At 48.4% G+C, this 72,089-nt stretch overlaps 1 long non-coding RNA gene across 1 annotated transcript; it reads right to left on the bottom strand.

The window, feature by feature from the left end:
• Positions 1–33,535: 33,535 nt before the first annotated feature.
• LOC141582800 (uncharacterized) lies at positions 33,536–51,419 on the bottom strand. The gene is made up of 4 exons (XR_012515705.1): positions 51,331–51,419; positions 42,842–42,885; positions 42,351–42,402; positions 33,536–33,670 (listed from the first exon to the last, which is right to left on the bottom strand). It is a non-coding gene; the product is annotated as an uncharacterized LOC141582800 (long non-coding RNA).
• Between the last annotated feature and the right edge of the window lie 20,670 nt (positions 51,420–72,089).

Here is a 72,089-nt window from a genome sequence, read left to right as displayed (position 1 = left end):
ACCTAATTATGAACTAACTTCTGTGGGGCCATCTCTGCCCTCTAAGTAAGCGAAAGCTTGGGAAAGGTGAGTTCTCATGGGCAGCCCTCCCTGCCCATACCACCTCCTGTCCCGCCTCCCCATGGTTGGAAAAGGCTGGCTGTGCAGTGTTGGAATGTGGAGCTATTCCTAGGGGACAGGGAAGTGAGGGGAGCTGAACGGGCCATGCTGAGCAAGACTTTTCACTCCCCGAGCAATAATAGGGCTTTCATGGAGATGGCCAACGTTGAGTTCTGAAGCGATTTTCCACCCGCAACCCTCCTTCCTCCCGCCGAGTCGCCTTGCCTGAGAATCCTCCTTTGTTGGGCTGAGCCCTGGGGGGAGAGGGGCTGGGCTTTGTGGAGGGGGCCCCCAGGCCAGGCTGACTGGGCTCCCTGTTGTCTGGGCGGAGCTCATCTGGGCAGTGGAAGGGAACTAGGGCCAAGGCCAGGGCCGAGAGAACCAGCCCTTCCTTCCCAGAAAGCCCCAGGGCACAGGCCCTGCCTCTGCTTCTGGGTGCTGAGTTGCATTTTGGGGCTGGTGTTTCCCACGTTTCTCAGTGGGAGGGTCCTTGAGAGGACACAGGGACAAAATGGTGACCCTGCCCAGCACTCTTGGATAGAGAAACCTACTCCAGAGCCACCTCTCACTACAGACCAATAGGCAGGCAGACACAGCGGCAAGGGTGGGGAGGATCCCAGGCCCGAACTTGGAAGGTCCGGGTCTCAGGAGCAGGACCTGGCAGGACAGGGGTGAGGCTGGGGCTGGGGCTTGGCCTTGGCCTGGCCGGGCGGGGTAATGAGAACCAGCTGGAAGGGAGCAAGAGGGGAGGGGGAGGAGGAGGAGGAGGAAGAGGAGAAGGAGGAGGAGGAGGAGAAAAAGGAGGAGGAGGAAGAGGAGGAGTAGGAGGAGAAGGAGGACAAGGAGGAGGAGGAGGAGGAGAAAAAGGAGGAGGAGGAAGAGGAGGAGGAGGAGGAGAAGGTTTCTTTATCTCTCTGCTCCATGTTCTCAGGGCCCACGTTTTTTAATTTGTGTTGGATAAACAATATGGGATTGTATACGCAAAGAAGCTCTAATTATCCCCCGAGGTTGTGTTTCCTTAGAGGAAATGAACTGGGCATGGCATTCGCGGTGGATCGCAGAAATGCACCAGCCCAATAGCTTCCAGATTGCTGCTCAGGCGTGCCATGCTGGGAGCCCCTCCGGTGGGGCTGCTGTCTCCATACCCCCATCTGGGTCTGGAGCTTAGCCTGTGCCCTGCCTGACCTAGCCCTAGGAGGGCAGGGGAAGGGCTGCTTATTCTTTAGCCTGACTTCTTCCCTGCGCACTAAGGCACCCCCAGTCCACATCGGCCTCACCTCCTCTAGTGCAGATTGTCAAGAGTCTGGGACATGGGCCTCTGAAACAAGGGCTGGAGACATAGGTGATCCCTGCTGCCTCTATCTCATGTCAGTCCTCACTGAATTGTGTCACTGAGCAGTCCCCATGGGGAGCCTAGGTTTCCTTCCCTATCTCCCCACAAATGTTATCCAGCAAACCACCACCACAGGGGGTAGTTTCCCACTGACGCTACCTCTGGGGACTGGCAGATGCAGGGGGAATAACCCTGGGAACCCGGCTTCTTTTGTGGGGGGCTGGCCTCATGAGAGCAGCTCCCCAGGGCTGCTTCAGCATGCTGAGACTTTGCACCCCGATCTTAGGCCTAGTCATCCTCCCATCTACCTCCAACCTCTTGACTCGCCTCTGAGATAGATGGGGAGGCTGAGGACCAGGGAGGCAAAAGCCATGGACCCCAGGTCACACGTAGGTGGCAGGGCTGGGATAAGAATGAGGGCCTGGGGTGACCAACCATTTGAGTAGGGCTTGTGAGGGAAAAGCCATGTAAGAGGATAAGAAATGGCTGAGTGGGCTGAGTAGACACAAGTGTTGACCCACAGATGAGCAAAATCTAATCAGTAACCCTCCACCCCCTGCAGTATATTCTTCTCTGTTCTCATTGAGGAATCCAACGCATTCACAGAGACCCAGCTGAGGGCACAGTCAAGAGTGGAGGAGTTAAGTTTTGCTGCTATTTGCTGTGTTCCCAGCCAGGAGCCAGCCCCTGCTTTCAAGGAACTGAACGGGCTGGGAGTATGGGGAGTCCTACAAAGGTGAGCAGTGGGGTGCTGTCACGACTTACATGGGGATTCTTTGTCTTCCACGAAAGGCAGAGGGAAACGCAGATCGAGCAGGCCCCAGGAGGCTTCTCTGGGGGAGCTGCAGCGACAACTGGGCCGGTCTGGCGCCCAGACAGCAGCCCCTGCTCGCTCAGACTCCGGGGATGGGCAAGGCAGTGGTGAGGGTGGAGGTGGGGAGGTGGCTGTCAGCCCTGGACCTGGACTGCTCCCACTCCAATGGAGGGTTCGCCCCCATGTCTCCCTTTTATCTTTTCATTACATACAAATTAGGAGTGCGATTAACTTTATTAAAAGCAAACAAAGCTGGTCAGAGAACGGGGCCTCCAGACAGAGCTGTGGGGGTTTGGGGAGGAGGAACCCTGGAGAGCTGGGGAGGGTTGTGGTTGCAGCAGTTAAAAGGGCAGGAGGTGGAGGGCTGGGGGAGGGGTCTTCCCTGCAGGATTCTCCATCCCCAGGGATCCCACCACTTTTATGGCCGTCTACAGCCTTCTGAAGTTATGCCAGCTCGGCCCAGCCTCCAGACAGAATTCCAGACTTTAAGAGCTGGAAGGAATAGTAGAGACCATGGAGTCTACTGCTGCCCCCCACCTCCAGCTACAGATGGGGAAACTGAGGCCCAGAGAAGGGGATGGAATTAGCTGGAGCCCCACTACCTGTAAGTAGTTAGGGATGATGTGATGAGAATTGAAGCTTTCTGTTTGCTCAGGGAGGGTCATCTACATCCTGCCTCACCTCCCCACCGTGTCTAGAAGGTCTGACCTAAATCCCTCTTGCTGCAGATAAACTCAATTTGTTTTGTTATCCTTCAGTGGAGCTACCAACACAGACTAATGTTTTGTGGACTCCGAAGTGGCCATGTTCTGCTCCTTCAGCCTCTTCTTCTGTGGCTTTCATCATTCTGAGAGCTCAGGCTCCAACTGCTTTGGGGAGCCTTGATCAACCTCACGGCCACCACACTCATGAAATCCCCAGGCATTCGGGTACCACTTCAAGTTCTTGGAAAGCATTTTCACAGGATGTCATTGTTTCCACCTGGAAACCACGATCACTAGGCGAGGCAGAATCCACTTCCTTCATCGTTTCAATTAATTAATCAATCCAGAAACAATTATTGAATGCTTACGTGTGCCCAGCAATGTGCTAAGTCCTGGGGATTCAGTGATAACAAGACAGATGTGGTCTTTGACTTCCTGGAGCTCATAAGGAAGAAACTGAGGTTCAGAGGGAACACAGCATGCCATTGATACTACTGAAAACAGCAGCAAGATACAGATGAAGGAGGACGCATGCACACCCCCACACATGCTTCTGCCCTGAGCCATTTCCACAAACCTGGAAGCCATCCCAGGGCAGAGACAACAGGGACCTTGCCCACTTCTTTCTACTCTGTTGCCTGGGCAGTATTCCAGTGTCTCAAATGCCATCTCCAGTGGCCCCTGGTGCCTTCCAGGACTTCCAGAAATGCCATCGATATCATTGATTACTCACCACTCATCTTCAGACAGCTAAAAATAAAGTTGTGTGTATGTGTGTGTGTGTGTGTGTGTGTTTGTGTGTGTGTTTTCTAAAATCACCTCTTGGCTTTATATATCAAAGGGTCTCACAATGCAGAATTAGTTCCAGGAGGAGTTTCAACTTCTCAAGGAAGCAGTTTTTAAGCACTTTAGAAGCACCTACTAGAAACCAACTATTGGCTCTTTATAGAAATGGATCAAATATGCTTAGCAACCTCCTTCCCTCAACTGAAAAGTTAAGAAATGAGTGGAGGCCGAACCAGCCCTTACGCATCCCAAAATGAACCTTGCTATTAGGCTAAACCACATGAAATAACTATTTTTGCAGATCAGAAATGGTCAAATATTGGCAATTTCATACAGTTCAACCTGATGGTTTCCAACTGTTCTGAGTGAATCAGTCAAGTAGATCTTGCAGGCTATGCCTCCCTGTTGCATCATGACAGTGCGCACTCTCAGCCCTGCTACTGGGCAATTTCGATCGTGGTGAATCATCATAATAGGCCCCTGGTGGCTTCCTACTGGGCGCTTTTTCTTGTTGGCGATGTAAGAGTTCCTTGTGAAGTTGAATAATGATGAGAGCCAACATGTATGTGGCACTTCCCATGTGCCAGATCCTATTCTGAACACTTTGCAAGTATTAACCCATGCAGTCCTTGTAATTACTCTGTGGGGTGCTATGATCACCGAATTTTGTAAGGTGGGAAACTAAGAGACAGGAATTAGGCAACTTGCCCAAAGCCTTACCACCAATGCACTGTTAAACTAGGATTCGAACCCTGGCTGGCTGGAATGCTACACTGTGTCTGCACTTCTGCTTGCTCTTGTGTGTGAGTCTGGTGCCTTGTTCCTTCCTGGGCCAAGGGCTAAGGCCAGTTGCTGTCTGCTCCCACCTGCCCCTGGATCCAACATGACAAGTGCTTGGACTAGATGACCTCAATGGGTCCTGTGGCTTCTGATAGCCTGTAGCTGTAGGATTCCTGGCAAACAGGAGGAGTTGACTGGGAGTCCATTGGTACAGAGCCTTATTGGTGGAAGCATGGCCCATAGGTGGCAAGTCCCTGGCACCTCCTCCAGCACCCATGGTATCATGCCACTGATGCCCCTGAAGTCTTGCCATGGGCATTCTACTTCTGGCTCTGTTAAACATGTTTGACCACTCCTTCATCCCTCTGACCTCAGTCTCCTCATCTATAAAAAAGGAAAGAGTAAGGTTGGATCACCTCCAGCTTTGTGGCTCTCTACCAGAGGGATGGAGTTTTGGTGACCCTTTGTGTGGTGGTTGGGCAGCCCCTGCCTCTGGAGTGGGAGAACAAGGGGCCACGTAGAGCCAGCTGGCCAGGATGGGCCTGGGAAAAGAGCAGAGGAGGGTGGAGGGTAGCTGGCAGCAGACAGATTTGAGAGGTAATAGAAGGAAGAAAGGCATACAGGGAGGAGGCAGGAAGAAAGAAGAGAAGGAGGTGGGAGGGAGGGCGCAGGAGGCAGGGAAGGGAAAGAATAAACACATAATCAGGGTTACTGAGTTTCCTGTGCAGCTGGAGTAATCTTTTGCTCTTCATAAACTCAGCTGCGGCTTTACCACCCGCTCTGTATGGGTGGCTGCTCTTCCTAGTAAGTACAGCCTGCCTGAGACCTGAACGGGGCAGGGGATGGGTGCCTATGCCTAGGAATCTGAGGCTCTTTACACTGAATGCCCACCTATAGGACAAGGCTGAGCACATGCAGTCTTACCTACACAGTGAAGGAGAAGACAGTTGTGGAGGTCTTCCAGCCCGTTCAACAGCTGGGGTTCCTTACTATCTCCTGAACCCCCTGCCACCTCTCTCCCCTGTCCAAGCTGAGCTAAAGCCGGTAGCTGCCCTGGCCTTACCCACCCCATCTCTGACTTTTATAAGGAGGAGGAGAGGATGGAGTCAGACAGACTCAACATGGCAATGGCTGTGGGGAAAACGTGGCAAGGGACCCCTGCCCTTGTACCCAAGCCTTTGGGAACTCCTTTTCCCAAAGTGTCCCCTTCCAAAGTACAGGTCTTGGAGAAAGGAGTAGGCAGAGGGGAAGGGCAAATACCACTGTGTCTCCCAATATCATTCCTGTGAGGGTACCTGAAGCCACACTCTTAAAGGTGGGTTCCAATCTTTAGAGGTTCCCTGATCTTACATGGAAAATTGGGCAGCTTGGTGCGTTATTCTAGGGAGATGGTCCAAAGTGCTTATTAGGTTCTCAGAGGCTTCCAGAAAGTCAACATGAGCTACTAATTATTAAATGCTCATTGTATGCCACGGACCATCACAAGCACTTGAAGCTCTTATCTGTACCATTCAAACAGCTCCAAGAAGGAGGTGGGGGACTTAGATTCAGAAACAGCCATGTGTCTGGTGATTGGTCAAGTCAGGATATGAACCCAGGCTGTCTTGACACAAAAGCTGATATGTAACCACTACGCTCTACTGCCTGTGAAGAGCTACTGAGGGGGCTCAGCTCGATGAACCATTCATTCATTTGTCCATTCATTTATTCATTTAACTTCCAATTTGCCCTGCTTTGTGTCCAGAACCATGCCACACACATCCTTCTTGTATTCCTCCAAACTGCCCCAGATAGGTTTGAGGAGAAGTCATTTAGAATAAGGGTATCAGGCAAGACTGGCAAGATGGTCAGAGCCTAAAGGATCTCATGTGGTCCAGGCCTGAAACTACCAACAGGTCAGGACCAGCCTTGTACCAGTGAGGGCCTTTCCACTCAACAGGACAAACCTCAATCTCAACATAAGGTTAGAATACCCCTTGTCTTCCTGGAAGGAATTGAGGCAATGCCCCCATGGCATTCCTTCAAGACTGAGAGCTCTTGACATTAACAGGCGTTTTGTGAAGTGATACAGTGTAGTGCTTAAAAGTGTGAACTGCCTGGAATCAAATCCCTGCTCTGGCACTGACCAGCCATGTGACCTTGGGAACATGGATTCACTTCCCTGAGCCTTAGTTTTGCCATCTGTAAAGTGGGACTGATGATGGTACCCACCTGAGTGGCTGTCACAAGGATTAAATGAGCTAATGCCTGCCCAGTGCTTGGAAGAGTGCACTCAGCAGATGCCTGCTATGCTCATTGCTCCTTGCCTCCAGTTCTGGCCTCGTGTTGGGCCTCCCTCAAGAGGAAATCAGCACTTCAGGATCTTGACTGAGCAAGGGTCAGAAGAGTCACCTAGGATGGGCCAGTGACCTAGCTTCTTCGACACGGCCCCAGAGTCATCATTCTAAACATAAACTACATTTTTGCCCACAGCCTTGCCGTGGCTCCTGTTCTCTGCAGTATAAATCCAGCTCCTTAGCAGAGCCTACACATACCCACTCCCATCAGCCGGGCCAAACCAGACCTCTTCTCTTTTACCACTTCCACTTTTGATGCTAAGGCTTTGGCCATATCAAACTTTGTTGTCAAAGCAAGGCCTCCTCTCTCCCACCCATTTGCTCATGATATTTCATTTATCTGGAATATCTTTCCCCAGCTTCCCTGCAATAGTCCGTGAATGTTGATTGAATGAAAGAGTCAAGTTCAAATGTCACTTCCTCTGTGAGGTAGCCCAGGGAAAGCACGTTGGTCTAGCAGCATGCTCTTCCAGCCCTGTCAGTATGTACGACCTTTTGTCTGGTCATGGTTTCCTTACTTGTCTTACCTCCCACTAGCCTGGGTGCCTTGTGAGGCCAAGAACCTCAGCTGAAGCTTCTTGGAATCACCTACCGCACAGGTGCTCACTCCCCTGGCTGCACCCCTGTTAAACTCACCATGTGTGGAGCTTCTACACAATGTCCATGTCCCAGACCCAGTTCAGGTCAATTAAAGTAGAGTCTAGGGCATGGAGCCCTTGCATGGGCATTTTTAGAGCTCCCCACGTGATGAGCCTAATGTTCAGGGTAGAGAACTGCTAGAGCAAGCATTCTGTGACTGCCTCTCGGTCAGATGGCTCTGACTCCTCTTGGCCTGAGAGCTGGCCTCTGAGGGGACCAGCACTGGCTCCAAGGGACCCCAGAAAGGGCCTCTGAGAAATCTGGGTCTCCAGCCAGCCCCAGAATAAAAAAGAACACACAGTTGGCCAGGCGTGGTAGTCCACGCCTGTAATCCCAGCACTTTGGGAGACTGAACCAGGAGGACTGCTTGAGGCCTGGAGTTTGAGAGCAGCCTGGGCAGAGAAACCTCTGTCTCTACAAAAATTAAAAATAAAAAATTAGTCAGGCATGGCGATGTGTGCCTGTAGTCTCAGTTAGTCAGGAGGCTGAAGCAGGAGGATCACTTGAGCCCAGGAGTTCAAGGCTGCAGTGAGGTATGATTGTGCCACTGCACACCAGCCTGGATGACAGAGCAAGACTGCCTCTGAAAAAACAAAAACAAGCAACACAGAGAAAGCCGTGCTTTCTCCCCAGGGCAGGGAGAATGAATGAAACCACCACACGACTGCCTGTCATCGCCTGTGTCCTTCGACTCAAGTGTGTCTAAGCCAGTCTGGCTCTTGATAAGTCCAGTTTGAGCCAGTCAGGCTGCCTTAACAGCAGGCGCAGAGGGCCTGACACCAGTGAGGAAGGATGGCCTGATCACAGGGGCACAGTGCCAGTTGGTGAGCCCTTGAGTCTGCCTGGCCTGCCCAGTGGGCATCACCTGGGCACCAGCATCTGCAACCTGGTGCAGAGAAAGAGCTCTTGAGCCAGGAATGATAACAAGCATGCATTACTCTATGCCAGGCCCCATAGCGAGCAATTCTATGCATTGTCTTACTTTACCCTCTCAACAAGCCCGTGAAGTAGACATTATCATTCCCATTTAACAGATGAGGAAACTGAGACTCCTATGCGTTAAGTCCCTTGTTCCAGGTCACACAGTTATTAAATATTCTCAAGTGCCAAAGCCTAGGTTTCAATCCAAGCTTGACTACTTAGCAACCAGGCTAGAATAGAGCTGTGACTAAAAGGTGAAGTTCATAGCCCCTTTGCTATTGCTTACTGTCTTTGTGACACTGGGCCAGTCCTGCCTCCTTCTTGGACCTCAGTTTCTCATTCTTGAGCAAGGGTGAGAGGTGGGGGGATGTTAGTGGCTGGCTTGCATGGTTTCTGTTTTTTTTTTTTTTTTTTTTCAGCTGCAAGCTGTATGGATCTCTGACAAGGAAAAAAAAAAAAAAAGTAAACTATTCTCAGCCTCCACACTCAAAGGCAATAACTATGCTTGGAAATGTCCAAGTCAGGACTCAGAGCAACACTTGCCTGTCACCTCAGGCCCTGGGAGACAGCAAAACTACAAGCAGCCAACAACTATATTTACTCTTTAGTGTCAAGTGCTGTCCTAAGCACTTTGCAAACAATCTGTTTAATCTTTGTGACAACCCTATCATATAGTTACCACCATCGTCATCCCCATTTGCCAGATGAGACAATGAGGGTAGAACGGTTTGGTAACTAGCTCAAGGCCACACAACTAGTAGGTGGCACAACCACAGTTCAAACCCTGGCCACCTGGCAAAAGAGCCTGTGTCTTAACCACTCTACATTGGACTCAGCACTTTCCAGAAGGATAGGTGGATGGGCAAGAGGAGGAAGAGACCTCATTCTGCATCCTGGGACCCCAAAGGTGAGTTAGGCTTGGCCCTGGACACCAACCTTTCAGCTTGTCTTTTCCCAGTGTCTTCGGGAGCAAAGGGAAGGCTAGTGTCCTTTCCCCAGGGCCCGGGCACTTACAGGGGAGCGGAGTCGGGAGAAGAGGTTCCAGGCAGTGCAGAAGCTGAGCCTGGATCAGACGTCAAGACTGTCTTACTTTTCTAGCTCTGCCACTTACTAGATGCACGACCTTGGGTTAGACATTCAACCTCCCTTTACCCGTTTCCTTAGAAATAAGGTGGGCTTAATGATCATGCCTACCCCTAAGGTTGCTGGGAAGAATAATTCTGTTAATGCAAGTGAAGTGCAGAAAATAGGGTCTCATATACTGTGAGGCTCAAGGCTACATGGGCTGGCTCCACAGGAGAGCTTGAGTGTGGGTAGGTCTTGGCACCCTCGTGTCCAGTCATCTAAGTGGTGCTTAACTAAGGCAGTTTGTGCCTTGATGGTTGTTCAGCAGGCTCATTCAGAGAATCTGCCACCAGGGTGGAGGACACAGCGAAGAAGCACAGCCATGTCTTCCCCTGAGCAGTGAGTGTAGAAGGGAGAGGAGAGAAAAGCCACCCAGTCCAGCTTGGCCCAAGTCGAGGGCCACCAGCCAGCAGATTCTGTATCTTGAAAGTGAATAGGTGGAGAGTAACAGTGTCTGCCCTTCCCACATCCATCCCGTCATCGCCTGCAGGAGACGAGGCAGGACAGGTTCTTAAGGACTTCCCCCACCCCACCCTGACCCGCAGGCTAGCTCACGAACCTGTGTCATATGCCCTCCTAGCAGCCTGCACCTCCCCTTCAGAGTACTCATCCTCACCGTAACTAAATCTTCATTTGAGTTTTAGTCATTGAACATTTCTCCACCGGCCCCCACTTGATTAAACCCTCCAGGAGGGAGGCAATGGTACCTGTCTCTGCCACTGTGCCCCAGAACACAGCATTGTATATAGTATATGTCTAAGGAAAATATGTTGAAGGAAAGGACGAATGAATGCCTTCCAGCCATTGGGATGGGGGTGCTTACTATCTGTCTCTAAGGTTTGAAGGAAACACTCTCATGTTGGGTCCTATTGCTGAGCCAGAGAGAACAGCCAGCCTATGCGCTCTCAGTGCCTTTCAGGCCCCATCTCAGTGAGCTCACACCTCCTCCCTTCCTCTCACCCTCACCCTTTCTTCCTGCCCTCCCTCATCTGCCAGAAGGACTGGCCAGTGGGCATCAGCAACAGAAAAAGTGTGCCTGCAGGGCTGAGACGGTACCTGATGCCAGGAGAGGCAGGCTGTGTGCAGGGCTGCCTGTGTCTCCACCAATCCCAGCCGACCAGCCTTTGTGTGTCCTGGGGCCCATCCCAGAAGGGGCAGAGAAGTTCACCACAGTGTCTTACCAGGATTCTTTGGCAGATGAAGCTCTCAGGGAGGTTTTGGAGGCCTGTGGGGAAGAAAATTCATTATTAGACAGTAATAAGCCACACTATCTGAGAATTTGGAGGGCTAGCTCGTGAAGCAGAAAGAAAACAAAGCACTCCCATGAAAACGCTCTGTTTCATAAGCTGGTTAGTGATATCACAAATGCTCACCTTATTCCCAGCCTTTAAACGGTGTAAACGTTACATACCCTCTTCTGTATGTATAATGTATTTTACCATTTAAAAACTATTAAGGCAGTCTATCATTAAACACCCACATTCCAGAAGTCAAGACTGTCTGTGGTAATTTTCCAGCTCTGCTACTTGCTAGATGCACGACCTTGGGTTGGACATTTAACCTTCCTTTGCCCTAGTTTCCTTACAAATAAAACGGGCTTAATAATCGGGCCTACCTCTAAGGTTGTTGGGAAGAATAATTCATTAATGCATGTGAAGTGTAGAAAATCGGGTCTGGCATACAGTACACATAGAACAAGGATGAACTATTGTTAGTATACGTGTTCTTCGGCATATGAAAATGTGTCTGTGTGCATAGGTATCGATATAGCCCCACAGGGCTCTGGGCTAGGCACAGACAAATGGCATCAGGTAATAAACCAAAACGTGGACAGAAACTATATCTGGGTAGTTGGCTATGGGAAATGTTATTTTTGTCTTCCTTATACTTTATGGTACCTCCCAAACTTTCCGTAATGAGCCTGATTAACTTTTGCAAACAGAAAAACAATCTCTCAAAAATTTCATCAGTACACAGTGGGCTCATCAATGTTAAATCGTCAACATGGAAATGTAAACACATTTAAAGGGGACAAGAGCTGCCTCTAGTCCCAGGACTTATCTGCTGAGGGAAGGCCTAGAGAGGTGTGGGGCCCGGCAGAGGAATCCCTTTGCTCTGTCACTTTAGCGTCCCGGTAGTTTGAGGACACCCCACCATCCCTCGGTTGCCTGGGGTGACCCATCCCCCACCAGGCCATGGTGTCCTACAGCGCCCTGGCAAGGAGGCTGGTAGAGGAAGGGCTGTGCTCTTGAGGGCTTCTGAGAAGCCAAGACCATTTCATTCCTCCCTCCTCTCCTGTCGGGTCGTAGGAGATGGCATTAGTACCAGCTCAGTGAAGCCCCAGCTGCTTCTGAACTGCTGTCTTCCAGCTCGTGGGTGGAGGAGGGCGACAGCCCCAATTGCACCCAAAGTAAGAGATGGGGTGAGGGCAGGGACGCATCTATGGGGAGTGGGGGGAGGGAACCAGGTAAGAAGGATTGCCCAGGGTGGCTGCTGGGAGGTGGCTGCAGGGACCGGTGGAAGGGGAAAGCAGAGATGGGATTCTGCCCAACTCAATTGGAGCTGGGGAAGCCAGGGAGGCTGTGATCTGGGCTGGATCAACGCCAGGGCCCTGGGACAGAAATAGGCCAGGCCACTGAGTTTCCAGATCCATCCTGCTCTGCCTGCCTGGCTGGGCCACTCACAAGCAAGGAGCCACGTGGACGCTGGAGAGGACAGCTTTGTTAGCATCCGGCTGAGCAGGAAGATGGGGCAGACAGAACCAGAGCACTACTGCCATCACCCTCTCCCCCTCATTTGGCCATGTCTTTATAAGACTTGTCACAGCCTGATGTTATATTAGATGTTTGTTGTTTGCTGTCTGTCCTCTCTAGAAAGAGCACGCTTCAAAGGCAAGGACTTTGTCTCTTCTCTTCGCTGCACCACCCCAAGGCCCAGAACAGTGTCTGGCACATATTGGGTGCTTGACTAGCAGTTGACAAGTGAATGACCCACACTCCTTCCCGGATGTGGGGCTCGAAAGGTAGGCAGGGCAGGCAGGCAGTAGTAATGACCTTCGTTTTGGTAGACAAGAAAGTAGAGGCTCAGAGAGGTTAAAGGACTTGCTTAAGTCACACAGCTAGGAAATGGCAGATCTTAGATTCAAACCCAGGAATCACAAACTTGAATTTTTTTTTTTCAGTATGACACTGCCTCTTTGAAAGAAACACAGTGAGTTGGCTGCCTGACAGGTGCCACATGGGCACCCTGTGGGTACATGTGCTAAGAAGATAAAGGGTTAGCCTTGAGCTAGCCATGCTGAGTGCGTCCTGGGATGGGACTGGGGGACTTGTCTCCACTGCTGGTGACACTTACTTAGGAAAACTGAAAGTTTTGGTCACTTGGGGCCTCTGAAGGCCCTGCCTCTATGGAGCGAGATCTGACCCAGCCATTCCTACTAACGGGGCCTCGATGTTCCTGGGTATGAAATGCGTAGAGAGAATGGGAATAGTGTTTCAACTTAGGCTTGGTGACCAGACTGCATGGGGCCTCTTTTGCTGACTGGGTTATAGCTCAAATTGGGAAATGAATGCCAGCCAAGGGACCAAGTGTGGGCTGGCAGCAGGCAGAAAACAGGCAGAAGGCCCCAACTTCTAGAGAGAGGCTGGCAGAGGTCACTACTCTGCGTCTATTGGGACCTGTCTCCCTTCCATGCTATTTCTGAGTGACCTAACCATCCAGGAGGGCCACCACGCTAGTCTCTGCAGGGAAGAGGGGCTAGGATGAGACAGCCCTTTCCCGTGTCGTGAAAAATGTTCTGGTCTGTCTGCCCTCCCAGGAAGTGAGTAAATGGGCTTTGGACCACTCCTCAGATCCTACAACCCCCCTAAACAGAGACATTTTGGCTGCAATGGAGAATTCTTTCCTCTGGGTCTGGAGCGGCTGTTCCATATAACCAGGCCAAATACTATCCTCAGGATCTTTGAGAGCAGAGCCTTCCATCCCAATGGGAAGCTCATGGCTCTCTGAGAGTGCTCTATTGATAGGATGTAAGACAGACAGACGGACAGACAGACGGACAGACAGACAGACACACACACACACACACACACACACACACACACACACATACCCTTTGGCCTGGAATCTGAAAGCTCACTTCCCTAAAGCATGAGCTTTAGAGTCCTATCTAGAGCTTAGGGCAGGGCTGCTGGCTGGTGGCTGAGTTGACAGTGCCCCTGCCTTGTGGGGCCCAGAGGAGAAGATATGGCTAGAGGCTCCCAAGTTGCTGGGCAAAATGTGGGAAGTGTCTTGGCTGGGAGGGAGGCACCCTCACCCTGGCCATTGCCTGATCCAGACCTGCAAAGGAAAGCAGAGAAGGGCTGGCCCAGCAGACCTTGTGCAGCCTAGTTTGACCAGTAGAAAAAGCTTGGATGGTAGGAAAAGGCTTCCTTGGGGACCCGAGGACACTTCCCTGGGCTTGGGCAGGTGGCAGCTATGGAGGCTCTAAACCCTTGCCGGGAAGCTTGGCTTCCCTGGACCTGGTTGGCTGGGAAGGGAGGGATTGGAACTTGGACTGATGGACAGGTGGTGGCTAGAAGGAGGCAGCATGGCAGGATGGTGTGGCGTCAGTGAGATTGAGGACAGTGCCGAGGGTGCGGGAGTCAGGTGTGCAGAGAGGCCTGGGAGGAAGCGGGGAAAGGTGGCCACCTGCACTCAGAGCCGACTGAAGGGGCTTGATGGGCCTCACAATGGCCCTGGGCCCTTTTCCTTATGGTTTCCCGGCTAGTGGGCTAGGCATGCTGGACCATCAGTAAAACCCTGGGGAAACTGAGGACCCAAGGAGGAAGGCGAGGGCCAAACTAGGACTCTGGAGCCCTCCCTCCCAGTTTGCTTTGGCTACATGCTGCTATCATCCAGAGCAGCAGTGTTTGGGGACAGAGCTTCCCAACTGTTGTGCCACATGGGTTACAGGTCTATGGGGTATTCACCCCCTCAGTCCTCAGAGAGGCAAAGGGAGGCCTGAGGGGCCCCAAGCCTCCAGGCCCTCTCCCCCACAGTTCTCCAGGTAAATGGTGTTACTTTTCCTCTGCGCACCCAGAAGGAAAAAGGTTGGGAGAGGGAGACAAAGGCAGGGAGGAGCACGTGGGGACCGGGAGTCAGCCACAGCTGGGATGCCTCAGGCCAGATCCCCGGCCCCAGCTCCCATGCTGCTCCCCCCGCCCTTCTCCCCACCCTTTCTCTGTGCCCTTCTGCCTTTTCCTGGTTTTCTCTATGTCTACCCTGTCTCCTCCCTCTTTGTCTCTGGTTTTGTCTGTTTCTCCATCTCTTTGCCTCTAGGCCTGTCCTTGTCCTATGTCTCCCAGTGTCAGTATCTGTTCGATTTCTCCTTGTCTGTTTCTCTTGCCTAGTCTCTGTCTCCTTCTTTCTGGCTCTCACTAGCTCCACCTTTTTCTACCTCCGTCTCTCTCTCTCTCTCTCTCTCTCTCTCTCTCTCTCTCTCTCTCTCTCTCTGTGTGTGTGTGTGTGTGTGTGTGTATGTGTGTTTGTGTGTGTGTCTGCCTCTTACAGCTGCTCTGTCTTCAACTCTGTGTGTGTGAGACCTGCTCTGCTCTGCTCTGCTCCCTGCGCCTGGCTGGCAGCTCCTGTAAGCTGGAAACGGGGTGGCGAATCCCACTGTCCCCTCACAGGATAAAATGACAACCCAAACTGCAGGGCTCCATGGCCCAGTGGATTCACTCAGGCCTGCTTGGGATCCAGGGGCTGGGGCAGTGCTTGTCGCCCCTGTTATAGGAAGAGGCGGGGACAGAGGCAGACAGAGGCACAACCTCCAGGGCCGATCACCCCCCAATGCTCCCCAAGGCCTCCCCAGCCTACCTCCTTCCGTTGAACATATTCCCATAAGCTGTTCAGATTGCAGCCCGAACCTGGCCTCATGGCCAGGCTTGTATGGGACAGGAAATTGCTAGTTAAAGTGACAAGGCCCAAGTGTCAGGAAGGCCTATGCTGCAGTGATGCTGGGACCCTTGGGCTGTGGTGCAAATCTGGCATCTGAATTCTAAATCCTAGCTCTATACCTAGTGACGATGTGAGCTTGAGCTAGCAAAGGCACCTCTCTGAGCACTGGTTTCAGGTACCCTAAGGCCTAACACAAAGGACAGTTTTGAGGATTAAAGAGGATGATGTTTGGAAGGCATAAGTACTGTCCTTGGCACCTAGCAGGGGCTGGCTTCATGTGACACTCCTCCTTCCCTCTCCTTCCCTTCACTTTCCTGCCCACTTGGGCTGTTGATATTAACGTTAGCCTGAAGATTGCTGGGTGTCTATGCACAAGTTAGTGAGGCTCTCTGGGCCTTGGCTTCATGCCTGATTCTTCCAGAGGGTCAATCGGAGTGAGGTGGTGGCTGTCGTGGTGGCAGGGCCACAGCAGGGGCCCCACTGAGGTTAAGCTGGATGGGCAGCCCAGCAGGGAGGGTGGTAGTGGTGGGCGGGCAGTCCTGCCTCTAAGAACATGTGCTCTACGTCCCAGGAGGCTCTGAATCATAGACAAATAGCTCTGCAGTGCTGCCTGTCTCATCCTCCAGCCCCAGCCATACTTGGAATTCCCAAAGTTTGTTTTTTCCTATTTTTCATTACTGTGAGTTTCAGAAATGCCCACTGCCAGAGCCGGCCTAAAAGGAGCAATTTCTATCTCACAGAAATTGAGGTTAGGGCTGGTGGGCCCTTGGAGGGTACCTAGGTCAGTCTTCCCTCACACTCCCTGCCTCACAGCCTGACAAATGGGACTTAGAGGCCTAGAATACAGGGACTGACTGGCTAAGGGTCCCCTGCAAGTTGATGACAGAGCTGGGTTTAGAATCAGGTCTCTTGACTCCCAGCCATGTTCATTCCAAGTGTGTCCCTGCTCACTGGCCCGCTCACGCTCTGTGCTCTCTCACCCCCTCTGTTTGTCCCCTCTGTTGCCTGTTTGTCTGCCTCTGTCTTTCTCCCTCCCTCCTTCACTATGTAATGCATTCTTCCTTCCCCAACAAGAGTTCGAGCAGTTAAGGCTCACAACTAATTGGAACTTCCTTCAGTGCCCTTTGCCCCAGGCTGTTAAAGATGAGCGGCCCGTTGACCGGGCCTGCATGTGGACGTTCCGTCTTCTGTGGAGTAGCCTCCTACTCGCCCTTTAGCCAGGAGGTACTGGCATCAGAGCAGGCCACCAGGCAGGTGGGCCCAGCCCCACATAGCTCTGAGGCCTTCCTGAGACGGGGCATCAGCAGTCGCTCCTCCTCTCTGCCCACCTGCGTTACCAAACAAAGCCTAGGGCAGTACTAGAATTGACACTCACTTCAGTGAAGGGATAGGATTTGCAGACACCCGCCACCCAGGGAAATCCTTCCCAGGTTAGAGACAGAAATTCATACCATTAGGACCTGGCTCCTGTGCACACTCCCCGGCCTCTGCCCTGAACCCTCCCAACCAAGCCCAGCCCTGCTCTCAAAAGTCCCACCATAGCTCTAAGTAGCAGGGTCAGTGGGTGGGACAAAAGTCCATCTGTCCCCTACTAAAAAGCCAGGTGGGAGCTCCTGCCCAGGTGGCATGTGCAACACATGGCCAGACATTCTGATGTCAACTTGACATAGATGCCTTGTACCAGGAGGATGGAGAAGAGTCTGCCATCAGGCACTTTTCCAGTGGGACTGCCCTGCCCTGGCATCTGGAGGGAGAGCCCTGGGCAAAGCTTAAGCCTTGGACTCAGTAGATCTCAATTTAAATCCAAATTGGGATGTTCTTGCTGCGTGACACTGGCCAAGTTACTTAACCTCTCTAAGCCTCAGTCTCCCCACCTGTCAGTGCCCTGCTCCTCGCTGTTCAAGGCTCTAGGAGGGTAGTACCTACTAACCACATGCAACTGAAAGATAGGTTGGGGGAAAAATCTCCCACCAGAGGCTGGTGTGTAATGAGGCGGTGAGCGAGGGAGTGAGCAGAAAAGGATTTAAGATTAGCTGACTGGAAACTCTGTGAGTCAGTCACAGGACGTGGTGACCTGAAGAGCTTCTGCATCAGCTGATGGCTGGGGGCTGGGTGAGGGGAGGCATCTCTCATGCTGACTGGGAGTCCCTCTGGAGGTGTGGTGGGTGGGTCATGGCCAAATGGATGCCTATTTGGAGGAGAGACGGCTACAAAGGAAATGAACTCCTTGGTCCTCTGAAGTCCCCAGCACTGTCACCAGCCTACACAGTGTCATAGTGCAAGGTGCCAAAAAGCACCTCCGTTGGATGCATGCAGCCTTGTACCAGGGCACATGGCTTGGTGAGTGTAGCGTGGTCTTGAATTCAGCTCCCACTGCTCCCTTCGCTGGGTGCCCAATGGCTTTTCTAATCTCCCCACCATTGACTCACCCAAGCTTTCATTCATTCAATAAATGAGAATTGAGCTCCTACTATGTGCCATATGTAGGCAATTTCTAAGTATTGAGGAGAGGCCCTGGGAGCTGGGGATGCTTGCTCTGAAGAAGTAAAGATTACAGCACATCTATAAAGTTCTCTGACTAAAGGCCGCCTGGACTTTTGCTCAGAACTAAGCTTCAAATCCGTGGATATTTATGGAATGTCCACAAAAGGGCTGCCTCAGGGTTGCCACTGACTGACTGTGGGCCCTAGCAAAGAGTCACGTTCTCTCTCTGAGCTTCAGTTTCTCCGTCTGCAAATGAAAGAACCAGGCTAGATGGACTGTATGGGATCTTCGAACTTCTCAAATCCTGCAGGGTGACTAGGGGAAAGGAGGGCAGACACTGACAGTGTGGCTCAGGGTGAGCGTCCGGTCTAGAGGACCTTGGTGGTCCTTTTCAGCCCAAGACTCAGCTGGCTTCCAACCTTCCTTTCCACCCCTCCCAGCAGTCTCGATACAGCCAAACTAATGTCATCTGCCCTGCAGCCACCATGGCCTCTCTAAGCCCCAAGATTTTGCTCAGCCTGTGCACTTGGCCTGGAGTGCTGTCTCCTATTTCTACCTGGAGAAATCCCACTCAATGTGGATGCTGCAGAGAAGACTTCAGCATAAGATGGATGGAGGGAAGGGTTTGGACTAGATGTCCTCCACATCCCTCCCAGCCTAGAGTGTCTTGTATTCGCCAGAGAACTCTAGGAAGGGGCTACTGCTGTCCAGGGGATTCTGGGGGCCGTGATACCCAGGCCTCAGGCACACAGCTCTGGGCTCTGGGGATCTTTATGCTGCCACCACCCAGGGTTTTTCTCCCCAGGAGTCTGTCTTTGGGGACATTTCCGGGTATGAGCTCTGCTTCGTTCCAAAATTCATATGTTGAACACTAATTTCCAATGCAATAGTATTAAAAGATGGGCTGCTAGGAGGTGGTTAGGACATAAGGGTGGAGCCCTTGTGAATGGGATTAGTGCCCTTATAAGACAGGTTTGAGGGAGTCTTTTTGCCCTTCTTATGATGTAAGGACACAACTAGAACTAGAAGGTGCCATCTTAGAAGCATAGAGTGAGCCCTCACCAGACACCAAATCTGCTAGCAGCTTGATCCTGGACTTTTCAGAACTGTGAGCAATAAATTTCTATTATTGATGAATGACTCAGTCTAATGCATTTTGTCATCACAGCCTGAACTATGACAGGCTCTGAAACCAGATTAACCCTGTGTTCACAACCCAAATCTGCCCTCTTCCTAACTATGAATTTCAGATCTCTCAGGTCCCATTTGAGAGCTTCAGTTTCACCCTCTGTCAAGAGTCTGCATCAGTTGCCTGACAAAACTTGGGAGGCCTGACTCCTTTTGTCTGCCAGGATTCTGCTGAGCTAGGCTCTTGCCCCGCTAGTCTCCTGCCCTACAAGCACTTCCTGAATTACAAAGTAAAAAGCATCATTCTTTGGTCTGGAAGATTTTCCCGTGATTTCCCCCCAGAATTCCTGTGAACGTCTTCCTTCCCCAATCCCACCCCCTTTGCTCTCTCTGGGCCCTTTGCACTGTCGTCCCTATGCTCTGGGCCCCTCAGCTCCATATGGGTAGGGCCAGTAGAGCCCTACCATGCTCAGCAAGCCCCACCTCTGCCAAACTTGGGGCTCTTAGGCTTGATAAGTCTGTGGTAGGATGTTGAGGGGAGGCACCCCCATCTCCCCGTGGACCCTGTGTCCCCAGGAAGTGAGCTGGCCCCTTGCTAGGGCTCTCTTTCTTGTCCCGCATTCTCTCTGTTTTCCCACTTTTAGTGCAGTTGGCTGTCATTTGTGCTTCCCAGGCAGGGTGCTCCCCTTCGGAGACAGATGGCGCAAGGCTTAAGAACATAGAAGTTTTAGTCTGGGAGGCCTAGATTCTATTCCCAGCTCTGTCACTTTCTACCTTGGAGACTTTGGGCAGGCAGTTTGGCTTTTCTGACCCTCACTTTACCTCCCTGCAAAATGGGGTCAATGTTCATAGCACCCCTCGAAGGACTCTGTGAGGATTCAATGGAATGTGCACAATGGCTGCTTGCCATATAGCAAGCGCTTGACTGATGGCAACTGCCTGTTTAGAAGAGCGTTTTCTGAAATGCCAGTTGGATTGTGGATATTCAGTACACATTCGTTGAATTGAGGCTTGTTTCTGAGCAAAAGTGAAAACGCAGCTGCCTTCGGTCAGAGGTGTCTGCAGAGGCCTTTGTAGGGCCCCCCAGTTTGCCTTCTTTGTTCCGTGACATGGCTGCCTGCTCCCCACGCCCCATCACCTGCTTCCCCACTGGAGGTTCAGCAGGAGTTGCTAAAAGGACCTCGTGGCGAGGGTGAAAAGAGAAGGCTCTGCCTAGGGCTGGGTTCCTGGGATGCTTGTGGCATCAGTGGTATTGAATGCAGGCTAGGAGGGCCCCAGGGAGCAAGTGGGGTCTGAGAGGATAAGCCCAGCCTGGTTGAAGGCAAAAAGCAAGGCTCTAACAAGAGGCTGACTTGGGCTCAGGTCCTAGTGCTGCCATTTATTGGCTGAGTGACCACAGGCCACTCTCCTGTCTGTGAAGTGGGAATGGTAGTGCCTGCCCTACACAGGCTGTGTGTAAGAACTCAGTGAGATTCAAAAATGTGTGGCAACATTGGAGTGTGGGACCCACATGCTCTGAGTCTGGTCAAACTGGATCTCTGAACACATTTTACAGAAGGCAACAGGGTAAAGAGGAGAGCACGGACCTGGCCTCAGATCCTGGCTCTGAACCTTGGTGGTGGCATATCCTTGGGCAAGTCACTGAACTCTGCGTCTCTGTCTCCACGTTCGTAGAACAGGAATAGTACGATAGTACCTACCCCATTGCTGTGAGAGGGCAATGTAATGATACACAAAGCACAACTAGCCTGTGGGAGATGACAAGGCCCACCTAGAAAGCCCCAGAGGCAAAGCTGGGAGGTGCCAAGGCAGGCATTAATGGTGAGTAGTTAATTGTTGCCAACCATCAAACACTGCCCAAGTCCCTTTCCCTTGCTGGGTCCTGAGCTTGGTGCTGAGGACGCCTGGAGGAATCTCAGGGCCCATCCCCAAACAGCCCACCTCCTGGTTGTGCTGGATTAGCCTCTGGTAGGTCTTGTGCCCTGGCAGGTATCTCAAGCCTGTCTCCCCTTCCCAGGGGGCCTTAGCCTAGTCTGTCGCATCCTAGAGCCCACCATGTGGCCCACTATGCTCACCCAGCTCCAGGAGAAATTCTCCTCTGCCACCCCCAGAACGTGCTTCCTCCCTCCCTGGCTCAAAACCCGAATCTTGCTTGGAACAAATGCAATGAGAGTGCCCAGCACTGAAAAGGCCTTGGAGACCCACTGCTCCTGTTCTGGATGCCCAGGGCATAGGGCCCCTGCCCTCATGGAGATCATGCTTTAGTGGGGGAGACAGAAGAGCTCAGCTAGAGGTACGTGCTGTGAAGGAGATGAAGCTAAGGCTATTTTCAGTCAGGTGGTGAGGAATTCTTCCCAGTGGACAGTTGAGGAGACAGAGGAACAGACTGACTCAAGGTCATCCAGCAAGGTTCTGGCAGAAATCAGGACAAGCCGGGCATGGCAGCTCATGCCTATAATCTCAGTACTTCAGGAGGCTGAGGCAGGTGGATCATTTGAGTTGGAGCCAAGCCTGGGCAACATGGCAAAACTCCATCTACTTGGGAGGCTGAAGTGGGAGGATAGCTTGAGCCCAGTAGGTTGAGGCTGCAGTGAACCATGATCTCACCACTGCATTCTAGCCTGAGTGACAGAGTAAAACTCTGTCTCAAAAGAAATCCCCCCAAAAAAACAAGAAAACAGGGGGTAGATCCCAGAGCTCTACAGTTCCGTGCACTGAACTGTCTCCAGGGACTCCTCAAATTGTCTCATTCACGTTGTCCAGTTTGTACCCACACCTTCACATAGCCCTGTGGCCTCTCAGCTCTTTCCTCTCTTGGGCAGCAGAGGCTTCTGGGATGACCTAAAGGTTTAGGTCATCCCAGAGGTTGACCAACGGCTCTTTGGGGTCCCGGTGCTATTGCAAGGAGGAGGCTTGGGGCCCTGGGCAGCCGGAGTATGTTGGGGGCCAGGAACTTGCTTGGGCAAATGGTGTCTGTGAAAACATTGCCTGCTGACAGCTCCAGGCAACAAGGCCCCCACGGTCCAGATGTGGTCTCACCCACCTCCCTCCTGTAACAGATTTACAAAAACCACACAGCCCATCTCAGAGAAACAAGATTGCAGGGTTGGAAGGAGCAGAAAGGGCCACCTAGTCAAAGCCATGGGAAGCTAGCAGCTCCGTCCTCTGCCTTCAAGGTTGTTTGGACAGCAGGGGTCACTCCTGGGCTGAGAGTGTCCTGGGGAAGGTGAGGCCACGGCCTTCCTAGTCAAATGTTCCAGGTTTCCTGCCCAGAACGAGAACTGAATCCAGCGCCTGATTCTCCCAGCTCTCCCAGGAGGGAGTGGGCTCTTTGCTCCTGCAGGTGCGTGAGCAGAAGCTGCACTCCAGAGCAGGCCAGAGGTATGCTCTATAGGGCATTCTGGCATTTGATAGGGGTGGGACCTGAGGCCTTCTTTCTGATTCCTGCCAAATCCACAGCCCCAAGCCCCAAAGCCCGCTGGCTCTCCTTGCTTCGAGATGCAGAGCACTCCGGTTCGCCCCACATCCAGCGGCAGGACGGTCTGCAACCTACTTCCTCTAACCTCCCCTTAACTGAGTGGGCCCAGCCCAAGGTCTTGATGGGAACGTTCTCCCCCCCATCCCCCACCGACACTTCTCCTAATGCATCCTCGCTGGCCGGCTGAGAACCGCAGACGGCGCTGTGACATGAGGGGAGATAAGGGGGCTCTCACATTTCCCCCGGCTGGGCTCCTGGGCCGCCAGCATTCACGCTGGTTGATTTCAACATGAAAGGGCCCCTTGAGAAGGAGAGCCCCCTCCCTTTCCCCCTTCCCTCTGCTAAGCCCCACTCCGCAGCTAACCACTGTCTGAGACGCCCTCTCTCTGGAGCAGCCTCTCGCCTGCCTGCCAAGCCTTCCCCCAAATGCTTCAGCCTCACCTCGGCCACCTCCGCCTGCTAGGATGGGAATCCCCAGCTCTCCCGCTGCACACACAGAACAGACACACACACACACACACACACACACACACACACACACACACGCACGCACTGCTTCCCCACCCCCTCCCCCCACTGGCACCATCTAGAGAGGAGAAACAGGGGAAGGGGATTGCAGTCTCAGCCGGTGACACAAGGTGTTGGGGGGTGGTCTGGAGATACAGGGGAGTTGACCAACCACAGTCCACTGTGTTGAAAAAAATCTTCAAGGGAGACTACGTAGAGGAGAGGAGATCTCCCAGCCCCAAATGCAGAAAGAGGCACTAGGATTTTTGAGAACCCAAGGGCTAAACACCCAGGTCTCTTCCCTGGCTCTTTTCCTTAACTGCCTGAAACAAGCACCCTTCAAAAATCCACTGAAACATTTCATGTTTCTGCCACCAGAGGCCTTCCAGGTATCTGCCCTAAATCTTTTATACTGCAACTTTTAAAACCTTTTTATTTTGAACTAATTTTAGACTTACAGAAAAATTGCAAAAAATAGAACAGATTGCTTTCGTACACCCCTCACCTAGCTTCCCCTAATATTAACATCTTACATAACCATGGTACAGTGATCAAAACCAAGAAATTAAGAAAGGTTCAATACTCTTATCTGAACTACAGATCTTATTGGAATTTCCCATTTTCTCCCTCACATCTTATTTTCCGTTCCAAGATCCTATCCAGGATCCCACATTGCATTAAGTTGTTATTTCTTCTTAGTCTCTTCAATCTATGACAGTTCAGTTCCTCAGTCTTTTGTCATCTTTCTTGACCTTCATAATTTTAAAGAGTGCCAGTCAGGTGTTTATAGACAGTCCCTTGATTCAGGTTTGCTTGATGTTTTCTTATGACCAGAGAGAGGGTATGATTTTTGGCAAGAATACCACAGAAATGGCATTGGATCCATCTCAGCACACCATAACAAAAGGCTCATGATGCCCATGTGTCTGATGACTAGTGGTGTTTACCTTGATTACTTGGCTAAGTTGATGTCTACAGGGTTTCTCAACTATAAAGTTACTGAGGTTCCCTTTTTAATTGATAAATATCTTGAGACTATGAAAGTCCTGTTTCTCCTCAAACGTTCACCCACAATTTGTAGCATTCATCAGTAGATCCACAGTTATGGTGGTGGTGCTTCCCTGAAAGTTATCTGTTTCTCTCTTTCTTTCTATGTGTATTGACTGCAATTTTACTGTAAGGGAAAGTCCCTTCTCCCCTGTTTATTTATTTATTCAGTTTTTTTTTAACTTTTATTTTAGTTTCTCAGGTACATGTGCAGGTTTGCCATGTAGGTAAATTGCGTGTTATAGGGGTTTGGTGTACAGATTGTTTTATCACCCAGGTAGTGACCACAGGTAATTTCTCAATCCTTACCCTCCTCCCACCCTCAAGTTGATATTTATTTTATTCTGTGGGTTAAAATCCAGTATTATCTCCCCCTTGAAGGAGGTAAAGTATATTTCCCCATTCTGTAAATATGGCTTGTGCATAGCGAGTTCCTTCCAAAGAGTACAGAAGAGGGGGAAAAAAGTAACATGGATAAACCTGACAAACAGTGCCTCGGCCAGGTGATCAAAGTTAACATTATCAGTTAACAGCCTGTACCATTTGATAAGATGTGTCGAGAAGGGCACTTCACCTCTGTGATATTCCTCCTGGGACCCATTCCCCACTTAAACCATGAGAAAAAAAAATCATGATTTTTCAAAGTCAAATTGAGGAACATTCTACAAAGTACCAGACCAATACTCCTTAAAATTGTCAAAGTCATCAAAAGCAAGGAAAGACTGAGAAACTGTTGCAAGAAATGAGGAGCCTCAGGACCCATGATGAGTAAATGTAATGTGATATATCCTGGATGGGATTTTGGAACAGGTAATGGTCATTAAGTAAAAACTAAGGAAATATGAATCAATTAAGGACTTCAGTTAATAACAATGTATCAATATTGGCTCACTAGTTGTAACAAGTATAGCATACTAATGTGAGATGTTAATAGGAGAAGCTGGATGTGGAATATATGAGAACTCTGAATATTTTCTTTGCACCTTTTCTGTAAATCAAAAACTGCTCTAAAGTACAAATAAATTATTAGAAATTCAATGCTATATTTATTTTCTGCTCAAATTGTTCCCACTTTGGCTATTAGGCTTCCTGTAGGTTGGCTCCTGTGCGCCTTAGACAAGTTCCCATTTGCGTGTGTGTGTGTGTGTGTGTGTGTGTGTGTGTGAGCACTTCCTCATTTTCTGGCACCACGAGATGGTTCAGGCTTATCTTGGACTTTCCCTGCCCTAGCCCTGACCCAGCCATTTCTCCAAGGAGCCCTGGTTCCTTTTACTGGAGGATGGTACTAGAAGAAACCAAGATGTAGGCACTAGATGCAGTCATTGCTACTAGGAGGTCATTGCTTCTAGGTTCTCTCAGCTGATATAGCTAGGAAATATATGTGTGTATACCAACTCATTTTACTGCAATTAAAAAAAAATGTTATTTACTCTTGTTCTGCCCTCAAGAGATCTACTTCCCTTACTGTAACTGCCTCATGATATTCTTTAGCAAGTATGAAAAAAAATCCATTGAATTAGTCCCTTATTGGTGGCTATTCGAAGTACTGTATTATACATTTTCTTTTATAGTATCAAGATCCTGAAATTCCTGTGCACACCCACATGCCAAGTACTTCTCCAGGGCAGACACTGAGGCGTGAAACTGCTGTGCCAGAAGGTCTGAGCATCTGAAGTGTTGATGGACCATCCACCATTCACATTTGCTCCTGTGCCATCGGGGTCCACCCTTCTCTGTCTTCCATCTTTCATCTCCTAGTTGACCAGTCAGTCCCAATGAACTACTTGCCATTTCCTCTCATGCTTTCGGGTCTCTGCCTATGCTGTTCATTCTACATGGGATGTCCTTGCTGTCTTAGTGGCATAATGAACTTCTACTCACTCTTCAAAGCCCATAGCATAGCGTACCGCTTGTGTGGCCACCCAGGCAGGCCATTGGTGACTCTTTCTTTAATACTTCCACAGTGACCTCTCTGATCACACCCCAGAAATTTTGGGAGGTGGCTATCTTCCACACTAGTTCTCTGTGAACTTTACAGACACTGGTCTAGCCTGAGCTAGGGCAGTCCCCTGGATGTGTCTACTAAATGAATGAGTGAGCTTCCCGTTGGCTCCAGACAACACGTCCTGTGGGGCTCCTTTTTGGGCCTTAACTAAGAGTCTAGTCTGAGACCAAAAATGTTTTAAAAGTTCACATTTCAAGCTCCCATTCCCTCCCATAACCCATTCTTGTGTATACACACACAAACAGGCACACATACATAGTCACACTTCCTCCCAAGTCTGTGTAGGGTGTGTGAGTATGTGTAAGGGTGGATGTAAGAGTATCTCTGTAAGAAAGAGAGAAGAAAGAGTAGAGCGAGAAAGGAAAAAGAGAAAGAGGAGACTGCTAGGAGTGAGAATTTCCCAGTTTTCCAAGGGGCTGATTAATCCCTTTAAATGAAGGTGTGTTCGCAACTGGCATCTGTCAGTGTGCCTTGACCTCTGCCGAGTCTCTCTACTTGTCTTCAGCTTCACTGCTGCCACCCAAAGTCAGTTGCCTGTTATCTCTCACTGCTACCCAGTATGACAGTCTCTACACTGGGCCCCCTGCTTTCAATTCTGTCTCTTCTAACCCAGAAGACGCCAGGGATTGGAAAAGTCATTCTACAAAGCAAATCTGATCTTGTCACACCCCTGGTGTGGCCCACTGGCTAAAGTTCACACTATATTCAAGGGAGTGTTCATAGTTGAGAAGCGGGTCAGCACATAAGTCCCTGAATGCTAGGCACTGGGACTGAAAAAGGAACCAACACAATTTCAGCCCTTGGAGGGTGCCTACCACAGCTTTCAGGCCAGTTAGCGTGCTTTCATTCAACAGGCAGCACTAGCCACTCACTCCCTGTGGTACCACAGGACGTAATGAGACCTCCAGCACTATTTGAACAAATAGACTACAGGCTTTGTTGGTATCCTACTCTTCTCCATAGCTCACAGCATAACACAGGGCCTGGTATGTGGCAGAGGTCTTGATTCGTATCAATAGATTGAATGAATGGATGGAGGATAGATGGATAGATGGATGGATATATGCATGGATGGATAGATGGTGGAGAATAGATAGATGGATGGATGAGTGGGTGGATGGATGGATGAATTGGTGGGTTGATGGACTGAGGATTCGGTGGATGGACAGACGAACAGGTTGAATGGGTGAAACAAGATACAGTAGAATAGATTGAGATTAATAAAAGAATATCACTAAATTAGAGAATACTGGAGGAGGAAACAGACTTAAACTTGTCCAAAGTCACACTTCTGACAGCAACTTCAAGAATCAGGGGTGACTTTTGTCTGCATTTTATAAACAGATGAGTAAACAGTGGTTCATAGATATGAAATTACTTTCTTGAGGTTCCATAGTAATCAGTGAGACAGAGATTGAAACCCTAGGCCTGCTTGGCTCCAAAGCTCGTGTTTTTACCATTATCTCACATCAAAAATAGTGTGGGGCTCCCCATTATGTCAACTTAGGGGGTAGAGGTTGAATATGCATTTTATGTCTGATGGACTTAAGTTTAAGTCTAACTTTTTAACATTTGCAATCTTTCATTCATTTTAAAAAAATATTTCCAGAGTGCCCATTTTGTGTGTGTGTGTGTGTGTGTGTGTGTGTGTGTGTGTGTGTGTGTGATTATAAAAGGTCACACAGACATGGAATCTTGGCTCTACCACTGCAAACCTTATGACTTCTCCATTCTTCACTTTTCTCATCTGTAAAATGGGGATAACAGTAACACCTAGTTCACAGCCTTGCTGTAGGTATTAAATGAACATAGACCTATAAAACACTTACTGTGCACTGCCACACACACACAAACTCTGAGTGCCTGTCCCGGAACCAGGCACTGAGGTTCAGAACTCAGCCAAGTCTGTATGGCCCCTGCCTTTGCCCTCAGGAAGCTGAGTGAAAGGGACAAAAGTTGCAGAAAGCAACATATCATCCATGGAATGTGATGTGAAGGAAAAAAACAAAACCCAGGAGCTACAGGAGAAAACACAGAATGATGAACCTGACTTTGATGTGGTGGTTGTGGTGTAGGGTATGATCTTTCTGAGAAGACAATGTTTCAGCTGTGACCTGAAGAATGAGAAGCAGCCAACCTTGCAGAGTAGAGAAAGAATATTCCAGGAGGGGAAAACAGCAAATGCAAAGGTCCTGAAGTAGGAATGAGCTTGGTGAATTCCTGGGACAGCAGAACAGGCTAGAGCCGAGTGGGGGATGGGGATGAGGTGGGAAAAGTCACTGGAAAGGAAATGGAGCCAGCTTACCTGGACCCCAGATTTTTTTCTAAGTCTCATGGGAAGCTACTGGAGGATTAAGTCAGGAAAGTGACAGGACTGCATTTACATTTCAAAGGGACTCCTCTGGCTGCTGGGTGGAGCATAGCTTGTAGGAGGCTGGGCTAGAGCAAGGAGTCCCTGTGCAGAGGCCGTTGCTGGGGTCCAGGGTGGTGAGCACAGAAGTGGAGACTGTGAAGACATTCATAGCACACAAGGTATTGTTGCCTCCTTTTTCTTTCATTGCTCCACATCCCATCTGTTATCAAATCCTCTGGCCTATCATCTGGTCCCCTCTCACCACCTCCACTGTCTCTACCCCGAGGATTACCCTTCCACCCTGCCTGCCACAGTCTATTCTTTGCACTTTGAGGATGCAAGCCGGAGGGGTCTGGTGGAACCCAAGTCACATCCCTCCTATGGCTCCTCATCTCTCTAAGAGTAAAGCTAAAGTCATCACGGTGGCCACAAGGTCCTCCAAGATCTGTCTCTCATTACCTTCCGCCTTCACATCCCCTGCCTCCTCTCTACTCACTTGGCTCCAGCACTGGTCTCCTTGCAGCTCTTCAAGCATTTCTCGCATGCAGCCAACTTGGGCACTTTGCATGGACTGTTCCGTCAGCCTAGAATGGTCTTCTAGATATCCGCATGGTTCACCTCCTTCCCTCCTTCAGAGCTATCTCAAATGTCACTTTCTCAGTGTGACCTTCCCGGGCACCTGCAGCCTCCCCTCATACACTCTGACCTTCTTTCCTCATGCTTCTTTTTCCCCCACAGTGCGTATCACCATCAACCATATGAACTTTTTTATCTCTCGTTTACTTTTTGCCTCCTCAGCAGATTATGGACTCTATGATGAGAGGGATCTTGGCTAATTTGTTCACTGATACATTTTAAGCACTTAGAACAGTGCTCGGCACATAGTAGGAGCTCAATAGATGTTTGTCAAATAAATATATTGTTGGGGGAAATAAAGCGAATATGCTGTGGGGGAAAAATAAGGTGATAGGAGAAAGTTTTTCTGCATATGTTGTAAAGCTAGACACAAACACAGGGTGGCTACTGCTAGTTGCATCATCACGCATGTGTGCATGTGTATGCGTGTAAGAAGCTGTTCATTTGCTCAGGGTGTAGGGGGCTCATTCGTCATTTTCCCTAACATCCTTCCCAGCAAATATCAACTTGTCAACCCCCTTCAGTGGTGGCTGGTGTGGAGAGACTGCTTTAAACTTGCCAGCCCACTAAACCCTATGACATTTGTCACAGCCTGCCCCCCGCCTCCGACTCTGTGTGTGTTTATGTCTGGCTAGTATCTGGCCCCCTTGACTCTACAAGCACCTTCAGTGGGCGTCTTCACCCACACTGAGTTGGGTGGATATTAGTAAAGGTTCCGCTTTTGAATCCAGTTTTCGAATTCTGCCTTCGAATACAGCACTACCAATTCTAAACTGAGTAACTTTAGGCAAATAACTGAACCTCTCTGGGCTCCAGCTTAGTCACCTGTACAGCAGAGATGAGAAGAATCCCTTTCTCATGGGCTTGCTAGGAAGGTCACACAAGTGGAATGGACCTGCCTCATGAACTAGAAAACACCCGGCACAGAGAGCAGATTGAGAGCCCTGTCTTAGAATAAGACCTCATTCAGGATGTTGAGTCTTTCAAGTGAGAGCAAGTCAATTTCCCTGAGGTTCTTTTGAGGGAGACAGGCGTCAGGCCGCTCCCAGGGTTATTACTGTTCACTGAATGCTCCCTCATGCTGGACACTGTGCTGGGTATGCCACATGTGTGGGCTCAGCTAATCTTCCCAGTAGTGCTGTGAGCTAAGTACCAACACAATCCACTTTAAAAACGAGAAAACTGGGCTTGGAGAGGGTGAAATGATTTGCAGAGCTACTCATGGTGAAGCAGGGGTGTTGCCCTGAGTCTGCCCTGATTCCAGAGCCTGCATTGTTTCCCTGTCACACAGAGTTGGTTGGACAAGGACCAGGGTAGGGGGGTGGGGGTCTCAGGGAAAGAGGATGTGGAGGAGTGTGGACAGGCCGACTCCTACCACAGGAGCAGTGTTCCAGTAGGAATTCAGACAATATCGGAAACCCCAAAGCAACTTTCTAATCCTGTGGAAATGGCCTATGGTTTGGGATGGCCTGTTCGGTGTGGAGGCTGTGGGATGGGAGCTGTCAGGATCCCCCTTACCTCCACCCAAGACACCCTGAACGGGACACAGAATTTCAGCAACAGTCAGGTAGAGGAGCTCTTAAAGATCTCCTTGACCTCAGCTGCTCACTGGAATCCCCTGGGGGATCCGACAAATCCTCCCAAGTCTGCGGCCTACCTTCGGAAATGCTAATTTCACGAGTTTGGGGGTGGGGGCCTGGGCATCATGATTTTTGCCTGCTCTCCGGTCAATGCTACTGCTCAGACTCAACTAGTCCTCTTTTGCTCCACACTCCACACACACCATTTTAAAGTTGGAGAAACAGAAGTTCACAGAGAGGAAAGGACTCATCTGAGGACACACAGCCTAGAACTCAGGTTCCTTACTCTCTGTAGGGTTCAGCCATGTGGAAACACCTTCCCAGGGGTACAAATAAGGAAGGTAAGAGAGGGACCTCAGAGCTTTAAGATGGTAGAAAAACAGTAGTTCTGACTTGGCAGGAGCTAAAAGCATTCCAGTACTGAGCCAGGTACCCCCAACCCTGACACACAGCCTTTGGGCCCTCCACTTCTCCTACAACTGGTGAATGTGGGAAGAGCCCCTGGACAAAAAATCAGGAGCCCTGGGTTTGAGTGTCACCTCTGCCACTAACTCCTTTTGGACGTTGGGCAAATCCCTCTTCTTCTCTGGGCCTCAGTGTTACTCATCTACAAAATGACATTCGACTCAGATGTCCCTTAAACTAAGATCTCTTCTTTCTCTACGTATTCTGATTTTAGAAAAGATAACAATTAAGAAATCTGGATTAAGATACTAACTCTGCATTGAACATGTCTAAACCATAGCTTCCTACTCTGTAATATGGAAATCATTGTTGTGTGACCTTGGCTGCATTCCTTGCTCTTTCTAGGTCTAGTGCCCCCTCTCCTAAATGAAAATAAGTGAGGATGGAGAGTTGAGGAGCTGAAATTAACTCTACTCAGAAGCCTAGGAGTCTCTGATTCTCTTTCTAACTAGCTACTCCAGGTCCACTGAGCCCCAGACCAGGGTCAGATGGATGGGAGGCTTTCAGGCAAGCAGACCCTACCAGGGTGGAGGGAGAGCTGAAGCCAGACCCTGTCTCTCTATTGCAAGCTGCCAAATACGGGTCTATCCGGGCCTCCAGCCAGCTCCTTCCCTGCCTCAGAGTTGCCTTAGAGTTGCCCTCACAACCCCCAGTGCTGTGGGGAGAAAGGAAGTTGTCAAGCTAGCGAGCCAGCCTGGGAGCAGGAGCAGAGAGGTTGCAGGGCCTATCCAGCTCAAAGTAGGGGAGGGCTAGGCTAGCTTGAAGGGTATGGAGGACCACGACCTAGGGGAGCAGAAACCATGAAGGATGTCTCTGTGTCTCCACTGGGTCTTACCAGCATTATAACAGCCACATCTTCTTCAAGACCTTCTGTAAGACAGGTGACATGTCCATGTGACAGCCCAACAGCCCTGGGAGCAACAGAGTCTTTATTTATTTATTTACTTAGAGATGGGGTCTCCCTATGTTGCCCAGGCCGGTCTCAAACTTCTGGCCTCCAACGATCCTCCCAACTTGGCCTCCCAAAGTTCTGGGATTATAGGCATAATTCACTGCACCTGGCCTCCAGGGAGTCTTATGCATCCCATGTTACACATGTTGCAGATGCTGCTGCTGAGGCTCTGAGACAAAAGGGACTTGCCCAAAGTCACATAGCCAGTGTAACAGAGTCTGGATTGGGACCTGGGCAGTTGACTCTTGAGCCTCTGTTCTTTCCACTCCACCCAAGGGCCTCTGGTAATAACAATAGCACTTACACAATGCATCCTATGTGCCACACACTGTTCTAGGTGCTTTATATACATATATATATATACATACACACACACATAGATACATATATATACACATATATATATACATACACATATATACATATATACATATATATACACATATATATAAACACACACATATATATATATACACACACATATATAAACTTATTTATTCTGTGCTACAGTATTATGAGGTAATTATTGCAATGAGGTTCCCATGAGGAAACTGAAGTCCAGAGCATTCAAGTAACTTGTTTCTAGACACTCAAGTTAATACATGGAATCAGGCTTCAGAGTTCATGTTCATCCCCACCACAGTATACAACAGGTGTTATAAAGGACTGGCCTTATAGAAGGAAGGCCAATCCACGTGCACACATCCCCTGCATGCCCACACCCCCAGAGGTTAGTCCAAGCCCTCGCTTTCCCCCAGATGGCCATTCAGGGTTGCATGACCTTGGACAAATCCATCAATGTATCCTCCCTTCTCTGAGCCTTGGTTTCCCCCGAGACAGTGGGGTGATTGGACCAGGTGATCTTTAAGGAGGCTCCATAGCTCTGTCATATCGTTAGCCCCACTTTAGTCACCCCCATACCTCTGACTGGGAGTCAGGGCCTTAGGACACCTCTTCTCCCACCTCCAGCCCCGTGTCTTTCCTAGGAGTCTATTAATACAAGTCCAAGCCTGGGCTTTGCAGGGGCAAAAGAAATTCAGTCCTGCCAGGCCTAGCTCAGGGAAGTTGTATCCCATGACAGAGGAATAGGTACTTCAGCCCACCAAAGTCCAGCCTCCCACTGATCTCCTAATTCTTAGTCCATGTCCTGGTTTGCTCCCAAGGCTCAGGGCTCAGCTTGTGGAGCCCTTTGCTTCCAGCTGCCCAGCAGCCTAGTTCCCAACTTTGTCTTCAGCTTTGACTCATTGTCACATCTGGAGTCTGGGGCCAGCAGGTGTCCTGACCATCATGACTCTTCCCTGCTGCTAACAATGGTAGCAGTCACTAAAACACAAGAACGTGCTCACAAGAGGGACATTCTGACCACAGCACAAAGAACACAACTGACAGCTGAAGAATGACAAAATATCACCTGGAGACCAGCTTGGCCAAATCTTAGGTGTGCAGCTCTGAACACGTTCCTCAAACTCTCTAAGCTTCAGCGTTCTCATCTCCACAGTGAAAAACTTGATTACTATCTCATTGGGCTGCTATAGTAGATGACCATCTTGGAGCACAGTGCCTGGTAAATAGTAGGAAGTTAATAAATACAACTTAGCTTTGATTCTCACATGCATGATCTTAGTCAAATCAATGAATTTCAATTTCTGAACTCAGAGACAGCTTATAAATGCTTTCCCAATGATATTTTTTATAAAGAAACAATAAGATAATGAATGTAAAATTCCTAGCATGGTATTTGGAGCACAATTAAATCATTTTTTAAAAAGTGTTATCTTCCTTCACCTAGCTCCATGCACAGAAGTGAAACTATTTGCATCAAATACATCTAAGTGCATAAAACCATATGTGTTTAATAACATCAATATTACAAAAATCTCTCTAGATAATAGAAAAAGAAGGAATACTTCTCAACTCTTTTTGTAAGGCTAGCCAAATAACTAGACAAACCTTGATATCAAAACTAGACAATGGCATTATGATAAAAGGAACATTTCAGATCAATCTGTCTTATAAACATGAATGCAAAATCTAAAAATGAAGTATTAGGAAATGGAATCAGAACATACATTGAAAGAATAATTCATCATGACCAAGTGAGGTATGTTCCAGGACCTCAAGTGTGGGAAAAAAATGAAACGAAAGGCTGTCTTTGAAAAGACCAACAAAATTGACAAATCTTTAGCAAGACTGACAAAGAAAAAAGGGAGAAGACACAAATCACCAATATCAGGAATAAAACATGATATTGATACAGATCCTGTGGCCATCAAAAGCACAGTAAGCATAGTATTTCCTTAGAAATACTATGAACAACTCTACACACATAAATTTTACAACTTAGATGAAGTACATCAATTCCTTGAAAATCATAAATTACCATAACTCATTCAATATGAAATAGATAATTTGGATAGTCATGTAACTATCAAATAAATTAACTTGGAATTTCAAAAATCTCCCTCAAAATAAATTTCTAGGCCCAGATGGTTTCACTGGACAACTCTGACAAAAGATTAAAAATACTTAATTATATATAATCTCTTCCAGAACGTTGAAGTGAAAGGGAGACTTCTCAGCTGATTTTATGATGTCAGTTTTACCCTGTCACCAAAACTGGAAGAGACAATATACAAAAAGATAACTACAGACCAATAACCTTCAGAAAAATGGAAAAGTTCTTAAAAAAAAAAAGCCAACCAATAGAGTTCAGCAATATATAAAAATAATCATACACCATGAGCAAGTGGAGTTTATTCCAGGAATGCAAGGCTGGTTCAATACTCAGAAATCAATCAATATAATCCATCATATTAACAGGCCAAGAAAGAAAAATCATATTAATTTATCAATTGATGAAGAAAAAGCATTTAACAAAATTCAATACTCTTTCATAATACAAACACTTGAAAAAGGAGGAAGTGTGAACTTCTTCAACTTGATAAAGACCATCTACAAAATCTTGCAGCTAATGTTATACTCAATAATGAAAGACTGTATGCTTTTCACCTTATATTGGGAACAAAACAGGGATGTCTGCTCTCATCACTCTTCTATAAAATAATGCTGGAAGTTCTAGTCAATGCAATAAGTAAAGCAAAGCAAAGCAAAAACAAAGAAAGGGAAAAGGGAATACAGATTGGAAAACAAAGAAATTGGCTCTGATTTGCAGAAGGCATGAAAATCTCAAGGAATCTACAAAAAAAAAAAAAAAAAACTTCCCAGAACTGACAAGCAAGTTCAGCAAGGCAACAGGATAAAAGAAAAACATACAGAAATAAATTGTATTCTGTATACTAGCAATGAACATGTGAATATCAATATTAAAAACATAATACCATTTATAATCTCACCAAAAAAAATTTAGGTGTCAATCTAACAAAATGCAAAGGATTTGTATGTTGAAAATGTTGAAAATCACAATATGCTGATGAAAGAAATCAAAGAGCTAAAAAAAATTGAGAAACATACCCAAATGTTCATGGATTGGAAGATTCAACATAGTAAAGATGTCAGTTCTCTCAAACTGCTATGCAAGTTTAGTGCTATTCTTATCAAAATTCCAGCATGCTTTTTTGTAGACATAGACAAGATTATTCTAAAATTTATATGAAAAGGCAAAGGAACTAGAATAGCTAAGACAATTTTGAAAAAGAAGAACACAGTGGGAGGAATCATGCTACCTGATTTTAAGACTTATTACACAGCTAATGTCATCAAGACTGTGTGGCACTGGCAGAGAGACAGAGAAAGATATATATATATATATGTACGTATCTCTCTCTCATATATATATATATATATATATATATATATATATATATGAGAGAGAGATACATAGATCAATGGACAGAATAGAGAACTCAGAAACAGAGCTACACAAATATGGCTGACTGATTTTTTTTTTTTTTTTTTTTTTTTTCTTGAGACAGAGTTTTGCTCTGTCACCCAGGCTGGAGTGCAGTGGCATGATCTCAGCTCACTGCAACCTCCATCTCAAGCGATCCTCCTGCCTAAGCCTTCCGAGTAGCTGGAACTAAACTTTTTTGTATTTTTGATAGAGACAAAGTTTCATCCTATTGCCCAGGCTGCTCTCAAACTCCTGAGCTCAAGCGATCCATCCACCTCAGCCTCTCAAAGTGCTGGGATTACAGACATGACAACCATGCCCGACCCCCAACTGATTTTTGACCAAGGTACAGAAGCATCTCAATGGAGGAAAGACAGGTTTTTCAACAAATGAGGCTGGAACAATTGGAAATTCATAAACAAAAGAATGAACCTTGACCTAGACTTCACACCTTACATGAAAATTAACTGAAAATGAGTCATAGATTTAAATATAAAACAGAAAACTACAAATTATTTAGAAAAAATAGATAAATTGGACTTCATCAAATTAAATACTTATGTTCTGCAATAAAATTGATGAAAAGTTAAACTACGGACTGAGAGAAAATATTTGCAAACCATGTATTTGACATAAGACTTGTATCTAGAATATATGAAGAACTCTTAAGACTCAACAGTAAAACAAAACAAGACAAAACAAAACAAACAATCCAGTTAGAAAATGAGCAAAAGACATGAAGAGACATTTTACCATAGAGAATCTACAGATGGCAAATAAGCACATGAAAAGTTAGTCAACATCATTGGTGCAAATTAATGCAAATTAAAACCACAATGAGTTATCACTACATAGTTATCCAATGGGTAAAAAGAAAAAAAGTGACAATAACAAATGCTAGTGAGAATGCAGAGACTGGGTCACTCATACATTGCTGCTGGAGATGTAAAATGGTTCAGTAATTCTACACAACACATTGGTAGTTTCTCATAAAAATTAAACGTGCAACTACCATATGACTTAGCAGTTGCACTCAGACATTTATACCAGAGAATTTAAAACTAATGTTTACACAAAAATTTGTACATGAAAGTTTATAGCAGCTTTCTTTCTAATGGCCCAAAACTGGAAACAGCCCAGATGCCTTTCGACAAGTGACTGGCTAACTGGTACATCCATACCACAGAATACTACTCAGCAATAAAAAGGAACAAACATACATGCGACAGCTTGGATGAATCTTTAGAGAATTATAGCAAGGGAAAAAAAAAAAACAATACCACATGGTTACATAGTGTGTGACTCCATTATATAACATTCTTGAAATGACAGACTTATGAAAATGAACAGATTAGTGGTTGCCAGGGTTTAAAGAGGAGGTGGGTGCAGGAAGGAAGTGGGCATAACTATAAAAGGCAATAGGAAGGATTATTGTGATGGTACTATTCTATTACTTTTTTTAATGAGACCGGGTCTTGCTGTTTTGCCCAGGATAGAGTGCAGTGGCTTGATCACAGCTTGCTGCAGCCTTGACCTCTCAGGCTCAAGCCATCCTCCTGCCTCAGGCTCCCAAGTAGCTGGGACTACAGGAGAGCACCACCACACCCAGTTATTTATTTATTTATTTATTGAGACGGAGTCTTACTCTTTTGCCCAGGCTGGAGTGCAGTGGCACGATCTTGGCTCACTGCAACCACGCCTCCTGGGTTCAAGCGATTCTCTTGCCTCATCCTCTCAAGTAGCTGGGATTACAGGCGCCTGCCACCATGCCCGGCTAATTTTTGTATTTTTAGTAGAGACAGGGTTTCACCATGTTTGCCAGGCTGATCTCAAACTCCTGATCTCAGATGATCCCCCAGCCTTGGCCTTCCAAAGTGCTGGGATTACAGGTGACCCAGTTATTTATTTTTATTTTTATTTTTTTAGATACAAGGTCTTGCTATTTTGCCCAGGCTGGTCTTGAACTCCTGAACTCAAGCCATCCTCCCACCTCAGCCTCTCAAAGTGCTGGGATTACAGGCATGAGCTCAGCCTGTTCTATAACTTGACTGAAACAATGTCAACATCCTGGTTGTAATACAGTATTGTATTTTTGCAAGATATTAACATTGGGAGAAGCTTGGAAAGAATGCAATATATCTCTGCATAATTTCTTACTACTGCATGTGAGTCTACAATTACCACAGAACAAAGTATGATTTAAAGTATTAGCTGGCCAGGCACAGTGGCTCACACCTATAACCCTAGCACTTTGGAAGGCCAAAGTGGGAGGACCATGTGACCCCAAGAGTTTGAGCTTGCAGTGAGCTATGACTGCACCACTACATCCCAGCCTGAGTGACAGAGCTAGACCCTGTTTCAAAATTAAATAAAGTGAAATAAAATATTAACAAATGGAATCCAGTAATATATCAAAAGAATTTGTTATGAGCAGATGAGTTTTAATCTAGCAATTCAAGGGTGGTTTAACAATCAAAAACCAATCATAGTAATTCACCTAACAGTAAAAAGGAAAAAAATCATGATAGATGCATAAAAAGCATTTTACAAAATTTAGTACCCATTTATGATAAAAGTCTCAACACATTAGGAATAGAAGGGAGCTTCCTCAACCTGACAAAGGGCATCTATGAAAAACCCTCAACTAACAACATACTTCATTGTGAATTTTTTTTTTCTTTTGAGATGGTGTCTCCCTCTTTCTCCCAGGCTAGAATGCAGTCGTGTGATCTTGTCTCACTGCAACCCTCGCCTCCCGGGTTCAAGTGATTCTTTTACCTCAGCCTCTTCAGTAGCTGGAACTACAAGCACGTGCCACTACACCTGGCTAACTTTTTTTTTTTTTTTTTTTTTTTTTTTTATTTTTTTTTTTTAAATAGAGACACAGTTTCACCATGTTGGTCAGGCTGATCTTGAACTGCTGACCTCAGGTGATCCACCTGCCTCGGCCCTCCAAAGTGCTGGGATTACAGGTGTAAGCTACCACACTGGGCCTTCATTGTGAAATGTTGAAAGCTGGCTGGGTGCAGTGGCTCACTCCTGTAATCCCAGCACTTTGGGAGGCCAAGGTGGGCAGATCAGCTGAGGTCAGGAGTTCGAGACCAGCCTGGCCAACATGGTGAAACCCTGCCTCTACTAAAGATACAAAATTAGCCATGTGGTGGCATGCACCTGTAGTCCCAGCTACTTGGGAGGCTGAGGCAAGAGAATCACTTGAACCTGGGAGGCAGAGTCTGCAGTGAGCCAAGATTGCACCACTGCACTCCAGCCTGGGTGACAGAGTGAGACTCCATCTCTCTCTCTCTCTCTCTCTCTCTCTCTCTCTCTCTCTCTCTTTCTCTCTCTCTCTCTCTCTCTCTCTCTCTCTCTATATATATATATATATATATATATATATATAGAAAGCTTTCACATAGTGAATTTGGTTACAAGACAAGATGCCCACTACCACCATTTCCATTCAACCTACTGGAGGTCCCAATCAGTGCAATAAGACAAGCAAAAGAAATAAAAAATTGGAAAGGAGGAAGCAAAATGGCCATTATTTGCATTTGACATCATTGTGTACATAGAAAATCCAAAACTTTATTGACAAAATAATAGAACTCATAAGTGAATTTAGCCAGATCACTAGATAGAAGGTCAATAAGCAAAGATTAATTGTATTTCCATATAGCAGCAAAAAATAGAAAAATGAGGTTTTCAGAATCTTACCATTTGTAATAGTGTAAATGTGAAATAGGAATAAATCTAATGAATAATGTGGAAAATCTTGACGCCAACAACTATAAAACATTATGGAGAGAAATTAAAAGAGACATAAATAAATTAAGGGACAATCCATATCTGTGGTTTAGAAAAATTAATATTCTGAAAAAGTCAATTCTTTCCAAATTAATCCATAGAGTCAATGTGATTTCATGCAAAAATGCCAGTAAGTGCTTTTTTCTTAATTGAAAATGGGCAAATTGGTTCTGAAATTCAGATGGGAATGCAAAGGGCCAGGAGCTTTCCAGGTAATCTTAAAGGAGAAGACCATAGCTGGAGAACTCTTACTACCAAATACCAAGACACAGAGAGCTATAGTAATTAAGACACTGTGGTACTGGCACAAGGATATAGAAACTGCCAAATGAAAAGAAAATTCAAAAACAGAGCCACACATATATGATTACTTAATTTATGACAAAATGACACTGCAGTAGATTGCAGGTTCTTTTAAAAAATAAATAAATAAATAAATGGTGCTGGATCAGTTTGATAGCCATGGGGGGAAAATCTGTGTCTTGACCCCTGCCTCACACCATACACAGTAATCAGTTCCAGATAGATGGCAAATACAAATGTGAAAGGCAACACAACAAAGCTTTTAGAAGAAAATATAGGAGAACAACTTTGTATCCCTGGAGTAGACGATTTCTTTAAAAACGCTGTCCATGGAAAGGAAATTTGACAATTTGGACTATATTAAAATAAAAACATTCTGGTCATGAAAAAGGTTATGGTAAGAGAATAAAAAGACAACCGACAGAATGGGAGAAAATATTTGCAATAGATATATCTGGCAAAGAAGTCATCATTCAGAATGTATTATGCAAACCAATAGAAAAATGTGCAAAAGACTTTGACAGGCACTTCACAAAAACAGAATATGAAGATAGAAGATAAACATATGAAGAGGTGCTCCACTTAGTCAAAAAGAAAATGTAAATTAAAACCGTAATGAGATGTCATCCTCAACTCACTAGAATGAATAAAATGAAAGAAAACAGAAATGCCCAAATATTGGTGAAGATGAGAGTCACGAAAACACTCACACACTGCTGGCAGGAGCGTAAATTGGTATAACCCATTGGCAAACTATGAGGTAGTATCTGTGAAAGCTGAATGTACTCTTACCTATGAACCAGCAATTCCATTTGGAAAGACATCACACAAATGTTTATAACAGTCATATATGTAACAATCAAATCCATGAAATTACCCCAAGGTCCCAGAATTATGGTGATCTTGGCAGCTGTGTGGAGGCAGAACTAGAGGTGATGAGACAGAAGACCTGGGTGCAAGAGGTGGCTGTGGGAGGAGCTGGGTGAGAAGTGGTGGTTGCAAGGGCTGGGACCATGGCAGTGGCTGTGGGTGGGGGTGCTGGAGAGGCCTGGGGGTGGGAGAGAAAGGAGGTAGAGGCCACGTTACTAGAAATAGATTGGATGTGGGAGGTGGGGGGAAACCAGAGCCAGGTCCTGAGCTCCTGTGAAGATGGCTGCACTATTCGTTCAGGAAAGAAACCAAGGAGGATGAGGAGGCACGGATGAGAATGGAGGAGTTTGGTTTGGTGTGCAGTACGTCTGAGGCACTGGTGAGACCAGAGGAGGAAGCCATGCAAGGATTGACAACATTCCCTTGCCCCTACTCATTCACCCTCAAGTCACCAGAGAGTATGGGGCAGATGCCACAGCGAGAAAAGAGGCAAGCTGGAAGATAGAGAGCCCCTGGCCTTTGGCCTGATCCCAGGCTGCATGGAAAGCAGACGGAACACCAAACATCAAGACCAGTGCGCTGCTTTTTATGCCCTGTCCTCTGCCACTGCTGGGTCGGGGCCTCTACCTTTCCAGACCCCAGGTCCCCATCTGTTCCTTGGTTTCTCTAGACTGGGTTTTGGTACCAGCAAGGGTGTTCTCCTCCATCTCTGCCCTTTCCCATGAACCTTCACTGCCCAAGGAGACACTCCACTGACCTGCCTCTCTCCTCCCATCTAGGCTGCTCTGTGTGGTCCTGCTCCCTAGAGAATCGGATCCATCCCCTCCCTCTTATCCCCTGCAAGGAGTAAATACTCACAAGATCTTCTAGCTTAGATTTCACCAGTTACATAAGTTAGAGCCTTCAGTGTGCACATGGGGAAACTGCAACTCAGAGATGGGAAAGAACTATTTGTTGAAGGTTACTCAGAGAGAGCTAGGGCAGAAGCTGAGCCAGAACTCAGGCCTCTTAAAGCCCATGGTTGAACTTCTTTTTCTCCAAAGAAAAAGAAAAGGAGAAATAGAAAGAAAAAAGGGAAAAAGATGGCAAAACAGACAGAAAAAGCTACTGCACAGCGAGGTAGTAAAGAGACAGGAACAAACTCTGAGAGAGAGAGATGTGAGAGACAGAGGGGAGAGGGAGCAAGAGAGAGTGGGGGTAGGGAATAGAGAAAAAAAGAAAAAGAAAGAGAGAAAAACGAAGGAAGGAAGGAAGGAGAGAGAAAGAGAAGAAAAGGGAAAAGAGAAAGAGGAAAGGAAAGAAAGAGGCTAGCAAGGCAGTAGAGCAGGCTGGCTTCCTGCTCCTGCGGGGGCTGGCGGGAGCTGAGCCCACAGCACTGTAGAAGGCAGAGATGGGTGGCCCCACAAATTCTTACCTGCCAAACCCCATCAGCCCTCAGAGGCCCAAACCAAAACTGAGCAGTTGATCTAAACAGAAAACAAACAGAGCAAAATGAAAACACGCTGGCTGCCCCCCGGCTGCGGCTCTGTGCATTCATTGGCCCCCGGGAGGCCACTGGGAAAGCAAGGCACAGCTTTTGTAACCCTCCTCTCTCAGTGGCCCCCCATCCCACAGCCACCCCCCACTAAGAGCCATAGACTAAGCTCTGTTCAAGATGCCATGGCGGGGAGAGGGTAGGGCTCTTGGGGCCTGGGGGGTGGGACTGGTGAAGGCGGTGTGTTCCCTGCCCTTGGCTTGGCAGAAAAACAGCAAGGCCAGTTGGGGGGCTGACAGAGAGGGGAAGCGGTGGGGGAATAGAGCTCTGCCTTCTCCCCCATGCAGGGCCGGGGATTCCTAACCAGCCCTAAGTTTGTCTTGGGTGTGGTGAGGGTGAGCAGGCAAAAAGGGAGCACATTGAACACCTACCATGAGTATAGTGTATCAGTCTTGGTCTCCATTGGGCTCTGGAGCTAGAAATGTTGAAGAAAGAATGTTAGTTTATATCTTATCATTAATAACAATGACACAAGTTATAACTAGTACAGGTCTGGAGCTCTGCAGATACCAATTACTCACAGGAAAACTCACGGAATCCTCAAAACCCTACTGTGCAGTACTGTGATCAACTCTATTTCACAGAAGGGGAGACTGAGGCTCAGGGAGGTGAATCTGCTTGGCACACAGCTGGGAAAGGATTGAGCCTGGGCCGCTGAGAGCATGTCAGTGGACTCTGGTTGAGATGTAATGACCAGAGCCAGTGTGCAATGTGGGAAAGCACCTCTCTAAACCCAGGGGCATTGCCGAGTCCTAGAAACTTCTCATGTCATCCCAGGGAGTAGCAGAGGCAAGCAGTGTGTACAGGGGAGGCCAGGAGAGGGGACTCAGAAGAAGTGGCCCTAAGGAGGTGGCAGGGTGTTCTGGGGCAGGACCACTCCAAGATCCAGGGGTGTGCTCAGTGGCTGGACCTCCCTCAAGGATAGAAGTTGAGGAGGCTCAGACAAAAGCATGTCATCAAAAATATTTATTGCTGAGCACTTACAGTCATGTCAAAACACAGGCTCCAGAGCCACACAGCCTGGGTTCAAACCCCAGTTTCACTACTTCCTGTGTAACCTCGGTATAGTTCTTTAACTTCTCTGCACCCCCGTTTCCTGATCTATATGTTGGGGATAATGATATAAACTGCCTCAAAGAGTTTGGGAAGATTAAATTGTTTTATAAGTAATGCAGCTGCAAGTGTGCCTGGCACATGGTAAGTCTCAAACATTAGCTCTCGATGTCCTTGTCATTGTTGTGGTTATTTGCTGGCCTGCGCTGAGCACTGGGATAGCATCAGCGAGCCAAAGCAGCTGTGGTTCCGGTCCTCGTGGAGCTTTGAGTCTGGCAAGGAAGGTAGCCATTCATCACAAAGTAACACAGCAAAATACAAACTGCAACAGTGAGAAGTGCCATAGAGGAGAGGTCCACAGCGCCATGAGAGTGCAAAATGAAAAAAAAAAATGGATCCCAGCCAGGAACATATGTGGACATTTCCTTGAGGAAGATACGCTTGAGCTGTGGTCAGAAGTTGAAATAGGAGTCAGATAACAGAAAAAGGGAAGGAAGAGCATCTCGGGAAGAGGGCACAGCATGTGCAAAGGCCCAGAGATAGGAGGGAGCTGGGGAACTTAGTGCCAGATGTGGATGGAGAGGTAGGCAGGGGCTAGACCAGGGCAGCCCCTGGAATTGGTGCTCGGGAGTCTTGTGTTCTTTCTTAAGAACAAAGGGAAACTAGGGGAGGATTTTAAGGCTGGAGTAAAATGATCAGAAAAATACAGGGCCAAATTCAAGGTTGAGACAAGTCTCTGGCTGTGAGGTAGAGAGAAAGGCCACACAGAGAAGGGTAGGCAGAGACTGGCTTGTGGTCTTGGCCCTGCTGACGGCTCCCTTGATGCATGGCCTTGAACAAGTCCCCTTTCATCTCTGGGTGTCAGTTTTCATCTGTATACCAAATAGTCTCTGAAACCTGCCTTAGGGGCCATCATGTCCGTCTCTGTCGACTCTCAGTCTCTATCCCCCATTAAGAGAGAAAGAGGGCAGGGAAGAGATTTTGAATGCAGCACAGCCCCCTCTCCTGTCTTCTCTCCTCCCTACACCTCCACAGTGCGTCCCGACCCCGTGCCCAGGCTCTGTGGGCATCTCTCCTCCTCGTCCTCATCCACCCATGCTTGGAGCATCCCCGTCAGCATCAGGACATTATGGGGTGGGTCCACTCAAGCCTGGGACTGACGGAGGCTCAGGGACCCCCACAGTGGTTGCTGGTTATGCTGGAAAGCCCAGAACCACAGGCAGCTCGGAGAGGCTGCCCCCGCCAGGATGATGGAGTGGGTGTGACATAAATTTCTCAGGACAGGCAGCAAAAAAACATTTACAGCCCCTCCTTGCTGAGTCTGGTTCCAATCAGGCCCCTGGCCGGCCCGCTCCCTACACCCACCACACTGGGCTGGCTCCTCCAAAAGCCAGAGTCATTTAGGGCTTTTGTCTTTCTCCTCCTCTCCCTACTGTTTAAGAAACATTCACAGACATACATATAGGGCCCCGGTGCTTGTGGCGCCTCTGTGTACCCCCATGAGTGTACACATACGCACTTATCCATACATACATGTGGCCACCTGCGGTTCTGTGTACCCACACACATATACAGATTAACAGATACACACACGCACACACACACACCGTTCAGACTGGAGACTGGCCTTGGGTGGGCTGAGGAAGGCAATAGCCTCAATTGCCAGTCATGAGCCACAGACAGCAACATCCCCTCAGCCTAGACGCCAAAAGACCCAGGTAAGGCCTTCCTGCAGGAACAGTCCCCAGGCCGGTCCTCCCCTGCTTCCCCTCTTAGCTCCCGCTGGCCGCTGTGGCAACGGCCCACCAGGTGGGCCTTGGGAAGGCCCAGGAATGCCTTCCTTGAGGCAGAGTTAGGCTCTGGCCAGGCTGGGAGCGGGGAGGGTGCGGCTGACTGAGGGTGCCTTAGAGGGTAGACTGGACAGGCACAGGAACCCCATCTCCCTCTCGGCCCAGGACCCCCGAGGCCCTGGGCAAGCCCTACTCCAGCTCGGTGTCACCTTCTTCCCCAGGTTTCTCTGATACTCCACCCTGTTCCTACCCTCAGCTCAGGCCACCAGATGCCTCACCCGGCCACCCAATAAGTATCTGTTTCTCTTGATCCGACCTCAACAAACTTCCTTTCATGAGCCCCTCTTGCCTACCTGAATGCTCAAGCCATTTGGTGCGTCCTGTAGAAGCCAGAAGGGGCTCTGTTGTTTACTCAGAATGCATGGATCCAGTTACTGTACACCAGAGCCCAGAAGTCAGGCCCGGCTTCTTTCGACAGCAATGGTCTCACACACGTGGGAACGCCGAGCATCGGCAGAGAGGGAGAAGTTGCTCCACGTACAATTTGGTAAGGATTTGGGGGCTAAGGGAAGCCATTGACTTTTTTGCTTCTTTTTCTTCTAGAACAATCTGAATGGCGGCCCTTAAAGAACCTTATAAAAGAAGCTGCTCTATGTGGAAGGGTGTCATCCTCCCTCCCTTGCCTGGAGGCAGAATGATGCCATGTTATGAATGTGTGCTCAGGGAAGCCAGACTTGGGTTCAAATCCCTCATCATCCTTTACCAGCTGTGTGAACTTGGGCAATCAAGTTGAACCTATTGATGGGTTTCTTCTCAAGATCTAACATGCTCAGAACATTGTCCATACTAAATACTCAAGAAATGCTCGATCAGCTGCTTTGTGCTAACTCTGCCCCACTGAAACGGACAGCCTTAGGGAAAGGGGTAGAAGGAGGAGGAAAACGGATGTTGGCTACATTCATTACTTCATTTAACACTCCTTGCTTCTGGCTGAGGCATTTACTCTTAGGATCCCTCAGTTGAAACATGCTCTCTCTGGCTCCTGAGCTCACATCGGGACATCATCCCATGCTGGAGGGACAGTGGGGTGGGGGTGGGGCCTTAAACCCTGGTTTTGAGAGTGCTGCAGCCTAGTGCAAGAGTCATTGTCAAGCCCCCACCCCCCACCTGCCCCCTTCCTTGGGGGAAGTTGAGCAGACCAGCTGGCTGCCAGGGCCCAGCCGCAAGCTGGCTCCAGAGTGAGTTGGAGGACAACTTTATGAGGCAGAAAATCCAGCATCCACCTCTGGGAGCAGCAGCAGCAAAGTAGCTGACTTGGCTTTGAGTGGAGGAAACTCCATCTCTCTTGCCCAGATAACCCAGAGCACAGAGCACACCTGGCCCCATGCATTTTTCAGCTTCCTTAGGCAGGGAAGCCTCTGAGAAGCCTCCAGGGAGGCAGATTTCAGCTGAGCATAAGGAAAGCCAGAGTTCTGCAAGGGTGGAACCAGTTAGGAGGGGAGTGAGTTCTCTATCACCGTAGGTGTGTGAGCAGAGGCTGCCTAACACCCAGAAAGCCGACTAGAGAAGGGGTTAAACCCTTCACCTCGGTCAGGGATTTCTGGCCCGGAACTGGCCCACAAAAGGGACCCATGAAATTAAAGGCCTTCCTGAAATCATGTGCAACACTTTGTGTGCTGTGCACTTTTCTAGGAAATGGGTTTATTGCTTTTACAAAGTTCTTCAAGGGTGCCCACCCCCCGGTGTACTTACACAGATAAGGAAATGGAGCCTTGGAGAGGGAAAAGTACTGACTCGGAGTCTCTCGGCTTCCTAACCAACTCATGATTCCACCCTGCTTTCTACTCTACAAACTGTGTTCCCATCCTGTGTAGGTGTCTCTTGATTCTCTCGACAGCCTAGTGAAATGGATCACTGTTCTTGTCATTTTCCAGAGAAGGATTCTGGGGCCCAGAGAAGGGAAGGGACTTGCTTGGGTCACACAGACAGTTAGAGGACAAGCCAGGACAACATCCCAGGTGTCCTATCAATTATTTTTCCCAAACTCCATTTTGTTCTTACCCTCCAGAGGGCCAAGAAGCAGAGCTTCCTGCAGTGGGATCTGATGCTCCAGTGTGCAGGAGAGCTCGTAGCACCCTCTCACCCTCTTCCTGTTCACCATATTCTGGGAACCAGCTTCCACATCTACCCCGCAACCCATACTAAACATTCCTGGAATCTGGATTTGGAACAGTGGCCAGGGCATGGCATGAAGAGAGGATGAGAAGGGACAGAGTTGCAGTTACTCCTCCCTTCCAGAGAGCTTCTGTTTTTACTTGAACCTGCTTGAAGCTTGGTGCCACCTCAGGGAAGCTGGGTGGCTGACGCTCGTATCCACAAGCTTGTGCTTGTGACCTGTGTAAGCAGTGGTCAAGCCGGGAAAAGATGAGGCAGTGGCCTCTGCAGAGTAAAGAAGGGTCAGGGCCAAGGTAAGGAGATCAGCCCCTTTCTACATAATGCCACCTCTGTGTTACAGTTGAAAAAACAAATCTCCATAGAATCCACAGGGACAGGGGCCTGAAGATAAATGTCCTCCTCCACATCCCTCTTGGTGATGTCCCTGAAATGGGGCTGGCAGGCAAAGCCTGTCCACTGCCAGCCTCTGCTATTCCAGGGATGGACAATAGAGGTGAGCATCCAGCTAGTGACATAGGGTTTCCCTGCAAGGGACAAAGGCCAAAGGTGGGGCATGAGCCATGAGGTATATCAAGCAGGAGAGGGGCAGGCCCTGAGCGGTGGGGCCTGGAAGGGCAGGAGAAGATCACAACGACCCCAAGACCTGGAGTGCCACAGAAAAATCCGCTGCTCATGGGAGCTGTCTCCAGTTGGGCCAAGGAGGCCCTGTAAGCCAGCACTACCCTTTGATTTTCCTTAACAAAGCTTATCCCTGTGCATTTTTGGTCTAATTATAAAAGCCAAACATACTCATAGTGGAGAAGCTGGAGAATGACAACTACAAAGAAGAAAATTACCAGCTGTGTAATGTTCACCAAGTCACTTCACCTCTCTGCGCTTCCGTCTCCTCATCTGCAGAACGGGAATAATAAGGTATTTCTCCCGTAGGATAGCTATAAGGAGTAAGTGTATATTAATATGTGTAAAGTGCTGAGAAAAGCGCCATGCAAGCGTTAGCGTTTATTATTATAATCCACTATAATCCCGCCACCTGGAATCAGGCACTATTAACAATTGGTTAATTTCCTTGTAGTCATTTTATTTCAATGTTTACTGTTGGTAAAAAAAAAAAAAAACAACAACAACTCAGGATCATGCTGTATCCATGACTTGTTATTGTTCATATTTTAGTTTAACATTATGGCATGAGCAATTTTTTCCTCCATAGCATCCTTATAAATTGTAGATAACTATGTATTGAATTTTCTTATGTTGGACATTCAGCTTATTACTGTTTTTATGAACTGATTTTACACATATTTTAATCCAAATTTCCAGACATTTCTTTAGTGTAGGTTCCTGTAAGGGTAATTACTGAGTCAAAATGTATACCTGTTTTTAAGGGTCTTGATAATTCCAAATTGCCTGCCAAAAAGCCCATACCAATTTACACTTCCACCAGTAGTATATGAGATTGCCCATCTCACTGTAACGTTGACCACTATTTGAAATTTTTGCTAAATTGATGGACAAAATGTATATCCTTCGTATTCCCTCTGGTTGGAGTCAGGAATGGGACAGAGTATCATGACAAGGACTGTTAAATGGGTTCAGCCCTGTAGGTTAGAGAAGCCCGGATATACTTCCTACCTGGAAAACGAGCAAGAATGAAAGATGTGGTTGTGTGGTCACTCCAAGAAACCAAGAAAAAATCCCTAGTGCTAAGGGAATGAGGCCCAAGAAGATGCGATTGCCAATCCCTGTATTTGGCCAAAAGGCCTCCCCCCAAATATGTGTGGAGTCCCCCTGCCTGTCGAGACAGGAATAATTATAATGTAAATTGGGCTTTGGAAATGCAAATGTAAATTCAGAGCTGGATGGATTGACATGGCTTCTGAACACTGGAGGCCTGGGTATGTGACTCAGGGGTCCCTGGCTGAAAAGGAATCCTAGGAGCTTTCAGAGAAACAGAAGATGGGGCAGCCATATTGTTTGGAGAGCAGCTGCGGGAACCATAGAAGTCAGGGCGGCCACTGGGAACAAACGTGGAGCTGGAAGGCTGGGAGGACATACCTATGCTCAGGCATAGGCTGCTTCTGGGGTAGACTGGCGGGGCACTACCCCGGCTTCCCAGGACTATGCAGGCACAAGCTGAGGGCTGGAGCTGAGGGCTGGACTTGGAGGTGCAAACTCCCAGCCCAGGCAAGTCAAAGGTGAAGGAATCAGTGGGCGGAATGCCATGAAGGTGCAGATTCATGTTAGCACCAGATCACAACTCTGCTTATTGAGCACCGACTGTTTGCCAGGCTCCTAGGATAGGATCTCAATGGATAGTACCTACTCTACATGTGGGAAATTGAGGCACAGAATGGCCAAATAATGTGTCCAGAGTTACAGACAGTCCCTCGTAGAGCCAGAAGCTGAGTCCAGGGCTCTTTACTCAGGTCCCTTTAGGCAATGAGTTTGGCAATTGATTTCCTTGGGTAGAGTTGGTGGTAAGTTCTCACTCTTGCCTTGAGTAAAGGAGCTTTCTTTGCTGGCTAGAACCCCTGAAAGGATGTTATTTATAGGACGTGAAAAGTTGTTTGTGTAAAAGCCCAGAAGCAATAAAGTTAGAAGAATGGGTTTAGATAGCAGCAGGAAGGACTTACGATAGACACCAGGAAGAACTACCTCAAAGTATTTTATTGTATCTTTGATGCGTTAGATAACCAGGAAGGCCAGAGTGCCCGTCTCTGCTATTTTCAACAGTCGTCCTTTCCCACACTTTTTCCTTTCCCAACATCTCATTGCCACATAGTCCCTCATTATGTGTGTTCACCAGAGGTGATCTTTCCCACTGCTAGCACACTGTGAGATCCTAGGCCACGTGTGGCAACAGAACCGCTAGGATCCAGCTCAATCCAGGAGTGGCCTGAAATTGTATCACCCCCACCCCTTACCAATCTCTGCCTGCTGGGCTTTCCGTTTGATCCAGTGGCCTTCTCCACCAGCCAGAGTGTTGATCAGGGAAGCATCACAGAGAGTTAGGGGTGAAGGCAGCAGAGGGGTGCAATGGAACAGGAATGGAATTGTGTTACACAGACTATACTACTACAGCTAGTGTAACCCTGGGAAGATGCATTTGCCTTCCTAGCCCCCACTGTACGACTCTAAAATGAAGGATGATAGTAACTATCCCATCGGGGTGCTGTAAGGATACAAATGAGATTGTATAGTTGGTTCATAAACGTGGCTGGAGCGCCTGCGTTCTGCCAAGCCCAGTGCTAGCTAACTGGAGGGAGGGGGGCCACAGAGATGAACAGGAGGGCCAGTCCCTGGTCTCAAAGAGCTTTCAGGCATACTCACTTCCTCTTCCCCCTTCTGTGGGCAAATATTGAAAGCAACGTCTTCCCAGGCCAAGGATCTGGGGTTTCAGAAGCTCTTCCTCTCTCAGGGCAAGAAGTATGGGAAAGGATCCTCCATCCTGCACTTGACCCTTTGCTGAACTCTTCTTTATTTATATATTAACAGATGATCGACAGGCCACAAAACCCAATGCCTGAGTACCAGTCCTCGTTATTCATACCCACTGGTTCAGATTAACCCAACATCTCTTGTCTTCACATCTAGAAAGCTCTCTATGGACACAGATAACCTCTCTTTATAGATAAAGAGACAGAGGCTGAGTCATGTGAGGGAGGTGGCCCAAGGTCCCAAGGCAGGTACCTGATGGAGCAAGGATTAAAATCCAGAGCTCAATAGACTGCAAAGGCCTTGCCCCTTTCTCTACACCACACAGTTGGGAGACAGCTAGGACTTTGGGACTGCTCCTGAGGCCCCAGGCAACAACGGGGACAGCCAAGAGCAGGCCAGGTGCTCACCCCAGGTGCTTCCTTGCAAGCTTTTCCTCTGTCGTCTGGTCTCTTCCCTTCGCGGAGTAAGGCTCGGAGGAAATGCCTCACCACTCTCCAGGCATGTGTTAGAGGCTGAGGACTGGTGTCTCACAGGGGCAGAAGGAAGACTGGTGACCTCAGCGCAGAGGAAAGCCCCTCCTAGAGCCAGTCTGCCCCTCTTGGCACCCTTTTAGAGCTTCTCTGAAGCCCTCGCCAAACCTCCTCTGCTTGGGTTTTTCCAGAGGTCCAGGGAAATTCCAGGAGTCAAGGATGTCAATGTTTCTGACATACACAGTCACAGCATCCCACGAATGTACCTGGCTGATCATGTTCCGCTACAATCTCTCTGTTGAATATGGATGTGTAAGCAGGCCTGTGTGCCTACACACACACACACACGCACACACACACACACACACACACACACACATACACGCTGTAAGTGACCAGCTAATTCCACAAGCCTACTACAGAAGTCCGTATCTTCTCATCCTGTTTCCATTTCAGTGCACCCCACCTCACGTTGCCCTGAGTGTGTGTAGGAAGGTCACAGCAATGCTGAGAGCAGTGTGGGCCAAATGCAAGACTGGAGCTGCCACCCATCCTCCGCTGGTTTCACGCTCCTCCTTTTCTTTCCCTTTCCTGTTCCTCCTCCCAGACAGAGTTGCCTCCCTCTTCCAAAAGGCCACTCATGTGTAGCCACCCCTCACCTCCACACACACATATCATCATCCCAGGTCTCACTGTTACAAAGAATAAAGCTGAAAGCTGAGTCTACTGGGGTGTGGGTGGCATCAGGCCCAGAGAGGCCACAAGCAGCTGCCTCAGCTGGCAGAAGAGCTCTAGAAAAATGGGTGGGAGGAAGCATTTTAAGAGCAGTAAGCCAGGCCAGAGATCCCTGTTGGGTACTATGGGCCCAGGCAAGAGGTCTACTTCAAGAAGATTCCATCGGGGAGGTAAGACAAGAGGCAGTGCAACATAGCGACTGAGAACACACTGGAGCCAGATGGCTATGTGACATGGGAGAGTTACTTAATCTGTCTATGCCTCATTTTCCCCATCTGTAAGATTGAGATAATCATAGCAACCTACCTCACAGGGTGGTTTTGAGGTCAAGTAAATGAATACATGCAAAATGCTTACGGCGGGCCTGGCACAGAAAAGCACTGCATAAAAACAGGGTTATCTTTTTTTTTTTTTTTTTAATGAGATGGTGTCTCGCTCTGTTGGCCAGGCTGGAGTGCAGTGGCACGAACACAGCTCACTGCAACCTCCGCCTTCTGGGCTCAAGCTATCTTTCTATATAGCTAGGAGCCCAGGCATATGCCACCACATCTGGGTATTTTTTAAAAATTTTTTTGTAGAGACAGGTTCTTGCTATGTTGCTCAGGCTGATTTTGAACTCCTGGGCTTAAGTGATTCACCTGCCTTGGCCTCCCAAAGCTCTGGGATTATAGGTGTGAGCCACTAAACCCAACTGTCTATCATTTTAAGGACCAAACTTACCAGCATTTCCCCATGACCCGCAGCCGCATACACACAACACACACAGACACAAACTCACGCACACACGCATGCACAACACCACTTGTGTTCTCCTGCCTCTGCAGGTGTCAAATCAGCCAAGAGACCTCCAAGCCAGTGCAGGCAGAGACCGTGTGACACAAGCAACCTCAGTCACCACTCACCCTCCATCTAATGGCTAGTCCCTCTCCAGTAACTAAATTTCTGATTCTGACCCCCCAGCCCAGGCCAAGGCTCACTTTGGCTCATGAGAACTGCGTGTGCATATCTCTTTCCAAAACTGTATCCAGTGATGTCATACTCATAGCTTGAATTCAGCCACTGTGGGAGTATTTCTACCATGGCAATTGGCAACACTACAAATCAGAGGTTTTTTTCCCCTCCCAGTGAGCAAGTTGTTAAATATTTACCAGCACACCATTACTCGTACCAACCTTTCATTCTGCCGCACTTCACCCTGGGGCCCTTCTCTACGTGACACTTGCTCTTCTTCCAGACATCAAATCCAACTGTAGCTGATTCCCTGCAGCAGCATTGCCCCTGATTAAACCATTGCACCGATTAATATCCAGTGCCTACTTCCTCTTGGAACCTCAAGGCACACTGTTGACTATGCCCCTGCCCTTTGGCACCAAACTTTGTCTACCAGGGAGCCCCTTCACTGCTAGTCAGACCTACTCCCCAGCCTCCATCGTAAGCAAGTATGGGAGTCCCATGCCAGGCCCCTGCGCCTTCTTCTCCTCTGCCTGCATATTGTTGCCCTAAAGAGCCAGCAGGCCAGTATCCAAGTCCTGAGCAAGCCATCATGAGGCAGCTGCTGTGCCTCTGAAAAGCAGAGTCTACGATTTTGCAAGGTGGGTGGTTTGCTGCATGAGGGAGCAAGAGACCTGGAGGGGAAGCATGACCCAGGGTGATGGTTGCCTTTTCTCGTGGGCTGAGTGGGCCGGTTTATTTATTCATTATAATAAAAGCTGCATGAGGGCAGGATTTGACATCTGTTTGGTTTTTTGCTGTGTTTCCAGTGCTTAGATCAGTGCTGGGTACTTACTAAGTGTTCAATAAATATAAGTTGAATGCATAAATGAATTCATTTGCTTATTCAACACATTTCCCCTAAGCTTTTACTTGTATCAGGCCATTTTAGATCCTGGTGATACAAAAAAGAACAACATATGACCCCTGCCTTCAAGAAGTTTCTGGTCCCATGGGCCACAGAAGTGGCCATTAACGAAACCCAGGAGTCACTACAGGACAGCTTGTGAGCACTGGTGCAGATGGGGGCAGGGGTAGGGGCTCCCAGCCTCCAGACCGAGATCAAGTGCTGTATGAGCCAGAGAAGCCACAGTGCTTGTCTGCACGTGCGCAGTGGACTGTGCTTGCTGCTGCCTGTTGGCTGAGGTGGCCGCCCAAGGTCTCTTGGCCAGAACACAGCCCCAGCTCCTTCACTCTGGCCACGCCCACTCCAAAAAGCAGAACTGTTGGCCAAGAGAGAGGAGTCAGGCAGGGAATCCCAGCCCCTCCCTGCCCCTGACTGGGCCCAGAAGGGCCTGGCATGCTTCTAATATCGAGCAGCAAATTCAATCAGGCAGATGAGAATTCCCATTATTTTAATATATTTAGAAGAGAGTTTAAGGTGGATTTTGTTCCGTGCTGTATATTTTTACAACATGAGGTCAGGCCACTTTGATAAATGCTGTAATGCAGGCAGGAGGAGCCTTGGGAAAGGGTGAGTGAGAGAAAGAGTTGGGAAAGGGAGGGAAAGAGAGACAGACAGACAGAGGCAGAGACACAGGGGCAAAGTCATAGAGACAGAGAGAGGCAGAGGCAGAGAGAGAGGCAGAAAGAGAGACTGTATGTGCATCTCTGGATCTGTTTTTGCACATATGTCTGTGACTCCATGTGTGTTTCTGTGTCTGTTTGTTGTTCAAGTAGACAAATCCATTTGGGGATAAATAGGATGATTTTTCCACCTGCAGGAAGCAAGGCAGCCAAAGGCTGATTGGGGCTGCTCTGTTCTGCTGCTCTCAGAAGGCCTTGGGCTGGGACTTGCATTGCTCCCAAGGCCAGGCCCCCGGCTCTGCTTAGAAACTGAGATGCAGGCAGGTGGTCAGAAAAGCAGGGGCAGTCAATCCTTGGCAGGAGAGAGGCCCTGGGCCCCCAGGTGCCCCCTGCCCTGCTGGCTCTGCCATGTGACTTCTTTCTCACCTTCCCTGGAGGACCCCCATTCTGCTCTTAGAAGCTGGTACACATGGCTCCCAGTATCCAAGACCAATACCACTGGAGCACAGGGACTCGTGGTGCCTTTCTTGAGACCAGAATGCATGAGCATGGCAGGAAAAGGTTGACTAGCCAGGGTGAAAGAAAAGTTTTCTAGTCTGGAGCCTGGGAGATGGATAAGATGACCTTTGAGGGTCTTTGTCATGATAGAACTATCTGACTGAAAGTTTTCTCCTAGTTTCAAAGTTGGGGAAGAGGATGGGGTGGAATTCTCAGTTTCTGGAGAACTTTCCCTGGGTCAGAGTCATGAGAAAGGGTCCAAGTTGTTGAAACTGGTGCCAAAAGCCCCTTGGCCCAGCCCAGACCTGGCCGGTGACCTAGGCAGCCGCTGAATCCATTCCATCTGCCTGCTTTGGACAAGTGGCACCCTTGCCAGCATGGTGTGTGTCTGCCCACTTAGGGCCTGTACTGGTTCCAGGTGGTGGATGGGATTGGCATCCACTTCCATTGGCTCCTGCGGGGGGTACACCCAGGACACTTGGGATGGAGTAAGCTTTGTAAACCTTTCCTTGAGGAAGGAGGAGGTAGAGGGACTCCCATCTGCTGCCTCGACCTCACTGCCAGGCCCAATGGGGCAGCTAGCTCACAAGAAGAACAGGTTTGCCCCAATCATCTCTTCAGCCTAGCTTGGTGGCTTCCTTTTTTTTTTTTTTCCTTTTTGGAGAACAGCCAGAAAATGACCACATAAAGGACGAGAGGACAGGGAAAGTGAGAATGAGAGAAAGACAAAGGCCACATTGTTATCTCTCAAAAAAACCCAAAACTGTAGATGATTCTTGAAAGCAGAATGATTGGCTGGGCTTATGGCAGCCTCTAACTATGAGCATAACCTTGAGATAGGCTTGACGGCCTGGAAACAAAGTGTCAGAGTTGGAGGAGGCTCTGTCTCTGCCCCTGCTGTTCGCTAGAAGATGGCAAGTTGTTTTGTGGCTTGTGCCTCCCTGTGCCCCCTCATCCGTCATCCTCCAAATGAGGCCTAACCACTACCACCCTCAGGGAAGGCAGATGTGCCAAGACCAGGGCATATGATCAGCTCTTGGCCCCTTGGAAAACCTTCACTGTCAGCATTCAAGGGCTGGGGATCAGGCGATACTTGGCCTTATCAATTTCTGTCTTTTACGCCTCAAGGAGCTTGAGTGCCTGTTGTATGCTTCTGGGGGACTTTGGCAGAGAGGGTAGAAAATGCATAAGCACCAGGAAGTCTAAGGGAAATATCTCCAGGTAGAGAAAGGGCCTGGGCAGTGGGCTTACTGCCGAGACCTGGAGCCAAAGCCAGGGCAAAACAGGAAAAGGCCACTTTAGAGTCTGAGTGGCCGGGGAAGAGTGGTTGTGGCTAAAGCATGGAGCTTGGTCTAGGAGCTAAGAAAATGGGCCAGGGTGTTTCCAGGCAGGAACCATTTGGTGAGGGGCAGCAGAGGACGCTACTCCTTAGCCTGGACTACTGCGGAGGCAAGTAGGAAATCCTCCTCCCTCCTGTTGCGAGTGTGGCATCAACAGCAGAAGTGGCATCCAGGATGCCAGGTCAGTGATGCCCCAGCAGGGACCCTGGACTGTTCCCTGGAAGTGCCCTGGAGGCATCTCAGCCTCTGACATCAGCGGCTTGGGAGGTTTCTTTCTTTCCGGAGAGTGTCCAGCTCTACCCATGAGAGTGTAGGTCAAAAGTGAGCACATACAACGCATGTGCCAATTTCGTGTCCATGCACCAAAGGGGCTTGGGAAATGAATCCTTACCTGCAGCCTCCAGAGTCTGACTGACAGAGATGAAGACAGTGTACAGATGCCACCATCTGCCTGTCCAGTCCAACGCCAAGCTTACCTCCTCTCATAAACCTTTACTCTGAAGATGGCCCCCAGTGTGGCCACCCACCTTACTGACTGCTAAGGAAGCCAGAGTCTTTCTGTCTGAGTCTCTAGGCAGAGACTTTAGACCAGACCAAGCTCCCTGGGGACTCCAGGCCCTCCCGTGGCCCCTCACAGCTGCTGCCTCAAACGAAGTGTGTCCCTTTCCAGGACTCCTAGTAATCTTACCGTCCATGTCCCCCCTCGTGCCCTCTCCTCCTTTCTTCTCTTCTGCAGCTAATAACCATCCTGCTGTCTTCCAGCCTGGTGCCTCCGCTTCTCTACGTGGCTCCTGCCGCCTTCTCTCTCCCTCTTTGGAATTACCTCTTGGCCTTCTGTCTACACTTCTTCCATGCCTCTCATGTTCAATTCCAAAGATTGCCAAAGTCTAATTGCTCTGGCGATTACCACTGCTGCCATCAGCTCTCAATCCTCTCTGCCCCCAACAAATTAGGAAGGGAATGACTTTTCTCCAGGTGGTGACAAACAAATCCCAGGATATCTTTCTCTCTCTCATTATGGCTTCCCTCAAAAGGGCAGACCTTTGTGTCAGAAAACCCTGTAGTCCCAGCTATAGTCCCAGTTCTGCAACTCTCTTGCTGTGCGGCTTTCAGCAGCTGCTACCCGTCTCTGAGCTGCCTGCTTCTCCAGCTGTCACATGTTGACATTGGACCCTGGCATCTGCCACGGTTCTTCCAGCTCTGAGATGAGCTCCCTCTGTATGTATATGGGGAATGTGCTGGCCATCGCCGTGCCCACACCTGATTTCCACCCACACCGGCAGCTCCCTGTGACTCTTACTGGCCTGGCCCCTGGGAAAGGTCATGTCAGCTGCTTGAGGCCCAAAGGAGGCACTCCCAGCTGCTTCAGTTCCCGATTCCCAGCCCCTCCTCCTGTGCATCCCTTCCTTGCCTGGCTCCTCAGCCAGCTCCCACTCCCTCTTATAAACCCTCCCTCCACCTGGCCCCGTCTTCCCTCCCTGGCCCCTCACCCCACCACCACCCCTCCTTAAATGATGGGCCCTGTTCAGGGATGGACAGGCTCTTTTCCCGCCTCCTTTCTGGTGTTTCACCAGCCGGGAATTCCTTTGGAAGTGGAGCCTGGAAATCCTCCCGTCTTTGGGGCGCACTGGCCCCTACCCTGGCGGCCCAGCTGCTAAGCCCAGGCCTGTGGCAGGTGTGCTGTGGGTGTCTGGCCCTGGAGATTTATAACCTGTAGCAGGAGGGAGGTGCTGCCTTTGGAAGCGTTTCTTCTGTCCTCAAACAAAGGCTTGTGGCTAGGGCCCCCAGGGGAGCAAACAAGCCGGGAGGAAGCAAGGGGCCTCACTCTCACTTGTCCCGCCACTGCCGGCCACCCCACGGCTCCCTGCAGCAATCTCTGGCTTGCTCCTTCTCCATGTGGCATCTGGGTCACTCTCTCTTTTTTACCTTGCTTCTTCTCTCTGGGTCCCACCCCTCCTACCATCAAAATGTCTCTCCCATCTGTTCCCTCATCTCCATCCACACCACCTCCCCTCAGCCTTCTTCCCAAGCAGCCTGTTCCCGATATTGCCGCGTCCACCTTCCTAAAAACGCAAATCTAATTGCGTGACTCCCCTGCTCAAGAACCCTTTAAGGGCTCCCTGTGGCCTGCAGAATCAAGTCCTAACTAATTAACTGGGTTGTCCAGGCTCTAGCTTTTCTCTTCAACATCATCTCCCACCATTTACTCTTGAACTCTACACTCAAGGCATGCGGGGCTGCCCTTATTTTCCCCCACAGGCACCTCAGACCCTCCACGTCCCAAACCAAACGCCCCAACCCACCCATTCAGCTCCTCCTTCACAGTGTCCTAATGCCAAGAGTAGCCTAACAACGCACTCAGTGGGCCCCTCATTCTCCCTCACACCTGGCATCTATTTGAGGACCAAGTTCTGTCAATCCATTACCTCTGCCACCTTGTGACATCTTCAAACATCCCCACTGCCATCACATCAGAACAGAATGGAATCATCTCTTGCCTGACAATCACCGTAGCCTCTCCCACAGCCTCAGAGAGATTCCAAGTGACCCGGGATTGTGTTCTGCCCTTCCTTAACGCTGACCGCCTACAGGACACACTGACTTTGCAGTCTGGCTTCCCAAGGCCGCCATTTCAGTCCTGGCCGCACTGAGCTCCTAGAATTTTCTGAACCTGACTTAACAACATCCTAGTCCCTGATCTTTGCCTTTACTCTTGCTCTTCACCTAGAATGTTCTCCCATCTCTCTGCAAGTCCAAGTTTCCCGAGAGGTCTATCTGCAACACTTCCTCCTCCAAGAAGCCTTCCCTGAACCTCTCTGTTGGAAATAACTGGCCTCTAAACATTCTGTGAGCTTCCTGTCCAAGTTTAGCTTAATGATTAAGAGCACAGGCTCTGGAGTCAGCCTTCCTGGGCACAGAATCCCAGTTCTAGAATCCCAGTTACTAGAACAATTCACATAACCTTTTTGAGCCTCCATTTCCTCCCCTGTAAAATGGAGATAGTTGTAGTTACTGTGAGGATGAAATGAACAATTTGTGGACAGTCCTTGAGACCATGCCCGTCCTAGGGAAAGTGCTGTATTGGTGTTATGGGTACTAGTATTAGTAATATGACTTCCTTTACTGATCTGACAGATCCTCACAGGCAGTAACCAAGTCAGGTCCCTGTTGTCACCCACACTGAACATTTGCTCACTGAATGGAGACCACCTGCTCCCTGACACTTCAGGTCCCTGCAGAGCAGGAAAAGGGGAGGCTGAGAAACAAGAAACACCCCCCCCCTTCCTGATGTTCCTGGGGCCTAGGGTGCAGGCCAGCTTGCTGTAGTCCCAAGCCTCCTCCCTGTCCTCTGAGGCCACTGTGCAGCGGAACGTCCCTGAACGCGGAGGTGACGGAGACAAATTGGAGAGAATTCAGAGGAGTGAGGTCCCTGAGCCCTTGGAAAAGGGCAGGCCCAGCTGAGGAGGAAGATGAAAGCGGTTCCATGTGTGTGGCTTGGCTGAAGGACAGCGCTGGGTGTGGCGAGGGACAAGATAACTGGAGACAGGGATTCTAGCAGTGCAAACAAGCCAGAGAGGGGGAGGACGGGGGCTCTGTCGTGGTGGGGCCACTCTGCTCAGGCAAAGGGGCTCTCAAGATGCAAGCCTGGAGTTTGTTGGAGAGCTAGGCAAGCCTGCAGGTCCCCGCTTCTACTGGTGTGGATGGAGGACTCTCCACACTGCTTCCTAAGGCAGTCCTGGCCCTGGGAAGGGAGGGAACCAGTCCAGCCTCTGCCCCATCTACCTATAGCTGTCTGAGGCTGCGTCTAGGTAACTCAGTCGAGGGTCTGAGGTCCACCAGTTTGCAGAGCCCACCCTGGAGCGTGCTGTGCGTTATCTGCAAGTCCATGACAGACCTTGCGGGTTTTGAATCTTCCCTCTCCCTCTTTCCTCTACCCACCTCCCCCAGCTTCAAACCATTGTTTTCAGACCATGGACCTCTGCCCTCTCCTCCCGGGTACTAAGGGGCAACTCAAGGGCATGGAGAGGCCAAGAGGAAATATTGGAAACGGCCTTTCCATCCTCCCCTCAGATCCGGGCTTCATCGTCCTTGGGCCAAGATAAATAAAGCAAGCAAGGGAGAGGCCTCTGCATGCTCAGCGCTGATGGCTAAGCTGCCCCTGTTGTGGGGGCTGAGCGTCAGTCTACCCGAGGTTGCTTCGGGCGCCTCACACACCCTCCTCCCAAAGGACCGTGTTGGAGGGAGTGGCTGGGCCAGGTGCCCAGGAATCAGTAGCATGAGGATCAAGGCAGAAGCCCCCTGCAGTACCCCCTTCCTGGAACAGAGCTTTCCTGGGGTGCTGAGTCTATGAGGTTCCTGGAGGGAGGGCTAGGGAACCTAGGAGGAGGGGGGAATCCGTAGCTGGGGGCAGTGGCAGAAAGCTCTCCCCAACCAGCCCCTGGCCCCCAGAACTTCCCGTCTTTGTCCCTCCCACGTCTCCCCAGGTCCACTTCCTGAGCTCAAAAAGTTGGAGGGAACTCAGAGTGGAGAATCGGGAAGACCAAAGGTCCAGAATCCCCCAAACTCAGAGTTCCCTAAGAGCCACTATCGGGCACCTTTCACTGGAACTCCTGAGGGGGTGAGGCTGCACCCTTGAGGTCATAGCTTAGCAGGGAGTATAAATCTTGAGAGAAACAGACCCAGGTTCGAATCTAGCCTCTCGGTTGTATTTTTGATGAGTCCTGGACAAGCCCCTTCCCTTCCCTAAGCCTTACTTTGCCATCCTAAAATGGAAAGCCAAATCTTCACCACACAGGACTGTTGGCGGGAGTCAATGAGGTAACCACGTGCAAGGGCCTGGCACCTGGTAGGCATGAGCTGCTTTGCCCTTCTGCACGCTGGATGTGGGCCCCAGGCAGCCATTTGAGGCATGATCCTGCAGTGCTCCGGAGGGAGGAGCTCTTGGCCAGCTGTTACTCCTGAATTGACTCAAAAGAATCCCCATTGATTCCTCTCGCCCCAAGGTCACTGAGAGACTATGGAGGTATCAAGCCTCATGCCACCTGGGCCAGGCAGAAGTGGCTCTCTGACCCTCCAGGCACAGTTTTGCCGAATGAGGTTCTTCCCGGACAGACCCATAGTCTCTGGGCCATCCCTTCATCTCCAGTCATCTCTGCCACCTCAGCCTCGCACACAGCCCTCCCCATAGCACCGGATGGGCCTTTCTGCCAGCTCTGACTGCGTGTCAGCCTTCCCTGTGGAATTCTTTCTCTGAGTTCCAGATTTTCAGGGGTATTCTTTGCCTTTTTGGACAATCCCACTGCCTCTACCCTGTTCAAGGCTAAGAGCTCACTCCTGGGCCTGCTTTGTCACTTGCTTCATTTAGAAAGCCAATGGAACAAGAGCTGGCCCGCAGAGGTCCACCCCACAACGTCAAGGGCCAAAGAAAAGAGCCTGGAGGTGAAGGTCAGATCTCAGGGCTAGTTTCAACTCCTCAGCTCATTCCTTGTGCAGTCTTTGCAAGCCATTTCCTCTTTGAACTTCTGTTTTTCCATCTCTAAAAGGGACGTCCCAGTTCTTGCATCCCAGGGCTATTGGGAAGTGCACAAACATTAGTGGCAGGAGGATCCTTGAAAGACTGTTTTGACTCGAGGACCTGGAATTGAACCTTTTGGCTCGGCTCAATTCTGGGCCCCATGGAGGACACACAGAACACTCAAGGACCCCAATCCCAGTCGCTGTCCCTCAGCTATGTCCATTGGTTAGATGCCAAAACCACCAGCTCTTTACAGTTCACACTCCTTCCCCTCAATTCTTTGGGAGAAAAGAATTGCCTCATGGGTGGTGAATCTTCACTGTTTAGAAATCTTTGCGTCTAGCCCAGATCCTTCTTGTTGCAGTTTCAGGCCTATACATCTCAGATACCTCCTAACGTGGCTTCTCTTTTCGCCCCCTCGACTCCTGACCTGTCCTCAGAGGAAAGAGTAAGGTGGAGGGCAAAAGGCATCCTTGTGCTTCTCCTGATGGAGCAGACCATGGGGCAGTGTCATTCTTCCAGAGGCCTTTCAGCTGTCCCACACCCTCTGCTTCACCCTCATGTTACCCTGCCCTGCACGGCCCCAGCTGGAATACTTGTAGTATCTCACCGGCATTGGAACTAGGGCGCCAGCCTTGACTTTAATCTTCCCTGGCAGCTCCGTGGCATCGATAAGCCCTGAGTTTATGGCAGAGGAAAAATGAAACCCGCATTACCCCGCCAGGGTCCGGGCCCCACCAGCAGAGCCAAGGATGTCCTCCAAGAGGCGGCAAGATCCCCCAGCTGCCCCTCAGGGCCAGTGGAGGTGGGGTGACACGGAGTTCTGTGCCGCTGCCTGCTGCCTGCAGACACAGCACCCCACCTGCCCTGCCGGCCCAGCCTGGCCTGGCTGCTCTCCACTCTCAGTCTCTGCAGGGAGGGCTTCCCCGGCATTTGCAATGGGGGCAGCTCCCTCCTGAGTTTGAGGTTAAAGGGGACGCCTTCTCCAGGAATCTGCAGCCAAATTGCTGAGCTGTTCACAGTGACCTGGAGATGATGTTTGGAAATCTGATTTGTGATAACATAATGTTCCTTTTAAGTAACGCTGGCTGGAGAGGGAAGGAGGAAAAAACAACCAAGAAAAACAACCTTATTGAGGTTTAAAAGGGGACGCTGTCGTGGCCGCCTCCTTAATCTCCCAAATCATTTTCCTCTCTTACCCCTCCTCCTCCTGCCCCAGACCTGCTTTTGTTTATAACAATCTCTTGGAAAGAAGATTGAAAGTGAAATCTGTTTCCTTGCTTAAATATATATATTTAAAGGGGGGAAGAAGGCGCTCTTTCCCCAACCCCCACGGCCCCTCCCCTGAGCCTTGTGGGTAATTGGAGGGCTGCCTGCTCTGGGCTGGTCGGTCAGCATGGGCTCTCCAGTGCCCACTCATCACCTCATCACAGCAGGATCATTAAGGCAAGAAAATAGGCTGGGGGTGAGATGAGAAACTGGAGGAGGGGCAGCAAGGGCACCACATATTCTCTGACTCCAGGTACTTTTTATAGAGTGGCTGCTGGCCAGCAGCTCTGTATCTTCAGCAGAGAATAAATACAGTATGAGGGGGCAAGGTTAGACACAAGGCAGGACTTCCACCTTCATTGTTTAACGCAGTGTACTTGGCTAGTAGTGTAAAGAGATGAGAAATTTTAGCTGTATCTCCTGATGAATGAAAGACCTCAATCCCCCACACCTATCTGGGCTAGGGCTTACTTTGTGACAGAAGGAGGGTTAAGATGAAACATCTGTGTCAGGGCAGGAGAGGATGGCGTGGCAGCTGAGAAGACCTCCCATTGAGGAGGAGATGCTTATGGGAAGGGAGGGATGGACTCAGTGGGGGAAGGATGATTGATACCTAGGGAGGGACCAATGTACCAGTGGCAGCTACCATGATTACTGCCCAACCAGCACAACATCCCCTTCACCCACCACACACATGTGCTCACACCATGCTTCTATGCTCTGCCAGGGCACGTGCCTCACATCCCAGGTGGCACCTCATGCACCACCCACCGTCTGGCCCTCTCCCTGGTGTTCCACGGCTCCTGGCCCAGCCTAAAGCCAGCCAACAGATCTAGCAGGGCAGGATGGGGCAGGTTGAAAGGAGAAAGAGGTGCAGAAAGCCCGCCATGCAGCCAGCATGGCCGCCTGCCAGCTGGAGATGGATTCCTCCGACCTCGGCTTCTCAGGAACACCCGCTTCCCTGGGCCTTGGTGCCGGGACCCCCGCCTGCTGGGGGCTGTGCTTCAAGAGGTGGAACAGAGAGGGCTTTTTGGTGTTCTTTTCAGGGGGCCTTGCTCCCCCCTGCCCCATCCAGGGCATGTTATTACTATCAGAAATATCAGACGTTTCAACTCAAATTAAAGTCAGGTTAAATGTCTCCACTGCAGAAATTCCACATGGTTCCAGATGGAGAGGAGAAATTTACTCTCAGCCTTCTGCCTTCTCTCCCTCCCTCCCCAAGAGTGGAACAAAAGCCTTAACTTATAGTATGTTTCAGACCATTTAATCCGATCTTCTTAGCTTATAGATGGGGAAACTGAGGCCTAGAATGAGGAATGGCCTTGCCCAAGTTCACTCAGCAAGTTCATGGCAGAGCTAGGACCAGGACCCAGGTGGCCTGATCTCTAGCCTACAGAGTTATTTTCACAGCACACATTTTCAACCCTGTCAGACCTAGAACTTCACTTGACTTTGTAAACTTCAAAATTGCCACCAGAGATGGCGCAGCACTTCTGATACTGGGACAAAAGCAGGAAGCAGGGTCTCTTAACTCCTGACCTGCAAAAGTCACATAACATTGCCTGCTACAGAGGCTACATAATCAGGGGCGAGTCCCTACCCTACTCTGGGCCTCACTTTCCTCATCTATGAAATGAGAAACGCAGAGGCCCATTGTTTTCATTCGCTCAGTATCCATTCCTTCTTTTCTGTAACTGCCGCCAACATTTCTGTGGGAGACTACCCCTCCACAACTGTGAGTCTGTGTAAGTCAGGTCCAGGGGTTGACAGATGATCTAACCCTGGCCAATTAGAACATTCCATCATACTGGTTGGAGTGATTAGTATATGCAAAATCATGTGACCCCAGCTGGGCCAATACAAACCCTCCCTGGAACTTCTGATAAAAGGGTAGGGAAAGAGACACTGGGGACTGATCCGCTAGAATACAGAAGCCTAGAGTTTCAGGAGCTCTAAGAGAACAGTCTGCCTGACAGTGATGCCCATGAAAAATACTGGGCATCCAAGAGATGGACAGGCCTCACTTGAGCCTGGGATCTAGCATCGCCAGACCAGACCACCCTTGTACTTCTAACGTCTATGTGAACTAATAAGATCCCCTTTTGGCTTAGACCAGTTTGGGTTGGATTCCTGCCATCTGCAGTAGAAAGAGGGCTCACTAACATAAGAGAGATTGGAGATATCACTGAATGGTAGAGTTGGAAGGCAATCACCTGAGGTGGAGACGTAGACAAAATGTAGTGAATGAATAAACAAGTGTCTGAGATAACCATGCCCTCTGTGGGCTAATACAAAACGTCAGACATTTGCCAGCTGCATTCTTCCAGCCACCTTGCCTGTAGTAGACAGTGTATAGGCTTTGGAGTGACAGACTTGGCTTTGGACACTGGTTGGTTTCTCCATTTTCCATCTATATGGTGTGGGGTAAGCTCCTTCTCTGTGCCTCAAATTTAACACAAGCAGATGTCAAAAAGCTAAGAGGTCTAATCCAAAGAGATGGGATAAAGCACCATGACAAGACTTGGAATGTTAGGACAGCAGATATTTAAAGGACCATTTTTTAAGGGCAAAGGGATTGGCAAGCATCCTTAGAGACAGTTGAGACAGAAGTCAGTAGGTACACCTCATAAGGTTGTACAGATTGTGCACAACTCTGGAGTTTCATCTACATGGTCTCTTATGAGAAGGGAGCATCCTAGAACTGTATTATTCATAACTTCTGGAAATGTATATGACAGCCCTAAGGCTGTGGCACACTGAAATTGACACTCCTGTCTTCTTCACTGAAGGCACATTGTTTTACTCTTTATACCTTTAAAGAATTGGAACTGCAATAATAATATTACCATAAAGCCGTTGTTGGAAATACGGTGCAATTAATGTTCAATTGTGGCCAAGGGACCTAAGAATACCAAAATATTGCCCCAGACCAAAGCTAGCTCTCCCCACAAGGCTCCCAGGAGAGAAATATGCACACATAACAATGGCAAAAGAAAGCAAAGTAACACTTCATTGTTAGCTGGGATTTGGACCTCAAACATCAATGCGACCTCTTATATACTGGGCAGGATTGTGGGGCCTAATTTTGAGTCCTGAGGGATCTCTTCCTATCACATGGCCAAAGCTGAATTTCAGATATTAGCTCACTCCTATTGACTTCATGGGATAAAGAGACAAAAGGGAGAGTAATGGCTGGTTAAAATCTGTTCCTAAACCAGCATTATAGCTCCAGCCATGTGGGTGAAAGAGAAAAGGAAGAGAAATCTACACTCTTACCCTGATATTTGGTGCACAGTGATTCGACCCATTAATTCAAGGTGGCCCAATCAGTGTCCTGATAGTTGATTGATCTTCCTGATAGGGGCAGGAGAGCAAAGAAAGGGATGATAGAAGGGAGGTTTTCTGAGCCCTGGGCCATAGACATTGGTGAGTCCTGGGTTAACACATATGTGTGAGGAGAGTAAAATGACAAACTGAGTACACATAATAGACTATCTCTCATAGCCTTACTCTCTAGAAGTGATAGATACTAAGATTTTAAAAAAATTCGTAACCAAAAGACAACGAAGATACTGAAAGAAAGGCATTTTCAGACATTCAAGCACTCAAAAAATTTGTTACAAATTCTCTCTGAAATTACCCAGAATAGATATATTACTCTAAGAGGCAAAATGAATTAAAGTATAAGAAAGAGGAATTAAGAAAGAATGCACAAAGAAATGAGTAAACCTGTATGAGAATGTATCAACACAGGAAATGATTGGAGTGGCAGCACTGGGCAGAAGGTGGAGTATAGGATCGCAAAGAAGGAGCAGAGGTAAGAAAATGAATACTGAGTTTATTGCCTTGTTTGGAGGGAGAAAAGACATACAGAGTAATGCTAAATGTTCATAGAGAATACATGTGCTTTAGAATATCTGTTAAGAATGTATGGGCAAATCTTAGAATCAACATATATACTTTCTAAACCATTGCTGAAAATAAAATGGAACAAAGAAAAAATTCTATCCATTCAACAAAAGAGAGCAAAAGGAATGATGGAGAGAAAGCAATAAGAAAACAGCTAGATAAAACTATATATCAAATGAGATGGCAGGAATTAGTCTAAGCATATAAGCAATCACACTAAATGTGAATGTTTAATTGCCTTATTAAAAGACAGAGATACTCAGATTAGGTCATCAGCCAATATACCTGTAGGTCATTTACAAGACACATATGTAAAACAAAATAATGCAGAAAGATTGAAAATAAAATAAATGAAAAAACATACTCGGAGGGGGAATCCAAGATGGCCGAGTAGGAGCAGCTCTGGATTGCAGCTCCCACGGAGAGCATGGGGAGTGGGGGGAGTTGTCGCTGTATTTCCAAATGGATTTGTATTGTGCACACACCAGGAGATTCCTGGGCAGAGGAGCACCATGGGTCTCCAATGCGGACAGCTGGCAATGCAGGTCTCCACACACAAAAAAACTCACAAGGGTCCAGGGGCCATTTCAGCTGGTGACTGGAGCACCTGGGAGACAGTTGCCCATTCAACTGATAAAAAGGGGACTGAAACAGGGAGCCAGGCCAGGAGATTCCTGGGTGAAAAAGTGCCACAAGTCTTCATTGCAGCTGTTTCAGCTGGTGCAGTGGGTCTACACACAAAATCTCACACATCCAGGAGCCTTTTCAACAGGCGACTGGAATGCCTGGGAGACAGAGTCACCCATTCAACTGATAAAAAGGGGACTGAAACAGGAAGCCAGGCCAGGAGATTCCCAGACAAAAAAGTGCCACAATCCCCCAGTGCAATCCGGGTGCCATTTCAATTGGTGACTGGAATGCTTCGGAGACAGAGTCACAGCTTCAACTGAAGAAAAAAGGTCTGAGGCAGGGAGCCAAGTGATCAGGCATGGCTGGTCCCACCCACACAAAGACCAGCAATCTGAAACGCTCTGGATTGAGAGTTTCACAGCAAGCACAGGTGAACCCAGGATGATCTAGCTTTGTAGGGGTGGGGCGTCTGCCATTACTGAGGCAGTCCACCACTACTGAGGCAGTCTGCCATTGCTGAGGCAGTCCACCATTACCAAGGCAGCCTGCCATTGCCGTGGCAGTCTGCCATTACAAAGAGAGTCTGCCATTACAGAGAGAGTCCACCATTACAGAGGCAGGCCACCATTGCCAAGGCAGTTCTAACAATTCCCCTGTAAACAGGACTTCAGGGAACTTCACACAGCAGCTGGGTAGAGACCACAGCAGCTCAGCAATGCCTCTGCTGGCAGACTGTGACTAGGCTGCCTCCTTGCTGAGCAGGGCATCCCCAAAAAATGGCAGTAACATGACAGAAACTTATAAATAAAGCCATACCCTCTCAGGACAGAGCACCTGGGAGATAAAAAGGCTGTTATGAGTTCTGCTGCAGCAGACTTAAATGTACCTGCCCAGCAGCTCTGAATGAACAAGGGAGCTCACAGCTCAGCACTTGAGCTCCTATAAAGGACAAACTGTCTCCTCAAGCAGCTCCCTGACCCCCGTATATCCAAAGAGTCACCTCATAAAGGAGAGCTCAGACTGATATTTGGCAGGTATCCTTCTGGGACAAAGATAGCAGAAGAAGAAACTGGCAGCAACCCTTACTGTTCTGCAGCCACTGCAGGTGAGCCCCAGGCAAGCGGGGTCTGAAGTGGACCTCCAGCAGTCCTACAGCAGAGGGGCCTGACTATTAGAAGGAAAACTAAGAAACAGAAAGAAATAACTTCATCATCGACAAACAGGACATCCACTCAGAGACCCCATCTGAGAGTCACCAACTACAAAGACCACAGGTAAATAAATCCACAAAGATGGGAAGAAACCAGCACAAAAGGGATGAAAACATGCAAAATCAGAACGCCTCTCCTCCTACAAGGGATCACAACTCCTCACCAGCAAGGGAACAAGGCTGGATGGAGAATGAGTCTGATGAATTGACAGAAACGGGCTTCAAAAGGTGGGTAATAAGAAAGTTCTCTGAGCTAAAAGAACATGTTCTAACCCAATGCGAAGAAACTAAGAACATTGAAAAAAGGCTTGACGAAATGCTAACGAGAATAAACAGCTTAGAGAGGAATATAAATGAATTGATGGAGCTGAAAAACACAACACGAGAACTTCGTAAAGCATACACAAATTTCAGTAGCCAAATCAAACAAGCAGAAGAAAGGCTATCAGAGGTTGAAGAGAACTCAATTAAATGAAATGGGAAGGCAAGATTAGAGAAAAAAATAGTAAAAAGAAATGAACGAAGAAGAAATATGGGATTATGTGAAAAAACCTAATCTACATTTGATAGGTGTACCTGAATGTGACGGAGAGAATGAATCCAGGCTGGAAACCCTCTTCAGGATATTATCAAGGAAAACGTCTCCAACATAGCAAGGCAGGCCAATATTCAAGTCCAGGAAATACAGATAATACTACAAAGATATTCCTCAAGAAGAGCAACCCCAAGCCACACAATCATCTGATTCACCAGTGTTGAAATGTAGGAGAAAATGCTAAGGGCAGCCAGAGAGAAAGGTAGGGTCACCCACAAAGGGAAGCCCATCAGACTCACAGTGGATCTCTCAGCAGAAACACTACAAGCCAGAAGGGGTGGGAGGCAACATTCAACATCCTAAAAGAAAAGAACTTTCAACCTAGGATTTCATATCTAGCCAAAATAAGTTTCATAAGCAAAAGAGAAATAAAATCCTTTATGAACAAGCAATTACTCAGAGATTTCATCACCACCAGGCCTGCTTTACAGGAACTCTTGAAAGAAGCACTAAATGTAGAAAGGAACAACCAGTACCACCCACTCCAAAAATGTACCAAATGGTAAAGAGCATTGACACAATGAATAAACTGCATCAACCAATGGGCAAAACAACCAGCTAGCATCAAAATAGCAGGATCAAATTCACACATAACAATATTAACCCTAAATGTAAATGGGCTAAATGCCCCAATCAAAAGACACAGACTGGTAAATTGGATAAAAAGCCAAAACCTATCGGTGTACTGCGTCCAGGAAACCCATTTGACAGGCAAGGATACAAATAGGCTCAAAACAAAGGGATGGAGGAAAATTTACCAAGCAAATGGAGAGCAAAAAAAAGCAGGAGTTTTTAATCCATCTGGAGTTAATTTTAGTGTAAGGTGTCAGGAAGAGGTCCAGTTTCTGCTTTCTGCACATGGCTAGCCCCACACCATTTATTAAACAAGGAATCCTTTCCCCATTGCTTGTTTTTATCAGGTTTGTCAAAGATCAAATGGCTGTAGATATGTTGTGTTTCCTCCGAGGCCTCTGTTCTTTTCCATTGGTCTATCTGTTTTGGTACCAGTACCATGCTGTTTTGATTACTGTAGCCTTGTAGTATAGTTTGAAGTCCGGTAGTGTAATGCCTCCTGCTTTGTTCTTTTTGCTTAGAATTGACTTGGCTATGTGGGCTCTCTTTTGGTTCTATATGAAGTTTAAGGTGGTTTTTTTCCAGTTCTGTGAAGAAGGTCATTGGTAGCTTGATGGGAATAGCGTTGAATCTGTAAATTACTTTGGGCAGTATGGCCATTTTCATGATATTGATTCTTCCTAACCATGAACATGGAATGTTTCTCCGCCTGTTTGTGTCCTCTCTTATTTCATTGAGCAGTGGTTTGTAGTTCTCCTTGAAGAGGTCCTTTATGTTCCTTGTTAGTTGTGTTCCTAGGACAGGAAAAATGTGGTACATATACACCATGGAATATTATGCAGCCATCAAAAATGATGGTTTCGTGTCCTTTGTAGGGACATGGATGAACCTGGAAACCATCATTCTCAGCAAACTGACACAAGAGCAGAAAATCATACACTGCATATTCTCACTCATAGGTGGGTGTTGAACAATGAGAACACATGGACACAGGGAGAGGAGCACTACACACTGGGGTCTGTTGGGGGGAAATGGGGGAGGGATGGGGTGGGGAGGTGGGGAGAGATAGCATGGGGAGAAATGCCAGATATAGGTGAAGGGGAGGAAGGCAGCAAATCACACTGCCATGTGTGTACCTATGCAACAATCTTGCATGTTCTTCACATGTACCCCAAAACCTAAAATCCAATAAAAAAAAAAGCAGGAGTTGCAATTCTAGTCTCTGATAAAATGGACTTTAAACCAACAACAATCAAAAGAGACAAAGAAGGACATTACATAATGGTAAAAGGATCAATGCAACAAGAAGACCTAACAATCCTAAATATATACACACCCAAAACAGGAGCACCCAGATACATAAAGCAAGTTCTTAATGACTTACAAAAATACTTAGACTCCCATACAATAATAGTGGGAGACTTTAACATTCCACTGTCAATATTAGACAGATCAACGAGATAAAAAATTAACAAGGATATCCAGGACTTGAACTCCGACCTGGATCAAGCAAACCTAATAGATATTTACAGAACTCTCCACCCCAAAACCACAGAACATACATTCTTCTCAGCACCACATCACACCTACTCTAAAATTGACCACATAATTGGAAGTAAATCACTCCTCAGCAAATGCAAAAGAACGGATATCATAACAAACAGTCTCTCAGCCCACAGTGCAATCGAGTTAGAACTCAGAATTCAGAAACTAACTCAGAACCACACAGCATCATGGAAACTGAACAACTGGCTCTTGAATGTTGACTGGATAAACAATGAAATGAAGGCAGAAATAAAGATGTTCTTCGAAACCAACGAGAATGAAGACACAATATACCAGAATTTCTGGAACACATTTAAAGCAGTGTCTAGAGGAAAATACATATTAATAAATGCCCACGTA

The sequence above is a fragment of the Saimiri boliviensis genome, chromosome X (assembly GCF_048565385.1).
Source record: "Saimiri boliviensis isolate mSaiBol1 chromosome X, mSaiBol1.pri, whole genome shotgun sequence".
Taxonomy (NCBI): Eukaryota; Metazoa; Chordata; class Mammalia; order Primates; family Cebidae; genus Saimiri; species Saimiri boliviensis.
The sequence above is the reverse complement of the archived record's forward strand: the minus strand, read 5'-3'. Positions and strand labels throughout refer to the sequence as shown.